Source organism: Haematobia irritans, chromosome 1 (assembly GCF_050003625.1).
Source record: "Haematobia irritans isolate KBUSLIRL chromosome 1, ASM5000362v1, whole genome shotgun sequence".
NCBI classification, from domain to species: Eukaryota; Metazoa; Arthropoda; class Insecta; order Diptera; family Muscidae; genus Haematobia; species Haematobia irritans.
Genome location: NC_134397.1, coordinates 85,001,864 through 85,073,952, shown reverse-complemented (window position 1 = coordinate 85,073,952; position 72,089 = coordinate 85,001,864). Strand labels below are relative to the sequence as shown.

General features: G+C 32.5%; 2 protein-coding genes across 2 annotated transcripts; both read left to right on the top strand.

The window, feature by feature from the left end:
- The first annotated feature begins 3,169 nt into the window (after positions 1-3,169).
- On the top strand, positions 3,170-4,108 carry LOC142227112 (uncharacterized). The gene has a single exon (XM_075297461.1). It carries the CDS (start codon positions 3,170-3,172, stop codon positions 4,106-4,108), a length of 939 nt encoding a protein of 312 aa, XP_075153576.1.
- A 23,404-nt stretch (positions 4,109-27,512) lies between these two features.
- On the top strand, positions 27,513-71,407 carry LOC142221331 (cytochrome P450 307a1-like). The gene is made up of 2 exons (XM_075291036.1): positions 27,513-28,073; positions 69,937-71,407. Exons 1-2 carry the CDS (start codon positions 27,668-27,670, stop codon positions 71,247-71,249), a joined length of 1,719 nt encoding a protein of 572 aa, XP_075147151.1. The 5' UTR covers positions 27,513-27,667; the 3' UTR covers positions 71,250-71,407.
- Positions 71,408-72,089: the final 682 nt, after the last annotated feature.

Sequence of the window (72,089 nt, the reverse complement as noted above, 5' to 3'; positions counted from 1 at the left end):
GTCCATATCAGTCTATAATCATATATAGCCCCCATATAAACCGATCCCGAGATTTGGCCTCTTGGTACGTTTAGAAGAAGTTTCTACGCAATCCATGGTGGAGGGTACATAAGCTTCGGCCTGGCCGAACTTACGGCCGTATATACTTGTTAAATAATAATGCGATCCACGTTTGTATTGTTACGTTTTTATATTTAGGCGCTTTTAATTACCCGTCAATTAAAATACTGTTTGTTTCAATAACGTTAATCTACAATCTATTTACTATGACTTTACACTAATTCACTTTACAATTCACTGATGTTATTCGTGTGACGCTTTAAATAAGACTGACTCGTTAGCAGCATGCGAGCGCTTTTATATATGACGGTCTGGCAATGCGAGAATATTCTGGCAGCACTACAATATTCTGGCAACGCCAGAACATTCTTTGACAAGGCTAGAAGAATCTACGACCATTAAGTTATTCATCTGGTGGCTGCCAAACACATATACACTCACATAGATATATGCTCGCATTACTATTGTTGTGGACAATAGACAATGAGATGCAAAATAATAAAGCAAAGGGGTTGTTATACTATGAGAGAGTAAGAACTAACATTTCGATATGAAAATAAGCAAACAAAAGAACATAAAAGAAATTTAGGAAAGTACCAAAAATGAAATGATTATTCCAACAAGTGGTAACGAAATTTTATCGTTACAATTTGAAATTTTAAATTAACGGAAACTAATTTAAATAAACTTAAATCTATAATTTCAAATTCGTAACAGTATTATAAATTCACACAAATCAGTTTAATAAATAAATAATTTCTTAATTCACATTGCAAATGGCGCCATGTTATGAAAATACCAACTACGCGATAAACGTCAGTTTTTCAACTCGAAAAAAAAACAAAGAACCACAAATGAAAAAAATTTCTCTAGTTTTTCGCATTTTGTGGTTTTGTATGGGATTTCGCTACGGAAACCGAACATAGTACCAGCCTTTATTTGACACGAATTGCACCTCACATGAACTCATTATTCAAAGACCTTATCGTTTACTTAGACTTTTAATGAAATTGTGCTGTTTAGTTTACCTCATGTATTTTGTATTCGAATGCGTTGACGAATACGATTCTTCAATTGAGTTACATAGCCTGCGTCGGAACACCAATAAATTTGCTGATTACTCGCCTCTGCGCTTTTTATTATGCTTTTATATTCCACACACTTTTAAACATATAGGACTTCATGTTTCCTCAATAATTCCTCGTCCATATTTTAGATTGTTTTTCTTTTGTTGATTTGTTTACATTCGCATTTATTCCGCGCTAAAGGCCGGTACTCTGTTCGGTTTTCGCGTTGAAACCCCATACAAAACCAAAAAATGCGAAAAACTAGCGAAATTTTTTCCATTTGTGATACTTTGTTTTTTTTTCGAGTTTAAAAACTGACGTAAATCGATCAGTCAGTTTTTCATAACATGTCGCCATTTGCAATGTGATTTAAGAAATAATTTATTTTTTAAACTGATTTTTGTGAATTTAGTATTTAAAAATGTAATCTGATAGATTGATAAAACAAAGTATAACATGGAGTTGTATTTCCGTAATAAACTAGCCACCAACATCTAGCCGCTCGCTACTATATTGTAGAACATAAATAATGTATAAAACATGAAATTTAAACACAAATGTTACACCGAAAAAAGTGAACTGTTTTATAGGAAGAATGAACTACCACGCACGAAAATTGAACTAAATTTTACTCCACATTTTGAGATTTCCACAAAGCGTTGTTAAAACCAGGAAATTTTAATGCCCTGTTGTACTTTTTAACTGCAGTTCACGAAATTACATCCTCTCATAGAAGAAACAATTAACTAAAAGTAAAGAAGAAAATCATTGGCGCCAAATCATGACCATTTTAACCATACAGTTGTTCATTATTACTATTTTTGGGAATAGTACGAAAATTCTCATTAGTTCATATTGAACTTATGTGTACGGTCATTGAACTTTATACTCACGTTTAGTTCATAAAAATTTTGAGACATACTTAAAAAAAGTAAGATTTCATTAGCTGTGGAAAATTTCGATGAAAATAATAAAATTTAACCACAAGCAAATATTTTTTTCCAATAAAAATAAGTTAAATTTAGCGTTAGTTTAACTACGGAAATTTTTTTCTGTGTAGCCATATAAAAGCTTTATTTGGTGAATTATATTTTACAATCGTTTCATTCGTACTGGGCATCGGGATAATAAACGCAAAACAAAATGTTAACAAAAGGAGCACAGCAATTGATGTTGCAAAACAAGCATTAGCACTTCAACTAACATGTATAGTACCGGGGTAGCAATGAATGGAACCTAGGGATGCCAGATTTGGAAGAGGCAAAAAGAGTACATTCAGCTTATAAAAAGAGCACATATGAAAAAACTAGAGCACACTTTTTCAAATAAAAGAAAAACATTGAATTCCAATATATTGAAATATAATTCATTTAAACATAACATAACATATCATAAATATAAAATTGTTGTCAACATTGTTACATTGTTGGACGTGTTTTCAAGTTGCTCCAATTAAAATTAAAATTTCATTGTGAATATCTCGCTTAACTTGTGCTAAAACCGGTGCTTAACGTGATCTAAAGCTTTTGCATTCTGTTCGACATATTTCGTTTGAGCTGTTTTGTGTTGAAAGCTGTATTTTTATAAAGTTTTATAAAACTGCAAACCATCGAAAGCAATACAAATATTTCAGTTTTTGTTGTTGTTTCGAGGTTTCTGTAAACAAAGAGAAAAGGCGCTTTGACCTGTGAGTACACAAATTAGAAACGTCAGCTTACTCCTCACTCAATAGTGTTGGCCAGCGAAACGTCATTCCACTGTTCTCCTTCTGTTTTGATTGATAAAAGCTCACTTCAAAAGTTTTTCTGTGGTTGTTGATCAGGCTAAGTACTAATCACTGGTTGTTGAAATAGCTAAGTACTGAATTTGCTAACCTAAACTAAACTCTGATTTTGTATATGCCTAGAAGTATACTTTGGATTTTACGTCTTAAATTTCACATTTGATTTCAAGTCTGAATCATATATTTATTCATTGCGAAATTGTTGGAAATATATTTGCATCCACATTCTTGTCTTTGACATATTAAGAAAAATTGAAAAATGGCTTGCCCTATACCATCGTGTCGTATCACTAAATTGGATGAACAAATGATTTCGTGCTGGATTTGTTCAACAAGTTATCATTCAAAATGTGCGCAATTAGCAGCACGCACAATTGACAACTTACGTGAAGATAAGGGTCTGCGGTGGTGCTGTGAAAAGTGCAAACATATTGATGGCGAGTTTTTTACCTTTTTTAAAAACTGTAGAGCCAGACTCGATGATATTTCGAGGGATTTTGATTTGATCTCAGATCGCTTTAAAAAATATAAGAATATTCTTGATAATTCTTCAAACTTGGACATAGTGTTACAATCACCAACTGAAAACTCCAGAAAAAGGAAGAAATCTAAATCTAACAAGAATTCATCTAACAATGAGATTGAAACAATTTCTCCGACACTAGTTAACACCAATAATAATATTCACGATTCAGAGACTGTTGTCATTCCTACTAACAACGCTGAAACTACACCTTTACCTATTCCACCTATTATTATTACCCCGTCGCATTCGAATTCACTGAACACTGGAACAGTAGTGGCACCAGCTACTGTGTTAACTGATACTAATTCATTCTTTTCTCCTTTTAATACACCTACAAATCAATCGCCTGCTGGTTCAGCTCCAAAACCTTTAAGGGTCTTACCCCCAATGAAAACCATTTTTGCTGCCCGTTTTGCTCCAGAAACAACTGAGGATGATATTCATTTCTACATAAAATCAAAACTGAATGCAAATGTAGACATTAAGGTATCTAAACTGCAATTTGTAGAGAGGAGGAACAAGTCGTCATTCAAAATTTTCGTACCTGAGGACATTTTTGACACAGTGGTCAATCCGGAATTGTGGCCTTACAGAGCTGTGGTGCATGAATTTGTTTTTAGAGATAGAGTTGCCCGTTTACCTGCACGTCCCGTTGAGCAATCAAAAAACTGAATAAAATCCTGTCTGATACGAATTTTACTTTAGTTTATCAGAATGTTAGGGGACTTAACACAAAATTATGCAACCTATATACGGATAGCTTTGGCTTTGATTATGATTTGATTATATTTACTGAAACCTGGCTTCAAAGTAATATCTTAAATACTGAAATCTTATGCGACAAGTACCAAATTTATAGATGTGACCGCACAACTGGTTTGAAGAAATCTGGTGGCGGCGTCCTAATTGCTGTTTCTTCGAAATTTGCTTCATCAAAAATTGATATTCCAAATGAACTTCAAATTGAATATATAGGAGTGAAAATAAGGTGCGGCCATAATTCATTGTTTGTGACTTGCTCCTATATTCCTCCTGGTTCTTGTAACGATGTTTATAATGCTCATTTGACTGCTATCCAATCGGTCCTATCTACTGCGAGACCCTCTGATTTGATTGTTTTGTCTGGTGATTTTAACATTCCATCTATTACATGGAAATATTGTGAGGAAATGAATTACTCCGTACCAATGCTAAGAAATGGATATCAATCTGAATTTGTTGAAAATTTGTTAAAAGATGGTCTTTTTCAAATTAGCAACATACAAAATTCGAATAATAAATTACTTGATTTATTTTTTACAAATGAACTAAAAGATGTGTTTTTATCACGCGTCAATGCCGTTGTAAATCCTGAAGATGTTCATCATCCCACTGTCTGTATGGATATAAATATGTCTTTTTCGAGATCTATGCGAAATAAACTCGTATTGAAAACTGATAAAATATTCTCTTTTAATAGAACTGATTATGAAAAACTGAACTCATTACTATTAAATGTGGATTGGAATAAAATTTTACCAGCGAGAAATCTTGATGAATCAATAAATACATTTTATGAAACTTTGAATTCATTCATAGCCCAATCTGTTCCATTAATTCGAATAACTTCTCACACTGGTCCACCTTGGAATGACAGTAAATTACGTAACTTGAAGAATAGAAAGAATAAACTTTATAAAAAGTATAAAAAATCTGGATCTGTGACTGACTATGCAAACTACTCAATTGCTCGTTCAGAATACAACCTGTGGAATAAACAATCCTATAACAATTATTTATCGAAAATTAAAAATGAACTGAAGCTTAATCCAAAGTCATTTTACAGATTTGTTAATTCTAGACGTCAATCAAATGTGTATCCAAGAACCCTTCACTATGGTGCTGTTGAAGGGGATGATAATGAATCTATATGTAATTTGTTTTCAAAGTTCTTTGCAACAACTTACTGCCATAAGGATTTCAAGCAATCTGATGCGTACCCATATAAGATACAGGAATACTCGACATTCACTACTCCATTTATTTCTCCTGATATTGTGATGAGTTATATGGAAAAGATAAAATGTTCATATCGCCCGGGCCCTGATGGGATTCCCAGTAACATCCTCAAATATTGTGCTCATTCTCTTTCGACTGCTCTGTGATTTCTGTTTAATGAATCTTTGCGCACAGGTCACTTTCCTACGTTGTGGAAGAATTCATTTATCATTCCGCTATTTAAAAATGGAAGCAAGTCAGATATTACGAATTATAGAGGCATTGCTAAATTAAGTGCTATTCCAAAACTGTTGGAGAAAATTATTTCTGATAGTTTGAATAATCAAGTCTCCTCTCTTCTATCGCCTAAACAACACGGCTTCCGTAAATCTTGTTCGACCATAACAAATATCTTGGAATTGACTACAATGGTTAATGAAGGCTTTAGAGATCGTTTACAGACTGATGTCATTTATACTGATTTTAGTAAGGCGTTTGACAAAGTAAACCATTCACTTTTACTGTACAAACTGCATCGCATGGGTTTCAGTGAATTAATGGTATCCTGGTTTGAAAGTTATCTAAAGAATCGTACACAATTTGTAGTATTTGATAACATTATTTCAAAATCAATACATGTGCCTTCTGGTGTTCCACAAGGCAGTCATCTTGGCCCTCTATTGTTCTGCCTATTTATAAATGACCTTCCATCAGCCATTAAATATGGTTACACTCTCATGTATGCTGACGATGTTAAAATTATAAAGGTTATTCGGAATAGTGATGACCAATCCTTACTCCAATCTGATCTGAATAGCATGTACAGATGGTGCTCATCAAATATGATGGAACTGAACATAAGGAAATGCAAGCATATCTCTTTTTATAGATTAAATTATATCGACACGAATTATAACTTGAATGGCACAACGCTTGAAACTGTTGAATCCTTTAAAGATCTTGGAATACTTTTGGATCGCATGCTAAATTTTAGATCTCACATTTCTATGACTGTAAATAAGGCCTATGGATCATTTGGATTTGTCAAGCGCTGGAGTAAGGAATTTTCTGACCCATTTGTTACAAGAAACTTATATACTTCACTTGTGCGTCCTATCCTGGAATATGGATCTGTAATTTGGGACCCACAGTACCAAATTCATTGCAATCGTATTGAATCTGTTCAGAAACATTTTTTACTGTTTTGTTTACGTCGGAATAACTGGACACCTCAAACCTTGCCGTCTTACAAAGAAAGACTATCGCTCATCAAATTACCTACACTGAAAAGTAGACGTACCATGCTGAATATCTGTTTTATGGTTGATTTAATTAACGGAAGATTTAAATCTGACTTCCTTATTAACAGCATATCATTCAATGTACCCTTTAGACCTACCCGCAACTTTGAACTGCTCCACATTGAATACTTTCGAACGAACTTTGAAAACAACGATCCACTTCGCCGTCTTTGTAAAGAATTCAATAAATTTTATTATTATCTTGATTTGTCAGAAGAGAAATACAATGTAAAGAAAAAGATAACATTATTATTAAATACTTGATATATTAACAAACAATATGTATATAATGTAATATATTACTGTTAGTCTGTAAGGGTTTAATCCATAGATGAAAATAAAAAAAAAAAAAAAAAAAAAAAAATAAAATAACCTACATAAACTAATTTTCTCACGATACTTTGTAAGTAATTTTTTTTGGTGTTTTGTGAAAAACGTTATTGAAGAAGTTTGTTTACATTTAGAACAGAGTACAAAGTGAAGAAGCAACATCGGCGTGCTCTTCTACGACCCTGAAATATAAAGTAAAACACTATTTAATTAGAAAATAACGGCTAGGAAAATCTCTTTGTGCGACATTTACGTATTTTCAGTTTACTTTTACCATTTATTGAATCGCGGTGGATTAATATTTGCTGTGATGAATAAAACGCGCACTTAACTAAAAATAGAGCACTTTTGCTTGCTCTTTTGGCCTGTCTTGTTTTAAGAGCATATGTATAAAAGAGCACGTCTGGCATCCCTAATGGAATCACAAGAATTAATTGCTATGTCCCAAAAAATAAAATGCAGCATTGTAAAATTAGATTTTTTAAATCCAAAGTTATTTGTAAAATTTAATTATTATGTATGTGTGTGTGTAAATTGAGCCACTAGTTGTCTATGTATATGTAATCATTTCGTGACATTTTGCGATGTTGTCAATACATTTCGATGAAAGAAACGCGGAAATGTTCCAAAATGGCTGTTTTTTTTCCTTCAAAATATATTGTCAACACTATCATTTTTCAACGCGAAACAAACAGAGTACCGGCCTTAACGTTTTTTATATGGGGTATAACAGTTTTTGGTGCGAAAACGTTATCTTAGTACTAGGCTTAACTCAATCAATAGTAGTTCCCACATTTTAACTTTTTGACAATAGCATATAACGTACGCACGCATGACCGCATGGTATGTAATTCCACCCTAATAAATGTTTATTAACTCAATTTGTCGGGTATGAAATCTAAGGGCCGTTTACACTGAATGAAGAAGAATGCAAATGAAATCGGAGAAGGCTAGATTTTGCTATATATTTTGTAAACTGACGTCACTTTCTCTGCAAATTCCAAGGAAATCTGTAAACTTTAATTTAAGTTTCATAGCGTGAGCCAAAGGGAAGGTTCCCGTCTAAAGCCTAGTACTAAGATCACGTTTTCGCACGAAAAACTGTTATACTTCATATAAAAAACGTTAGCGGGGAATAAATGCGAAATCTTTGTTTTGAGTATTTCTGACACATATTTATACAACCCTGGATTTTTCGCACGAAAAAATGGGCAGGCATAATATTTCGCATAAACAAGTTAACATCCCTGGATTTGAGACCCTATTTACAGAGATAGATGACGATATTCGTTTTTCGCAGAAATGAACTTAGTACTAAGCATTATGCTTTTATTTCTCGCTAACGTTTTTTATATGGAGTATAACAGTTTTTCGTGAGGAAACGTGATCTTAGTACTAGGCTTAAATACCCAAAAATCAATTACACCATATTGATTTCATAACCTTCCCCTACTGCCTTTGTAAATTTCAAGTAACTTGAGAATTCTAGTCTTTTTCAGTTTTTGAGGAGGTCCCCCCTACCCGTAGCCCAATTTTTAAACCGCAGGGAATATCACAAAATCAGATATCCATTATAATAATATAACCTACCCCACATCCTCTATAAATTTCAAATAATTGGAAAAGTTTGTTTCACGGTATGTACTTGAGGAGAAATGAGGTCTCCCTGTGCCCTTTTATTTTGCCCCAAATATTAAAAAGTCATATACCCCATATAAATTTCATAATCTCCCTTAAGTTTTCAGTAAAATTTCAGTAAGTCGACAAATTTTAGTTTTTTTACTTTAAAAAAAAGTCGGACAAATGGGAGGCCCCATTCTCGACCAAATATCGAAAAATAAAGTATATGTTCTTTGCCTAGATGCCCCCTTCAACCTTCCCTGAAAATTTCACCCAAATCGGAGAACTTTGGTCCGATTTTGAATGTCGGCCAAGGGGGCTCCCTCCCTCACCAGATAAAAAAAAATGAGGTACCCCTGTGAAAAAATTAAATTATTTTATAACAAAAGCAACTGCGATGAATTCAAGAAGATTTTCCCGCTTTTCCGTTGAAACTTTTATTGAATTTTCTTTGCTATAAACCTCACAGAACCCGAAACCTTTCCAACGAATACAAAACCGTGGAAATCAGTTCGTGCGTTATTGCGTCAGGAAGTAAAACCCGACTTCTTTTTGTAAGTAGACTAGCGTAACCCGGCCCGCTTCGCTGTGCCTTCCGAAGCATATTTTCGTTAACTTAGTCAACCATATCCATCGACCTGAAAAAAAAATTCGAACTCTTTTATAGAGTTGGTTCAGGGGAAGTATGGCACAAAAACTGAAGTACTGATTAATCACTCCATCGTTTCCACACGCGTGTCCCTCACATTTCAAAAAAAAAAAAAATCGGACTACTTGCTTTTCGTTTATATACAGAAATAGGGCGGTTATGCAGATGTAAAACGTACCGGCTAAACAAACGTCAGGTAGGGGGTGTTCCCTTTCAACCAATTTTTTAATTGTTCCGTATTCAAATAGTTGAACAATCTTCTACATTTCCTGTGAATTTCAAGCGTGGTTTGTCAAGGTAAGGTATACTTCTCCTCAACATACCGTCCAATAAATCGGAAAAGGTAAAAGTACTTAAAAATTGGCCATATTAACATTTGTTAAAGTGTTGGACACGGAGAACATGCCATTCCCAAACATATACCGGAAAATTAAGCACCCTCTACGTTGCCTGTCAACTTCATGTAAATGTAAGTTTTTTTCTTAAAAAAGTCTGGCCTGTGGAAAAATCATAAAATTATGTACCGAGTTCCCTTTTATCGACAATCCTCCACTTTCTATTTTCAAAAACTCCTTCGCTCTTCCGCGACCAGATATCGTAAATTCACGTACCCTATATTCATTTCACAAACTACCCAACTTCACTATTCCCCTTCCCCAACTAGACATCGAAATTGAAATTTCAAGCAAATCGGATAATTTTGTTCCAATTTTCAAAAAGTCGGGCAAGGGGGAGGTCCCCCTTCCCGTCCAAATATTAAAAAATCTGGTACCCCATAATAAATTCATAACCTCACAGCGTGTTCTCTGTAAATCTCAAGCAAATCAGAGAATTTTTGTTTTTTTCTACACGCAAAAAAATAATTCTTTCCTCCCAAACGAAATTTTAGACAAACAAAGTTCGTTTCTCATTTGCTTTTCGCTGTAAGGAAGTGTATTTGGAAGAAAAGTATATACTTTTTGTGATAAACGTTTATTCTTTTCCAGGATGTAAAAACAATTTCATAAAGACTAGCTCAAAAAAAACATTATTTTCTTGCTAATTGCATTGTCCCTCACATCTTTCTCACATCCACGAGGATTTTTAGTTCTTAACACCTTTTCCTGTAATACCAACAATGTAGAAGAAATTATACGATTTTATAAATTTTTAAAATTTTTTTTACCTTTCGCCTGGACGGAGAATCGAACCGCGGACCATGCACATTGTAAGCCAACACACTAACCACTGAGCTATGTACCTGTTATGGTCATCAATAGATAAATATCCATATAAGTTATATTTATATAGCATAGCTTGCGGCGCCCACGAACCGAATAAACAAAGTTTATTTAACAGAAACAAACATTTAGTTTGGCACCGTGGAGCAGTGGTAGCTACGTCCGACTCTCATGCCAAGGGTCGTGGGTTCGATCCCTGCTTCGGCCAAAGTTTTTTTTTTTGCTTTTGTTTTTTTTTTACATATATTCCAGATATATTCGGAAGATTCCGAAAAAATGTTCAACATTATATTGTACTATATTAAATTTTGAACTGTAAAATGTGTCTTATTAAAGACCTAAAGTCAGAGAAGAACAGTGTTTGATATAAACGAAATGGACTGTGTTGTTATTTCAAAAATAACTTTTTTTATTGAAAAAATAAAAATTTTGTAACAAACGAATTTTTTTGGTGATAAAAGTTTAAAATTTTCGAAGCAATTCAAAAAACTCTAACAAAAGAAAAACGTTTTCGGTACACGTTTTCCAAACGTTTTTTTTCTTTGCGTGTATACTTTAAACAAAAATCGTATAAAGGGGTGGTCCACCGCGACCAAATATCGAAGAATAAAGTAGCGAGTCTTTGTCTAGACATCACCCCTGACCTTCCTTGGAAATTTCACCCAAATCGGAGAACTTTGGCCTAATTTTGAAAAAGTCGGACATGTGGGCGATGTCCCCCTCCCCCACAAGATATCAAAAACTGTGGTACCCTATTTTCACCACATGGTTACCCTCATGTGAAAAAATACAATTATTTTGTAACAAAAGCAACTGCGATGAATTCAAATTATAAATTTTTGTAATTTGCGCTGTATGTACAAAAATATTTTTCCAGATTTCCGTTGAAACTTTTCTTGAATTTTCTGTTGTATAAACCTCACAGAGACCGAGACGTTTCCAACGAATGCAAAACCGTGGAAATCAGTTCGTGCGCTCTGGAGTTGCATCAGAGATGGCGCTGTATATAAAAAAGATTTTCTCGCTTTTCCGTTGAAACTTTTCTTTGCTATAAACCTTACGAGACCTCTCCAACGAATGCAAAACCGTGGAAATCGGTTCGTGTGTTCTAGAGTTAAAGCTTCAGGAAGGAAAACCCGACTTATTTTTATATTAGATTACACACGTATTAATAATATAATATTTCAATGCCAGTAGTGCTGGCATGATTCTCAATAAATACAACTAATATATTGTTACTTTTTTATATTGAGGCGTGTTCAATAACCCGATAATAAAAACACAGTTCTTTTCAAATAACGACGATCTACAATTTATTTGCTTAACTGGTAGGTTTCACTTATCTGCTCTACGATGTGAATTTTAGCTTACCACTGACTTCACAGCAGTGTTGTCAGGTGATTTTGGAATCTTCCCCCCAAATCTTAAGTAAAAAACCCCCAAAATTGTACCAAAAATTTTTTAGTAATGCAAATAGGTAAAAATGGGCTTCCCAAATTTGTAAAAATTAATACTATAGTAATGGACATCAAAAATTCAATTTTACAAAAACAAAAAAAAAAATATCTAAAAATATAATATGTATATCAATTAAAAAAGCAGATAGGAGAAAATAATTCAATGAATAAATGTTTCAATTCACACCCAGCAAACAAATTTGGATGTTCTTCTAAAGGCGTAAATTTAAAAGCACTTCCAAAAATGTCCTCCCAAAGATGTTCTTTGTTTTAATTACACAGGAAGTTCTTCTCATTAAATTTTTATAACTCGCTTTTTTCATATTTTTAATGGGTAATTTTAACTTGTTTTGTTTCAAATAGATTAAAAACAGGGTAAAAATTAATAAAATGGAACAAATTATTCAAATTTTGTCGGTAAAAATGCTGAATCCAAACGTTTCAGACAATCTTTAGAATGTATTAAAAATCATAAAAGATTATAAATATTATTTATTTGGCAAAATACCGTAAATTTTTTTAATTCACATCCAATACACTGAATTCAGATCACACCCTAAAAAATGATTCAAATTCAGTGCAATGGCTGTTGAAATGGTGGGCATCTGTCCTATGACAGGCCCATGTTAAATGCATCGCTTCTGCGCCAATTTTGCTCCACTTCCGGAACCAAAAAGAACATTTTCACTACTTTTTTGCCGACGCTTTTTTTTTGCTGGGACATTAATTCAAAATCAAATCAACAAAAGTTAAATTCAGTATATGCATTCAAAATATTTAAATGTTCTCCCTTTGCATTGTATGATTTGTTGGAAATAAATAATTTAATCGTTGCACTTGTAAGTGTAAGGAATTTAAGGAATAATGTAAGGAATATAATGCTATAATGTAAGGAATAATGCTTTCAGTTGTTAAGTTAAGAATTTTAGAAATGTCGCTACCCTAATGCATACTTGCTTATATCGAGGGATTCGTACTGATCTCCCTCGTATGTTTTCCGAATTTGGGTGAGAATTGTTTCACTTTATTGGATGTTAAATATTTTTTGCCCCTAAAAAAAAAAACCCAAAGAAAAGTTACCCCTAAAAATCCCCCACACCACCCCCCCCCCCACCTCCCAAAGGTTAAAAACCCCCTAAATTTGGGAGAAAAACCCCAACCTGGCAACACTACTTCACAGCTCCTCTGTCAGCTCTTTTTTAATACTGTATAACGATATCGAAAATTCTCGGTAGTTTGGCCTACAACATTCTAGACTATTCTACTACTATCAGGTAGATGTCGCACATATTTATCGGCTTATGCTCATTGTCTTGGCTACAATCATCTAGAACATTTTACTATCTGGCAGATGTCGCACAGGCATAAATGATTATCATCATATTACTACAACTATAACAATAAGCAATGAGGATAACAAAACAAAAGGGGTTACTTTACAATGAACGATGGGGAAACTAAGAACACAAAAGATGTTTAGAAAAGTACTAGAAAATAAAGAAATGATTTTGACAAGTGATGACGTAATTTGACCGTTACAATTGAAAATTTTAAATTAACGGAAACTAATTTGAATAAACTTAAATCTAGAAATATCAAATCCGTAACAATATTAATAAAAATGAAAAATTAAGTAAGCAGTTCTAATTTTTATGTAAAACGTTTAACACAAATGTGTAAGATTTGTCCATGTATCAATGCTGGGCCCCACAAGGTTCGGTACTTGGTCCTTTATTGTATATACTATTCACCGCAGATCACCCTGTTGGCCAACAGTCTTTAATAGAATACTTTGCGGACGATACAGCGGTCCTAGCAGTTAATAAAAATACGAAAGCCGCTAGCGCCATTTTGCAGACATCTAAATAAACTCTCCACTTGGTTGAAAGTGGAGAACCAAACTCGCATACCACAGCATGATGATTTAAGTACCTAGGAATCTATCTAGAAATCTATCGTCGTTAGAAGCGTTCCACATTGCAGTGAAATCACTTAGAGAAGCTTTGAAACCCTCAGAAATGTCGCCAGTATTACTGAGGTGGGATAATCCATCTCTGAAAATCTTTTTGGTGTTCGGTTTGGTTGTATATAAATGTAGGCAATTTTAATTAAAATATAGTTGCATTATTCCTAATTTTTAACAATTAGTTGTGACTTACGCAGTTCAATTTTTGACAGAATTAGTTTATTTTAACTTAAAGAAAGATTGAAATTAATTCAAAATATTTTACTTGGAATAGCCCTACTTCACGAAAAATAGCATTCATAGACGATTAACCCTTCTGTATGTGATAAGGTCCAGGTGGACTTTTTTGATTTTTATTCATACATAATTTATCTTTTACATAATTTATAGGGTGATGGCTTATGACTTTCTATAATAGAGTGTTTTAAGTGGGGAATTTTTATGTGATTGGATCATTAAATCGGTTTACTACGTTTCTGTGTGGCAATGTCCAACTAATCACATTAGCAAACTTAGCATAGTTTCAAAAACAACCTAAAGGAATTTCGATTTTTGTTTCGGTGTCATTCCTCGCGCTTGAACAACCACGTAAACATTTTTCCATATTAGTCCATAATTATATATAAAGCCCCCATATAAACCGATCACCAAATTTGATTTCCGGAGGAGCAAGTTTATTCCATCCGGTTGAAATTCGGTACGTGAATATAGAATATCCCCTCTAACATCCATTAAAAAATTGGTTCATATCTGTCCATAGTTATATATAAACCCCATATTACCAGATCCTCGGTTTTGACTTTAGTAGGATCTTTAAGGAGCGTAATGTCCGTATATTCATATCTGTTCATAATTATACAGCCCGCATACACGAACAGAAAAAACATATTTGGACATGGTTGCCGCATCCATTTAATGCTTATCTAGAGCATGTAATTGTTGCGAAAACCATGTATTTTGTCATTGTAAAAATAATTTTCGAGCAGAGAAAAATATATGCTGGCAATAAGCATTCTCAAATGCCGCAAACATGTTTTATTATTTAAATGATAGAAATTGAGACCATTAAATGGTCGGGGAAATCATGTACCTGACCATTCAATTTTTTGACTTTTTGCAGGGAAAAAAGTATTTTTATAGGTTACTTATAGACATGTCTAGAACCATTACATGGCTATAAAGACTATGTACATTTTTTCGTGACTATTTAATTTTTAAAATTTTTTTCAGCGAAAGAGTTTTATAAAAACATTAAGCAGGTACACACGATTTTCATTTTGCGCTTCAGAATACGTAATTACTGTGTTTTGTGTTAATTTATTTATTCAGACGTGGCACGAGGTTTTATGTGAACATAACAAAAGGGAAGTGTAATTGAAAATTTATACCCTCCACCATAGGGGAATATTGACTTTGTCATTCCGTTTGTAACACATTGAAATATTGCTCTAATACCCCATAAAGTATATATATTCTGGGTCGTGGTGAAATTCTGAGTCGATCTGAATATGTCCGTCCGTCTGTTGAAATCACGCTAACTTCTGAACGAAACAAGCTATCGACTGGAAACTTGACACAAGTAGTTGTTATTGATGTAGGTCGGATGGTATTGCAAATGGGCCATATCGGTCCACTTTTACGTATAGCCCCCATATAAATCGACGCTCAGATATGGCTTACGGAGCCTCTTGGAGGAGAAAAATTCATCCAATCCGATTGAAATTTGGTACATGGTGTTAGTATATGGTCTCTAACAACCATGCAAAAATTGGTCCACATCGGTCCATAACTACATACCGATCCCCAGATTTGGCTTGCGGAGCCTCTAAGAGAAGCAAATTTCATCCGATCCGGCTGAAATTTGGTACATGGTGTTAGTATATGGTCTCTAACAACCATGCAGGAATTGGCCCATATCGGTCCATAATTATATGTAGCCCCCATATAAACCGATCCCCAGATTTGACCTCCGGAGCTCTTGGAGGAGCAAAATTCATCCGATCCGGTTGATTGGGCTAGTATATGGCTGTTAACAACCATGCCAACATTTGTCCATATCGGTCTATAGTTATATATAGCCGATCCCCAAAAATATTCTACCAAAATTTTATTGCTATAGAAAATTTTGTCAAAATTTTATTTCTATAGAAATCTTTGTCAAGATTTTATTTCTATAAAAAATTTTGTTAATATTTTATTTCTATAGAAAATTTTTTCAAAATTTTATTACTATAGAAAATTTTGTCAAAAATTTATTTCTATAGAAAATTTTGTAAAAATGTTATTTCTATAGAAAATTTTGTCAAACTGAATTATATACCTATTTAATCGGCCTTTTTTGTTTAATATATACCCCGTGTGGACTAACTTATAATTGAGAAGGCGGTGTTAAGAAGTTTTAAGATACCTTGCCATCGGCTAGTGTTACCACAACACAAGTAATTCGATTGTGGATGACAGTCTTTAGTACAAGTTTCTACACGCAAAGAAAAAAACGTTTGGAAAACGTGTACCGAAAACGTTTTTCTTTTGTTAAAGTTTTTTGGATTGCTTCGAAAATTATACAATTTTATCACCAAAAAAATTCGTTTGTTACAAAATTTTTATTTTTTCAATAAAAAACGTTATTTTTGAATCAACAACAGAGTCCATGTCGTTTATATCAAACACTGTTCTTTTCTGACTTTAGGTCTGTAATAAGATACATTTTACAGTTCATAGTAAAAATTTAATATAGTAGAATGTAATGTTGAACATTTTTTTGGAATCTTCCGACCATATCTGGAATATATGTAAAAAAAAAACTTTGGTCGGCGGCGCACGTGGGCGCCGCAAGCTATGCTATATAAATATAACTTATATGGGTAATTGTCTATTGATGACAATAACGGCTACATAGCTCAGTGGATACTGTGTTGGCTTATAAATTGCATGGTCCGGGGTTCGATTCTCCGTCCAGGTGAAAGGTAAAAAAAAAAAAATTAATTTATAAAATCGTATAATTTCTTCTACATTGTTTGTATTACAGAAAAAGGTGCTAAGAACTAAAAAACTTCGTGGAAGTGAGAAAGATGTGAGGGAAAATTCAATTAGCCAGAAAAAATTTTTTTAGTTAGTCTTTATGAAATTGTTTTAACATACTGGAAGAGCATAAACGTTTATCACAAAAAGTATATACTTTTCTTCCAAACTTTGTCTAAAATTTCGTTTGGGAGGAAAGAATTATTTTTTTGCGTGTATGCAATCCATGGTGGAGGGTACATAAGATTCGGCCTGGCCGAATTTACGGCCGTATATATCGTACTTGTTTGTTCTGCATTTTGCTATATTGAACCGAAATAGAATGTGTAAGAATATGTTCACTGAGTCAACATGGTTGCTGTTGAAAATGTTACATGGTCGCCGCAAATATAGCTCCTATCATATTATTTTGCTCTTCGAATATGATCGTGACAATCATGTTTCTTCTCTGCGTGCATAAACCGACTCTCCAGCTTCTTGTAGGAATAAATTCCATCCGATCCGTTTGAAATTTAATCCTTTACTTACGATGTCGGTCCATAATTATTTATAGACCCAAAAGGGCTTACCATATATATACAGTGCCGTTCAAAACATTTGCAACTAGTCGTACCATTAACTTAATCTAAGCAAATCTCCGATAATAGGAATTTTATATTTTACATCCCACTTAAAAAATAGTCTTTATGGAGTGATATTCCCAAATTCTCATTGGGTAAATGAATGGGCTGTTATAAAATATTGATATTTCCCGAAAGCTAATGGCATTCTTTTTGAATTTTTTACCTTAAATAGTTAAAGGGACATAAAAGATGATAGATTAAATGCACAACAAGGGCCATTGTAGGAATATCGTTTAGTTCATTCCCTAATTTTGTCATAGGACTTTCTGCTCTATTTTTGGAATAATTCGATAAAATGACCGAAAATAAGTATAACAAACATATTGAAAAGCAATATATTGATGATTTTTAAGTTGAGGTATCACAAACATTAATTTCGGAAGAGTACAATGTCCACAAATCAACCGCGTCTCGAGTTATATTCAGTGGATGCACCAAAACTGTACACTGAGGTAGAGGTGTGCACGTGACACAAAATTGTCGTGACTCACGAAAATTTTCGTGACTCACGCGTGAGTCGTGATTCACGCTAACGAATTTCGGAAAAACACACTCACGAGAATAATTCCGCGTACGAACATAAAATGCTTACGAGTTGAATTCATTTATAATTTTAGTGACACTCTAGGTGTAAAGAGTTTTATAACGCTCTCGATTTTACACATACTCATGTTTTCAATCAGGTTGTATAGGTAAATTACTCATTAAATTATTCGTGAGTCACGAGGTTTTTCGTGAGTCAAGACATTTTTCGTGAGTCACGATATTTTTCGTGAATCACGACATTTAAAAGGTTTTCGTGCGTGAGTACAAATTTTCTTTTCGTGAGCGTGCGTAAGTCTTACCAACAAATATGCGTGTGTGTGTGTGTGTGTGAATAAGATTTCTCCGTCGTGAGTGTGCGTGAGCGTGAGCAAAATATTACTCACGTGCAAGGAAGATTATATAAACAAAATGAATATGCAACAATTAAATTTCAATTCTCTTTATTCATAATCGATAAGCCAACATTGGCCAACATGATTACACAGTAAAATACTTCATGACACTACCAAATATTGAATACAAATAACTTATTCTATAACAACCTACATCTCATAAACTACATAACTAAACTGACTATAACAATCGCACTGCATCCAACTCACTTTAACAATCAAACTGTACCTCACAGGAAAAGGATTTCTATATATGCTAAAAGATTATAATAATAATTATACATGAGCAAGCAATAATGATTTAAACTCGCTTGGAGCATAGGTAAATTTTCTTTCATTGTAAGGCACAATAGAATTCCAAAGCCTGCAAACGCGAACTATAAAAGAATGCTGCATTATAAGCGTTGAAAAACGAGGGCATATTAAAGAGTGAGCTCTAAACGATGCTGAAAAAGAAAAATTTGATGTGAGATACGGGGGAACTCCGCTCTTTATAGCCCTATAAAATAACAACAAAATTCGAATATTGACGAAATCGTTGAAAGAACATCCTACAAAATCGATTACATATGAGGAAACATGGGTTGGTCATCATAAACGAACCGAATTCGTTTATTGAAACAATGGTTCAATCTCTGAAAATGGGTACCAGTAGTCCTAGAAAAAAGTTTAATACCGTAAATTATTAGTGGCATAATCAGAGAGTGAGCAATTTGTTTGCGGTTATTTAAGGGGGAACCTGCATCCTGTGCCATAAATACTCTTTAAGACAAAAGAAACATGAGATATAACAAAGTTTATGTGATTCTGAAAGTTTAACTTGCTATCAATATAAAAACCAAGGTTTTTAATGTACGATGTTAAAGGTTTCCCCAAAACTACTAAAATCAAACTTTTTTGTCCACATCCATCAAAAACATAATTTTCGACTTCGAGGTATTCAGAACAAGATAGATCATCACACCAAGCCTGTACTCTATCTAAATTATTCCCCGAAATATGCATCATATTGTTACCATCCGAATAAACTACTAGCTGTAAATCGTCCGCGTAGAGGTATCCACTAGCATTATAAATAACTTCAAAGATGTCGTTTATATACATGATAAACATTAGGACCGCTTATGTTTATCATGTATATAAACGACATCTTTGAAGTTTTTTATGGATCCCTGTGGCACTCCTCTATAAATGCTCCTTCTACTTGACGAATTATTACACAAAAAAAATCATTTCAATCACGAAAATCGCGGATTCAATCAATTTTTAATTGAAATGTCTTCAATCACGAAAATGATAGTATCAATCACCCATTTTGATTGAAAACCAACACGATTTTCAATTAAAAATTTAATTGACTATTGTCACGGAATCAATTAATTGTGTAATTGAATCAATTAAAAAAATGATTGGTTTTTTTACATAAAATTCAATCAATGTTTTAATTGAATCAATTAAAATTTTAATTAATTTCGCGACAAAAATCAATCAACTATTTGATTGATTCAATTAAATAATTAATTGATATTGGCAATAAATTTCAATCAAAAATTAATATATTGCGCACCCAAAATCTTATTTAATGGTGCTTGAAATAAAAGAAAATATGTGTTTCTTACAAAAAATTTTCAATATTTTATTTTTGTGAATTATGCTGTAAAGTGGGTACTAGTTCGAGTTTAGCCGCTAAAATAAAAAAAAAATCAGAATTATAGTAGCAAATCGTCTGTTAAAATTTGAACCAATCAGGGAAAACAATAATGGCAAAGTAATGAAATATTTGGTATTATATTGATGATACTTTGCAAATTCTGAAAAATAAAAAAATTTAAATAGAAAACACATATTTTTATTATACACATTTATTGCGATTTTAGGATATTTTCATATTTTGAAATCCAAACTAAAGAAATGTTTACCAATACATAGAGATTGTAATACAGCTCATTAGGTTATTTGTCAGATAGGCTTTGCTTGGGTTCAAACTGAAAAAGACAGGTAAAAGAAAAATGACAACGCTACTTCGCAACTTGAAGTGCAATCTACCAACGAACCCATACCGCTCTTGATTTTAGGAAAACTACCATCCTTTTGATTTAAAAAATATTTTTGATTAAAATAATGGAATTGATTGCGTGCTGTCATAAATGTTTTCAGAACTTTACCGCATTTGTTGTTGAACACTTTATTTTTTTCAATCCTTTTGTATGATTTGTTGTTGTGTTCAAAATATTTATGCATACATTTCGAATGCAGCAGCCAGAATGTCGCCCATCATGTTTTTAAATTTACGCGAAAAACAAAAACCCAACCGTTCATTACGTGTAACTTCCACAGACTGATCTCTCCATCATACGTTGTTGAATAAATACACATTTTCTTGTTCTCTTTTCACTATTTCTCTTCATCGCTCAAAATTATTCAATTTCAATCACAAAGGTGATTGAATCAATCACATGTTTAATTGGGAACGGAAAAATTTTCAATCGCGTAGGTAATTGAAAATTATTTCCGAATCAATTAACAAATTAATTAAATCAATTAATATTTTAATATTTATAATATTTATTTATTTTAATTTATTTTTATTTAATATTTATTTTAATTGGTTTTTATACGGATTTGATTAAATAATTAATTTAATCAATTAACAAGTTAATTAAATCAGTTTCCAAATTCAATTGAAAAAATGTCGGTGATAATTTTTTTTTGGGTTTCTTTCGATTTCTTTTCCAAAATCAATAGGGTTCTATTCTGACACATACTTGTGACCAATTTGAAGTCGATTGCACTAAAATTGCGACCTAGACTTTGTTCACAAAAATGTGTTCACAGACAGACGAACGGACAGACGGACATGACTAGATAGGCTCAGGGGCCGGTCCTGAGCAATATTGCCAAATACACCATCTACTTCTACTTCTGGGTGTTGCAGACATATGCACTAACTTGTAATACCCTGTTCCAGTGTGGCCCAGGGTATAATAATATGGGAAATATGTAAATCTGAAACAATTTTTAGGCAACTTGGCAAAAGTGCATTTATCGGTCAATAGATATGTATTAGAAGTATAGAAAACTTTAAGTCATTTTTACAAGTTTTTGACGATTTTACTAGGAAAATGTGGCTAGGAAAATGTGGAAAATGTGTAATTTTTGCCCAAATCGGAAAACCATATATATGGGAGCTATATCTAAATCTGAACTGATTCAACCAAATTTGGCACGCACAGTTAGAATGTTAATTATACTCCATGTTAAAAGTTTCAAGTAAATCGGAATGAAATTTTGGGGCCACATATGTGCATATCGTCATGTATAGTGAGAATGTTAATTCTACTCACTGTGCAAAATTTCAAGTAAATCGGAGTAAAATTTTGGCCAAAATTTAAATCAAATCAGTGTAAAACTCTGACTTTTGGGGCCATATAAGTGCATATCGGGCGAAAGATATATATGGGAGCTATATCTAAAACTATTTCAACCAAATTTGGCATGCCTAACAATAATGTTAATTCTTCTCACTTTGCGAAGTTTATCGTAAATTGGAGTAAGGCTTTGGCATGCCTAACAATAATGTTAATTCTTCTCACTTTGCGAAGTTTATCGTAAATTGGAATAAGGCTTTGCCTTCTGTAATCACATGAGTGTAAATCGGGCGAAAGATACACGCACAGAAAAAACATGTTTGGACATGGTTGCCGCATCCATTTAATGCTTATTTAGAGTATGTAATTGTCGCGAAAACCATGTATTTTGTCTTTGTAAAAATAATTTTCGAGCGGAGAAAAATATATGTTGACAATAAGCATTTAAATGGTTCTCAAATGCCGCAAACATGTTCTATTATTTAAATGATAGAATTTGAGACCATTATATGGTCAGGAAAATCATGTATCTGACCATTCAATTTTTTTACTTTTTTGCAGAAAAAAAAATATTTTTATAGTTTACGTATAGACATGTCTACAACCATTACATGGTCATAAAGACCATGTACATTGTTTTCGTGACCATTTAATTTTTTAATTTTTTGCAGCGACAAGAATTTTATAAAAACATTGAGCAGGTAGACACGATTTTCATTTTGCGCGTCAGTCGTGTGTTGATTGTTTCTTGGAATGGACGGAGAATACGGAATTATTGTGTTTTGTGTTAATTTATTTATTCAGAAATGGCACGTGGTTTTATGTGAATACCAAAAAGGAAAGTGTAATTGAAAAAAATATACCTGGTTTTTGTTCTGCATTTTGATATATGGTATAATTTATTTTTATTTGCAGTTACATGATGTCTGCGTTTGTACATTTGATGGGCACGAAGTAAATATGGAATGATTACTTATTGTTGAAATTGAACCAAACTAGAGTGTGTAAAAATATGTGAAGTTTGCTTGCACGACATTATAAATACAAATAAACAATGAATTAGTTTATAAATAAATAAAAACAAATAAATAAAGTTGATTTTGTGTTTTCTTTTCTCAAGTGGCGTCCTTTTTTCGACGACGAAAAAAGTTTTTTCATAAAAATCAAAACATTTTGGGTTGTGACCATGTTCTTTTAACTAGAAGAAAAACATTTTTGACGAATAACATAACATTTTAGATCGTGACCATTGTCTTTTAATGGAAACAAAATTCTTTTTATCAATATAATAACATTTTAGATGAGGACAATTGTATTTTTCTTAGAATCATGTTCACTGAGCCAACATGGTTGCAGGTTAAAATGTTACATGGTCGCCGCAAAAATAGCTGCTATCATATTATTTTGCTCTTCGAATATGATTGTGGCAATCATGTTTCTTCTCTGCGTGTATATATGATAGCTATATCTAAATATGAACCGATTTCTTCCAAAATAGGGTTCTATTCTGACCGAAAACACATATATGTGCCAAATTTGAAGACGGTTGGACTAAAACTGCGACCTTGGCCTTAACAACTTTTTTGTTTGGTATGGGAGGGTCAGTGTCCACTTCTCGGTTGTGCCCATATCTTCATATAAGACGCCCACAGATGTATTCTGTCATGAGACATGTTTCCACGTCGTATCTTCCATACAACTCCTGTTATCTGACTTCACAACAGGTCAAATAAAATACGTTTACAAAGTTTTATCAAAACCCATGAAGCCATTGGCTGTTTTAGCCATATTTCATTTCATAAGCTATTGAGCCATACAAGGCCGTATTCAGGGGGGGGGGGGATGAGGGGGATCAAACCCCCCCGAAATGAATGAATATTTTTATATAAATAAATATATATTTTTAGCTGCATAGAAAAATTTTATCGAAGATGTTGAAGAAAAGCTGGAGGTTTTATTTTGAAAAATGCTTTCCTATAAAACTTGTATAAATCATAGAATACTAGTTGAAAAGCCCGTCAAACGACGGGCACCACACCACAAATTTCATTTTTGGAAAATGTATTTCTGCTTTTTATGTGTGTTTGTTGTTCTTTTTGTGAACATGACTCGCTTTGTTTGGCCATTGCAACAACAACGAAACAGCCAAACACACATGTGTAAATGAAATGGCGCAAAACCTGCGAAAAGAACCTGCATAATTCAGCGATGGAAGCAATAAAGAGATATTTCCAAACGTGCATATTCTTTTAAAAATTTTGGTCACTTTGCCAGTTACTCAGGGATGGAAAATATAATTTTTAAGAAAGTACAAAAAAGGTATTTTTTGAGCGGAAAGGTACTTTTTACTAAATTTCAACAAAAATTTCACTGGTAGATTATTGTCAAGAGACTGAAATTTAAAGAAAATAAAATTTTGACAAAATTGTCTATATAAATAAAATTTTGCAAACATTTTCTATAGAAATAAAATTTTGCAAAAAAAATTCTATAGAAAAAAAATTTTCCTGTAGAAATAAAATTTTTACAAAATTTTCAATTGAAATAAAATTTTGTCAAAATTTTCTATAAAAATAAAATTTTGCAAAAATTCTATATAGAAATAAAATTTTGACAACATTTTCTACCGAAATAAAAAATCGATAATATAGAATCGCATTCTTTTTTCGACTAAAACATTCTTCAAGTTCAATAAAATCCTGTGTTTGACTATGTCTTTTACAAAATCGAGATTTTCTTCCCACATGAACATGTCTGTTTTGCCATATTTGTAAAAGACTATTAGCAAATAAGGTTGATAAAGACTTTCTCAAAATATTAAAATATTTTGTCAAAGCTATTGTACCATAAATCTGATATCGACTCAAAAATGTCTACACAAAAGGTACTAAATCATTCGCGGGGGTACTACGGTACTGACCGGGGTGAAAAAGTTTTGAAAAAGTTTTGCTCATCCGAACGCTCATTTTCAACAATGAAGAGATTAAAGACGTATCTTAGAAATTCGACTAGCGAGAGTAGACTCAAAGGATTGACATTAATGTCGGTTTATCGCCGAATAAATGTGCCGACATAAGAAGTCATTGATTTATTTGCTGCCCAAAAAGCCCGTCGGCTCAATTTAATATTATAACAAGTAAGGAAAGTCTAAAGTCGGGCGGGGCCGACTATATTATACCCTGCACCACTTTGTAGATCTAAATTTTCGATACCATATCACATCCGTCAAATGTGTTGGGTGCTATATATAAAAGTTTGTCCCAAATACATACATTTAAATATCACTCGATTTGGACAGAATTTAATGGACTTTTACAAAATCTATAGACTCAAAATTTAAGTTGGCTAATGCACTGCTCCACAGTGTGGAGCAGGGTATAAATATGGGAAACATTTAAATCTGAAGCAATTTTAAGGAAACTTCGAAAAGTTTATTTATGATTTATCACTCGATATATATGTATTAGACAACTTTTCGACTAAGCAGTGGCGATTTTACAAGAAAATATTGGTATTTTGACCATTTTTGTCGAAATCAGAAAAACATATATATGGGCGCTATATCTAAATCTGAACCGATTTCAACTAAATTTGGCACGCATAGCAACAATGCTAATTCTACTTCCTGTGCAAAATTTCAACCAAATCGGAGTTAAAAATTGGCCTCTGTGGTTATATGAGTGTAAATCGGGCGAAAGCTATATATGGGAGATATATCTAAATCTGAACCGATTTCAACCAAATTTGGCACGCATAGCAACAATGCTAATTCTACTCCCTGTGTAAAATTTCAACCAAATTGGGGTAAAACTCTGGCTTCTGGGACCGTATTAGTCCATATCGGGCGAAAGATATATATGGGAGCTATATCTAAATCTGAACCGATTTCTTCCAAAATCAATAGGGATCTATTCTGAGCCAAAACACATACTTGTGCCAAATTTGATTGGACTAAAACTGCGACCTAGACTTTGATTACAAAAATGTGTTCACGGACAGACGGACATGGCTATATCGACTCAGGAGCCCACCCTGAGTATTTTTGCCAAAGACACCATGTGTCTATCTCGTCTCCTTCTGGGTGTTGCAAACATATGCACTAACTTATAATACCCTGTTCCACAGTGTGGAGCAGGGTATAAAAATATTGTATACATACCTATGCATAAATAAAATTTTCTACACATGAGATTATACACGCAAAAAAATAATTCTTTCCTCCCAAACGAAATTTTAGACAAACAAAGTTCGTTTCTCATTTGCTTTTCGTTGTAAGGAAGTGTATTTGGAAGAAAAGTAAATACTTTTTGTGATAAACGTTTATTCTTTTCCAGGAGGTAAAAACAATTTCATAAAGACTAACTCAAAAAAAAAACATTGTTTTCTTGCTAATTGCATTGTCCCTCACATCTTTCTCACATCCACGAGGATTTTTAGTTATTAACACCTTTTCCTGTAATACCAACAATGTAGAAGAAATTATACGATTTTTCCTGGACGGAGAATCGAACCGCGGACCATGAACTTTGTAAGCCAACACGCTAACCACTGAGCTATGTACCTGTTATGATCATCAATAGATAAATATCCATATAAGTTATATTTATATAGCATAGCTTGCGGCGCCCACGAACCGAATAAACAAAGTTTATTTAACAGAAACAAACATTTAGTTTGGCACCGTGGAGCAGTGGTTGCTACGTCCGACTTGCATGCCAAGGGTTGTGGGTTCGATCCCTGCTTCGACCAAAGTTTTTTTTTTTACATATATTCCAGATATGTTCGGAAGATTCCGAAAAAATGTTCAACATTGCATTGTACTATATTAAATTTGGAATTGTAAAATGTGTCTCATTAAAGACCTAAAGTCAGAAAAGTGTTTGATATAAACGAAATGGACTGTGTTGTTATTTCAAAAATAACTTTTTTTATTGAAAAAATAAAAATTTTGTAACATACGAATTTTTTTGGTGATAAAAGTTTAAAATTGTCGAAGCAATTCAAAAAACTCAAACAAAAGAAAAACGTTTTCGGTACACGTTTTCCAAACGTTTTTCTTCTTTGCGTGTATGAATATTTTTTTTTTAAGTTGAACCCCCCCCCCCCCCCCCGAATTAAAATCCTGGCTACGGCCTTGGAGCCATAGCCTTTTGAAGATACATAGGTCCATTCCTCTTGCGATCCGAACTAATCAATCTGTATTTTGCAAACTCTGCAAAACAAACTATAAACTATTTTTTCGGGTGTATTTAAATTTGTATTCAGAGCTTTCTCATAATATCTGGAATGGAAATCACAATTAACATACCCTGACCACAGTGTGTAGTGAATAAAAAGTAAAGTTGACTGATGCTTACTTGTTTTCTATTTCAACCTAAAATTTATATGCGGCGATTGCTGCGGTAGTTATTCAAATGTGCGTTTGTAAGGAGTGATTGTTACTGCGATACAATTCAAAAAAAAAAAACTTATTTTAATTTCTAATTTACGATGGAATATTGGATGAAGCAGTATAGATATGTACATATTTTAGGTCCAATTCAAATGTTTTCCAATATCCCTGGACGACTTTATCACTATGATTTTTCTTTGGCAATCAGCAACGAAACAATACAGATATAGTCGACTGAGAAGGCGAAGCGAAAAATGTTCTGATAGACCGGAAGTTGTTAACAAAATATTTCACTCTTATTGTTAATAGTTCTGCAAATTGCAAAACAAATCTCAAATATTGAAAGTGTGATTATTATTAGCCACAGCAATGATTACGGGATTTTTTGCATTGTTAAATACTTTAATTTTCCTTACTGTGGGAATATATATAAACTCACTGTATAATAGCAGACGGAAAGTGTACATAAATGCTGGAAGTGACAAAGAAAAGAAATTCAACTTGAAACCATATAAGCAAGCTCCAGGTCCAATACCGTTGCCCCTTGTGGGGAATCTGGTATTGATGAGCAAGTATAAGGTTCCGTTTCAAGGACTAACCCATTTATCGGAAGAGTTGGGAGATATTTATTCGCTAACTCTGGGATCTAGACGATGTCTGGTTGTCAGTAGTTTAGATCTTATACGTGAAGTGCTTAATCAAAAGGGGAAATTTTTTGGAGGTCGTCCGAACTTTCTACGTTACCATAAACTATTTGGAGGTGATAGAAATAATTGTAAGTATTGCACAAATCTCAAATATTATTGTTCGCGTTCTATAAAATCGTAATCGTGTACGTACAAAGCTTGTAACACCATTTAAAATCGAATATGCGGTTCAAAAACTTAAATTAATCCTATTGGACTTTATCTCTTGATTTTTTTACAAAAACTACACTAAAATACACGTGAACCCTATATTTCACTAAAGCCGTTTTAATACAATTTTAGTACATGGAATTATTACGTCTTAAGAAAGTTTCCATGACTTTAATAATTTTTTACGTACGTTAGTTAATTAACTACAACAGAGGAAATAATTATACACAAATGAAGCATAAAGATTAACTAAATTCGTGTCTCCCACAAAATAATTAAGAATTTCTTAAAATTTTTATATTTACAAATAATGCGCCCATCTTGAACTTCGTGTGGCACTAAGGACATTTTTCCAATTTTGAACTTCCTTCATACTACGAAATTTTCTATAATAAGTGAAAAATAATAATTTTGTTTAATAAAATTTTTTGAATTTGTTTAAAATTATTTACTTATTTTTGTGAAATCGGCGTGACACCTGCGCTTCTACTCCAGTTTACTTAAAATTTTCTAAAGTTAATCAATTTTTTTTTTTACTAAATAAAATTTTCTTTCCTGGTGGGTTCTCCAGTTCAGTATAGCAGATACGGTGTACATCGCCACACTATTCTTCCAAGTTTTTTTTTTCGAAAAAAAAAATTTGAATATAAGATTTAGGCACATGAATAGAAAATTGTATCCCCAAAACAACATTAGAATTACACTACAAACAAATTCATATGCGCTCAATTAAAAATTAGTATATCCTCTCAACCAATCAATAATTCATTACATTTTAGCGAGGTTGGCTTTTTATGACTTTTATCTGCTAAAACGCGGTATATAGCATTTTTACTTCAAATGAAACCTTTTTCATTTCAAATGAAACTTTTTTCAAATCAAATCAATTTTTTGTATTCTTTATTTATTTTTGAACCACTGTTTTATTCGAATTCATACTTTAAGACTGATTTAGCACACCCAGAAAAAAGTGACCCTTCTTTAAGTTAAAATGAACTCATTGTGATGAAAGTTGAACTTCGTGTAGCGCCAAAGATATTTTGATTTGTTTGAACGATGTGATTTTTGTAGAAATCAGGTAGAATGCATTCCATATATTAGTTAACATTTTCCTATATTTATGTACCACTATATTACAGAATGAAAAAATTAACTGAATTGAATTCATATATGGAATGACTTTATAGAACTTTTTTCATTCATTTGGACAAATCTTACATATTTGTGGTAAACCTTTTACTTCAAAATTAGAACTGGTTAACTTCGTTTTTTAACACAATTTTATTTATTTATATAGGCATTTTTTCTTCAATAAAATACATATTTTATTAATATATCAACTATATTTATTTAGAATCAACAGCATCGACTGGCCTTGAAATATTAAAACACATTTTTATTCTTCTTCTAGTACCTTTCACTTTGAATGAGTTGCTGCCTAGCAATTTTGTCCACCTTTTACAATTTCAATACCTACAAATATAAACAAAAAAATCCTAAACCAATTTTTTCACAAAAGGTTAGCGTCACTGAATATTACCTGTTAATTGAAGATTCCAAAATGAAGTCGAATGAAAGGGTTGTTATTCTGCTGGTGTTTTCTTTTTTTATAAACCAATTTTCAGAAAAACGAACATTTGTCTCACTAATTTTAAATAACAAATATTTTATATATTTTATTTGTTTTTTATTATATTAGTTTACTATTTTTTTAACAATCTCTCCGTATACCATAACAACGCGATTCCAACTAAAAAACAACCCACGCGCAAACACATCGATGACAGATATCGATTACAGGTAGATAAAAGAATTGTAGGAAATTTTCCTATATTCTAATAAGTGTGTTTCTTTAAGTTTTGAAAGGATTGAATACTTCTTAGTACGAATGGACTAAAATATTTTTCTATGCCAAGTGTTATTCGTATGTATGATAAGCTTTCTATAATAAAGAAAGACAGAATTATCATTTTATAAGAAATCTTACTAAATTTGAGGAAACTTGGTTTTAGTTCGGTTTTTGTTTATTTTTACGAATGCTTTGTTATCAGTGAATAAAATTTTATTTTTCAGTAGCAAATTCTTATACCCAGCGAAGAAAACAGTATTAGTAAAATGCCATGCCTTATTCTAGTTAATGAACTATTCCTAACTGCTTTCAGTTTAGGATTTTTTTACTGAAACAAGTAAATTTTATTATTTCACACAAACATTTAACTGAATGGAAATAAAATGGCTAAACTAAATTGATGAACATTTTTTCCTTTAGTTTCGAAGACACTTTTTTCTGGGTGTACATTTAATTGATCCAAAAGGTTGCAATAGTACTCTGAATTTATTGTTTTACCCTTTTGCAGATAGTCAATCAATAAAATACCTTTGAAGTCCCAAAAATCCGTTGCCATAACTTTACCAGCCGATTGAATTGTTTTTGCCTTCTTTTGGACACTTCCTCCAGCTTCAGTCCATTGTTTGGATTGTTCTTTTGTCTCTGGAGTATAGTGGTGGATCCATGTCTCATCAACAGTTATGAAAATCCATTTTATTCCAATTCAAGATTGAGAAATGTTCATTCTTATGGGTTTTTTGACGACTGTTAACAAATGCGGCTCCCATCTTGCAGAAAGCTTTTTCATCTGTAGTTCTTCATGCAAAATTAAATGGACTCGATCATTTGAGATGCCCATGATATTAGCAATTTCACTTTCACTTTTATTCGTCGTTCATTTAATACCATATCATGCACTTTGGCTACAATTTCTGTTGTTGTTACTGTTTTTGGACGTCCAGTACGTGGTTCATCTTCAATGCTTGTACGACCACGTTTAAATTCAGCAACCCAATTTTTTACTGTTGCATATGAAGCAGCACTTTCACCTAACACATTGACCATATCATTATGAATTTCTTGTCCCGATACATCTTTTTTATTTAAATATTTAATGACAGCACACATTTCTAATTTTTCCATTGTGAAAAAATTGCGGATTCATCTTTTTTGAACACCTGTTTCTATATGAAGGAGTTGCTAGATCGAAACAAAATTTAATATGTGTTCATAACAGAGATGGAAGTTTCCAAAACACTTAACTTTTTTCTGTTTATACCGCACTTTTTGTGCTAGGCTAAGAAGTTTCCGAACTGCCCTCGTAGTATTTATAAAACACAAAATTTTAAACCAATAATTTGGGATTAAGACGTTTATTAAGTAAAATCCTGTTATAGGTGTTTTATAAAAATTTAGCCGATATCAACAATAAACCAATAAATTTTATTTGGTAGTCCCAAAATAAACCTACGATCCAAATTTTAGTCAAATCGAGTGAATATGGGGGCTTCTATGAGCTCATGAATCGATTTAACTATGTAAGGCTATATCAAAATCTGGAAACACAGGAGTCTTTTGTGGATATTCCCTTAGAAAATCGCATGGAAATCTGTACTGTACAATTCCGAGATCAGTAACTACAATGGACTGTAGATATCATTTAATGCTCCCGGAAAAGTAAAGAAAGAAAAAAAAGGCAGTATTTCAGTATTCAGTTGACAATAGACAGTTTATTGGCAGATGGCTGCACCTTACCCTTTTGGTTGTTGATGCACAAGTGAAGTTATAAGACAAAGCATCAGTCAGACATTTCTATTTAGTATATACAACAAATATTTTAATTCAAAGTGAAAGGGACAAATATTAATAAATTATTGAGTGAAAATGATCAGAGTTGCCGCTTAATGAGAATTGATTTCAAATATTAAGTTAAGCGTTATATTGACAATTCATGCTAATTCAGTGAAATTTAATTCAATTCAGAACAGATTGAGTAAATTCTTAATTCTAATTAAAAATCAAGTAAAATGTAGAAAAAGCAAATGTTGTTGAACAGAGTTCAACACCATCCTAACCTCTTTTCTTCTTCTTTTAATTTAAGTAATGTGGGTCCTATGTTTAATAAATTAAATTATGATATACATAAATACCCATCACAATATGAGCAAATACCAATAGTCTTCAGTATATGTATTCATAAACAAGTAAACATAGTTAAAAATCGGACGGGACACTTTGTATTATGCCCTTCAACACGCTGTGGACCAAATTTATGATACTGTTACGAATTTGATAATTATAGATTTAAGTTTATTTAATTTAGTTTCCGTTAATTTAAAATTTGAAATTGTAACGATAAAACTTCGTTATCACTTGTTGGAATCATCTATTAATTTTCTGGTACTTTCCTAAATTTCTTTTGTTTGCTTATTCATATCGAAATGTTAGTTCTTACTCTTTCATAGTATAACCATAGACAATAGATGTTATATAGATAGGCCATGTGTTAAAAAAGTGTCAGTTCCAAAAATTAATTTTCTGACATTTCGTTTTGATTTTTTCGTAAAGAGTCAGTCCCAAATATTAATTTTCGTGCATTTGCTTTTGTGTTGTTCGTAAAGAGCAATGCTGCTCAAAATTAAATTTCGTATTTTCGCGGTTTTGGTCACAATTATTTGTTCAAATATGAACTTTTAATATATTAATTTATTTATAAATCCTCTGGTGCATTATAAACGTTCTAATTTTGTGTAAAATTGGCAAACTACAAAAAGGAAAACGAAAGAGATTGTAAGCGTGCTCTTATTTTTCTCGTTTATTCTTAATCTTCGGAACTGTCAAACATAGTTTGACACCCATGGCCCATCTATGTATTATAAGGTCTATGAGTATAACAACCCCTTTGCTTTGTTACTTTGCATTCTCATTTCATTTCATCTCATTGTCTATTGTTGTTGTAGTAATGCGAGCATATATCTATGTGAGTGTATATGTGTTTGGCAGCCACCAGATGAATAACTTAATGGTCGTAGATTCTTCTAGCGTTGTCAAAGAATGTTCTGGCGTTGCCAGAATATTGTAGTGCTGCCAGAATATTCTCGCATTGCCAGACCGTCATATATAAAAGCGCTCGCATGCTGCTAACGAGTCAGTCGTAAGCTAAAGTTTATACAGTACACATCGTAGAGCAAATAAGTGAAACCAATCAATTAAACAAATAAATTGTAGATGGTCGTTATTTGAGAAGAACTGTGTTTTAATTATCGGGTAATTCAATACGCCTCAATATAAAAACGTAACAATATCATCTCAAATCAAATTTGTTGCGAGCTATACAAAGGTTTATATTCCCATATGAATGACTTTGAATTTTGATCTACATTAGATCATTAGATCTACATTTCGATACCTTCTCAAATCCTTCAACATTTTGTCAGACTTCTAAAAAATCTCTAGACTTAAAATTTAAATCGGCTAAAGCCTTGGTGGCGCAGGGTATATATATATATATAAGAATTATTTATAATAGGATATATATGGGGGCTTCGTCCAAGTCTGAGCTGATTTTGACCAAATTTGGCACACATTTCTAAAATGTTAATTGTATTCTCTCTGCAAAATGTCAAGTAGGTTAGGTTAGGTGGCAGCCCGATGTATCAGGCTCACTTAGACTATTCAGTACATTGTGATACCACATTGGTGAACTTCTCTCTTATCACTGAGTGCTGCCCGATTCCATGTTAAGCTCAATGATAAGGGACCTCCGAGTCCGAACGGCGTTCCACATTGCAGTGAAACCACTTAGAGAAGCTTTGAAACCCTCAGAAATGTCACCAGCATCACTGAGGTGGGATAATCCACCGCTGAAAAACTTTTTGGTGTTCGGTCGAAGAAGGAATCGAACCCACGACCTTCTGTATGCAAGGCGGGCATGCTAACCATTGCACCACGGTGGCTCCCAAAAAATGTCAAGTAAATCGGAGTGAAATTTTGACCTACGAAAGTCATATGAGTCTAAATCGTGCGAACGATATATATGGGAGCTACGCCCTCAAAAAAAATCGCTTCTCTAACATATGTTCCAAACATATTTTGCACGAAGCACATATATTATTGGATACTGCCGAAACATTAATATGTTTGTTTTATGTGAACATATTATATGTTTGGAAGCGTTTGAACCCAAAAATATTATATGCTTGGAAGAATTTTCCCCAAAGAAGATTGTGCTCATTCCTTCACATAATTTTCACTTCCACGAAATTTTTAGTTCTTGGTACCTTTTTCTGTAATACAAATAATGTTGAAGAAATTATTCAATTTTATAATTTTTTTAAATTTTACCTTTCGCCTGGACGGAGAATCGAACCGAGGGCCATACAGTTTGTAAGCCAACACACTCTCCACTGGGCTACGTAGCAGTTATAGCCACCAGTAGACAATTATCGTTATAAGTTACATTTATGTAGCATAGTTTGCAGCGCCCACGAGTCCATGCAAACATAACATTATTTAAAAGAAACATACATTTGTTGGCCACGTGGAGCTGTGGTTAGCATGTCTGCCTTGCATGCAAAGGGTCGTGGGTTCAATTGCTGCTCCGACCGAACCAATTTTTTTTTGTAATTTAGACATTTATACTATATTAAATTTTTATATGAAACTTCGAAATGTGGGTTATTAAATATTTACAGTCAGAAACAGTGCTTGATATAAACGAAATGGCTTTTGAATAAAATATTATTTTTTTATTGCAAAAATAACAATTTTATAACAAAAAACAGTTTTTGGTATAAAAGTTTGAAATTTTGGAAGAAAATCAAAAACTCTAACAAAAGAAGAGTATAAACATACATAAATAATTTTATAATGTACACATAAAGTTATTTAGGCGTGAACCGTTTTTTTTACTAGAATTTTAGACCATTTTAAATGCTTTTAAAACTTATCGTGTTTTGTACTTAATTTCATTTTTACCTTTAAGGCCGTTAAAAATGTGTGTCCATAATGCCAAAATGATAAACAAATCACTTGTCCACGCATACATAAAATTCTCCTCTCAAGGCGAAAACACATGCTGTTTTTTCAAATCTCTATGCTCTTGATTCCGAATGTCTATTCTCTTTACTCCAAATACTCATTCTAATATTCAAATTAAATAATATTTAGACTTAAGCATATCAAATTTTTGGCCTTATCATAAAGCAGTTTCCCGAATCAAGATACAGCCCTTTCACAGAAATTGTAAACATATATATGTTTACTCGAAATTTGTAAATTTATATATGTTTACATTCACACATATTATTTTTATGAAACATTCATTTCCCAAACATAATATATTTTAACATATTAACATATGTGTCTCAAACATTTAGTGTTAGTTTAGGAACATTACATGTTGGCACTTAAATATATTGTGTTTAAAAATTGTGCCCGAAACACATTTTGTTTATATCGGAACATATGAAAGACATATTTTTCTAACAGTGTATATGTAAATCTAAACCGATTTCAACCAAATACACCCTGTGCAAAATTTCAAGTACATTGGATTAAAACTCTGGCTGGAGCCATATGGTATATGGCTCCAGTGCATATCGGTCGAAAGATATATATGCACCCTCAAAAAAAATCGGTTCTGTAACATAAGCCCCAAACACATTTTGCATTAAGCATATATATTTCAGGATTGTTTGTATTGTTAAAACATATTATGTTTCACCTCAGGCATACACTGGTAGAAAAAAATTTAATGACCTTTTCTTTGTGTATATATATATGTTTATAGGTTATTTCTAAATTAATATATGTTTCCATCGAAGCATATTATATTTAAAAACATTTTATGTCCCAAACATAATATGTTCTAACATATTAACATATATGCCCCAAACATGTTATGCTAGTTTATGAACATTATTTGCTTGCACTTAAAAATATTGTGTTAAAAAATTTGAGTTCCAAACATATAATGTTTACATCCAAACATGTGAAAAACAGTTTTTTTCGTCCGTGTGAGAGCTATATATAAACCTAAAAACAAATTTGCCACACTTGATTGCACTATCAAATCAGTAATAAATAAAATTTTGAGAAAATTGTCTACAGAAATAAAATTTTTAGAAGATTTTCCATAGAAATAACATTTTTACAAAATTTTCTATAGAAAAAAAATTAACAAAACTTTCTATAGAAATAAAAATTTGACAAAATTTTCTGTAGAAATAACATTTTAACAAAATTTGCTATAGAACTAAAATTTTGACAAAATTTTCGCCAATCTTCGACATATGTACATAGCTATATGGTCTTAAAATAAAATTAAGAAAAAAAAAAACAAAATCGTTGGCTCGAAATATTTCAAATAAATTTTTATGGTGGTGGGTTAATGCCGATTCAGCCCATCTGCTAGTCGATCTTAGGAAACATAAAATAATCTCCATAATTGGAAGTTGTGTTTCATTTACAGTCATACCGTACATTGATCGAATGAATAACACAATGGAGTCTAATGTGCGTAAAAACTTATTTAGTTTCAAAAATGTGAAGTGTTTTAAAAAATTTAGTTTAGCCGGAGTACATAAGCCCTAGAAATCTGGAAATCTTGGATTTAAGTATTTTATATGAACATCCCACGAAAGATTGCTTTGCATATGAAGGTCCATATGTACTTCTCGAATGAGCTTTCCATTAATATAAATTTCAAAATTTAGTTTTTTTTTTTCAGGATTTAAAAATCTGCTGAGCATATCGTTATCACAAATGTAATGAGATATCTATTTATGTAATATCTTTTCAAAAAGATTGTTAAAAATTGGTAAAACAGCTACCGGTCGGTACTTATCGACTGTGCATGCATTGTGATCCTTTCGAATGGGAATTACCTTGTGTGTTTTCAATGCATTAGAATATGTGCAGCTAGTGATCATATTATTAAATATATTCACTAAAATAAACAGAAATCAAGTCGCAACATTCAAGTACATTTGATGAAGAAATGCTATCGTAACCTGGACTCTTCGTAATTCACAGATTCACTATAAGTTCCCGAACTTCCTCTTCTGTTGCTAATTGTAACTGTAACATTGATTCTGTTCGAATAAGTGTTCCCAAAGAATTACAATGATCACAGGGGATTTGAAGTATAGATGATTTCAAATCCTTCACTGATTGTAAAAAGTAATTATTAAGTGCTGTCGCTTTATCAACGACCTTAGAACATAGGTTTCCATTAGGGCTGCCCTTCGGGATTGATTGTTATAAATCCCAGGATTCGGGATTTTAAAATATAGAATCCCGGGATCCCGGTATTTTTATACATGTATATTTAATATTTCATATCTAAAATTGAGTATTTAAACTCTATCATATTATTTGAGTAATTTTTACAATTTTGGTACTTAGCATTGGCGATTTTACAAGGATATTGGTTAGATCTTACTACGTTATGGGGAAATCATCACAGAATTTTGTGTAAAATGTGGGTATTTGGCCATATTTGATAAACCGGAGGGACAAATATATGGAGGCTTTATCTAAATCTGAACCAAATTAGATCAAACTTGATACACTTAAATAGAATATTAGATATATTATCTGTGGAAACTATCGAGTCAGTTGGAGGAAAGTCCCATTGAAAATGGGTCTAAACGATGGGTCTCAGACTTTTTCTTCTTGCCGTTACATACACTGAAAAAAAAAACAGGAAGAAAAATTTTGGTTAATTTTAGAAAATTTTGAATATTTTTAGAAAATTTTAACTTAACAGTATAACAAACGCTGGCATCGCGCCGATGTCATAAAAATAAGTAAATATTTTTCGACAAATTCAAGAAAATTTATTAGACATAATTAAGTTTTTTCACTTGTTAAAGAAAATTTTGCAGTTTGAAGGAAAAAATTGGAGTTCAAAATTGCAAGAATGTCTTTAGTGACATACGAAGTTCACGATGGGCACATTTGTAATAAAATGTACAAATTTAAAGAAAAAATGAACTATTTTGTGAGAAGTACGAATTTAGTAAAACTTTTTACTTCATTTGCGTATAATTTTTTCCCGTTTTTAGTTAATTTAACTAACGTTCGAAAAAAATTATTAGAGTAAAGGAAACTTTCTCCATATATAATAATTCCATGAACTAAAATAAAGTTAAATTGGTTTTATTGAAATAGAGAGTTCACTTTTTTTTGAGTGTAGCTACAATGCGAATTCTACTCCTTGTGCAAATTTCAATTAAATCGGAGTAAAAGATTGGCCACTGTGGTCATATGAGTGTAAATCGGGCGAACGATATATATGGGAGCTATATCTAAATCTGAACCGGTTTCAATAAAATTTGGCACACTTGACTACACTACTAATTGTACTCCCAGTGCAAAATGTCAACCAAATTGGGGTAAAACTTTGGCTTCTGGGCCGTATTAGTCCATATCGGGCGAAAGATATATATGGGAGCTATATCTAAATCTGAACCGATTTCAATAAAATTTGGCACACTTGACTATAGTACTAATTGTTCTTCTTGTGCAAAACTTTAAGCAAATTAGGGTAAAACTCTGGCTTCTGGGCCATATAAGTCCATATCGGGCGAAATATATATATGAGAGCTATATCTAAATCTGAACCGATTTCTTCCAAAATCAATTCTGAGCCAAAACACATACTTGTGCCAAATTTGAAGTCGATTGGACTAAAACTGCGACCTAGACTTTGATTACAAAAATGTGTTCACGGACAGACGGACATGGCTATATCGACTCAGGAGCCCACCCTGAGCATTTTTGCCAAAGACACCATGTGTCTATCTCGTCTCCTTCTGGGTGTTACAAACATATGCACTAACTTATAATACCCTGTTCCACAGTGTGGCGCAGGGTATAAAAACACCAACAATTCTTACTTACAGAAATGCAGCTTGGTAAGCGAAGGAGGAAGCATCCGCTTACTGCAGTGCAACTTAGTTGCGCTCATTTCAGCACCTCCATACATTTGTGGACACTCAATCAAAAAACTATTAAGTTCATCGTTCGATATAAACGATGAACATTCTTGACTTACATGTTTAGAAGAAATAGCGCTGAAAATTTTGAGCAGAATAGTAGTGCCTACAGTATGGACACTATAAATCTAGTGCTTCCAATTTTATTATTTTTGTTGGGTCTTTTAGTGTTTGGTTTTCTTTTTGAATTGATTATATTTTCTTTTTGTTTTCTGCTACACCTTTAAGAATTTCATTTTTTATTGTTTTAACATGAAATTCATAGTCTCATGCATTACTGTCTGCTGATCAAGTTTTTTTTTTTTAATTCTCTTTTTATTGAACACAGCTCAGATTCAATGGTACCATTATTCTCAGTGCACAGATGACATGCAAAATATTCACTCTCATTACTCAATTATCCTTCGTATTCTCTTTTTTTTCTAATTTCGAGCGCAAAACATGTAGAACTTTGTTGCACTTGTCGCACTCAATAGATTCTTCCTCTTAATTTATGTTACAGATGTGACCACACGAATGGCTTGAAGAAATCAGGTGGCGATGTCCTAATTGCTGTTCCTACGAAATATGCTTCATCAAAAATTTGATATTCCAAACGAACTTCAAATTGAATATTTAGGAGTGAAAATAAGGTGCTATTCAATGACCGATAACTACTGTAAGATCCTCTGATTTGATCGTTTTGTCTGGTGATTTTAATAATCCATCTATTATATGGAATTATTGTGAGGAAATGAATTATTCTGTACTAACGCTAAGAAATGGATATCATTCTGAATTTGTCGAAAATTGATTAAAAAATGGTCTTATTCCAATCAGCAACATACTAAATTCGAAAAATAAATTACTGGATTTAATTTTTACAAATGAACTAGAAGATGTGAGATCTTATCACGTGTGAATGCTATTGTAAATCCAGAAGACGTTTATCATCCTACTATCTGTATGAATATACATATGTAAATACGGTGCAATCGCGGTAACGTGAACACCGTGGTACAATGGTTAGCATGCCCGCCTTGCATACACAAGGTCGTGGGTTCGGTTCCTGCTTCGACCGAACACCAAAAAGTTTTTCAGCGGTGGATTATCCCACCTCAGTAATTTTAGTGACATTTCTGAGGGTTTCAAAGCTTCTCTAAGTGGTTTCACTGCAATGTGGAACGCCGTTCGGACTCGGCTATAAAAAGGAGGTCCCTTGTCATTGAGCTTAACATGGAATCGGGCTGCACTCAGTGATAAGAGAGAAGTTCACCAATGTGGTATCACAATGGACTGAATAGTCTAAGTGAGCCTGATACATCGGGCTGCCATCTAACCTAAACTAACCTAACGTGAACACCGCCTAACGTGAACATCGCATAAACGTGAACACGCTTTTTCTGACACTAACTACTCCGTAACGCTGAACAACATGAAATTTGACGTTAAAGGAAGATTCACTATGCCAAATACAATTTCAAATACACCTACGGAATTTTTTTAGTGATCTATTATAATTCTATACCCACTGATATTTTTCCGATCTCTTTTTTTAATTTTTTTCATGAAATAAAATTAAGTTTTTAATATTATCAATAACAAAACTAAAAGACTATCACGATAGAATGTGTAAAACTCCCGAATATGGCGATGCTTTTTTTCTGAAATTCGATGAAGTTCGCTTACGTGAACATTTACGCTAACGTAAACTCTCTTGGTTTTAATTAGTTCATGTCTTTTTCAAAATCTATGTGCAAAAAAACTAGTATCGAAAACTGATAAAATATTCTCTTTTAATAGAACTGACTACGAAAAACTGAACTCATTATCATTAAATGTGAATTGGAATGATATTTTACCAGCGAGCAATCTTGACGAATCAATAAATAAATCAATAAATAAATATCAATAAAAAGGACGCAACTTGAGAAAACAAAACGCAAAATTAACTTTATATATTGGTTTTTTTATTTATTTATAAATTAAATCATTGTTTATTTGTATTTAATTGCACGACATTTTAAACATCTCATATTTTGTTTACACACTCTATTTTGGTTCAATTTCAACCATAAGTAATCATTCCATATTTACTTCGTGCCCATCAAATGTACCAACGAAGACATCATGTAACTGCAAATAAATTATACCATATATCAAAATGCAGAACAAAAAACAGGTACATTTTTTCAATTACACTTTCCTTTTTGTTTTTACATAAAACCACGGGCCACTTCTGAATAAATAAATTAACACAAAACACAGTAATTCCGTATTCTCCGTCCATTCCAAGAAACAATCAACACACGACTGACGCGAAAACCGTGTGTACCAGCTCAATGTTTTTATAAAATTAATTTCGCTGCAAAAAATTAAATGGTCACGAAAACAATGTACATGGTCTTTATGGCCATGTAATAGTTCTAGACATGTCTATACGTTACCTATAGAAATACTTTTTTCCCTGCAAAAAAGTCAACAAAATTGAATGGTCAGGTACATGATTTTCCCGACAATGTAATGGTCTTAAATTCTATCATTTAAATAATAGACCATGTTTGCGGCATTTGAGAACAATTTAAATGTTTATAGCCAGCATATATTTTTCTCCGCTCGAAAATTATTTTTTTAAAGACAATATATATATATATATATGCGATTTTTTAGATACACGCACAGAAAACACATGTTTGAACTGGTTGCCGCATCCATTCAATGCTTATATAGAGTATGTAATTGTCGCGAATATATATATATATATATATATATATATATATATATATATATATATATATATATATATATATATATATATATATATATATATATATATATATATATATATATATATATATATATATATATATATATATATATATATATATATATATATATATATATATTCGCGACAATTACATACTCTATATAAGCATTGAATGGATGCGGCAACCAGTTCAAACATGTGTTTTCTGTGCGTGTATCTAAAAAATCGCACTCAATGTGTAGTATTTGATAACATTATTTCGAAATCAATACATGTGCCTTCTGCTGTTCCACAGGGTAGTCATCTTGGCCCTTTATTGTTCTGCGTATTTATAAATGACCTTCCATCAGACATTCAATTCGGTGAAGACCAATCCTTACTCCAATCTGATCTGAATAGCACGTACAAATGGTGCTCTTCAAATATGATGGAACTGAACATAAGGAAATGCAAGTATATTTCTTATTATAGATTAAACTATGTCGACACAAATTACTGCTTGAATGACACAATGCTTGAAACTGTTGAATCCTTTAAAGATCTCGGAATATTTTAGATCGCAGGCTAGATTTTATATCTCACATTTCTATGACTGTGAATAAGACATATGGATCACTTGGATTTGTCAAGCGCTGGAGTAAGGAATTTCTGACCCATTTGTTACAAGGAATTTATATACTTCACTTGTGCGTCCTATCCATGAATATGGATCTGTAATTTGGGACCCACAATACCAAATTCATTGCAATCGTATTGAATCTGTACAGAAGCAATTTCTACTGTTTTGTTTACGTCGGAATAACTGGACACCTCAAACCTTGCCGTTTTACAAAAAAATACCAGCAAATAAATATTAACAACTTTATTTGTATGTAGAATCTGCTTATGCTCAACAAATTTGTCTATTGAACATGAGGCATTTGTTGTTGAAATGTGTTTGTACATGCTTCACAGAGGAAATAATAGAAATATTCTGAATTTTCAACAAATTGCTTTATTGCGAAAATAGTTGACTGCTATCGATATGAAAACAAAAATACAAGACTGGTTACGCGCACATCGCTGAGAATATGTACGAAAGCTAAAAGAAGTATGCGGAGAATACCGTTAGAACAAAACGAGTATGAGCACATGCACGTGTATGCAAGCAAGCAAAGAGCTCACTCATCAGAGAATACAGAAAGACATTTATAAATGTCTGTGAAAACTGTATATTTTTCAATATGGTAGTTTCTTAAATGTGTTTTTGTATGAGATAAATAATAAAACCATATTAATATCGGGATTAGAGTTATTACAATTCTAATTAATTAGAATATATAGCACTGGGCAAAAAGTTGTCAAAATGCTTGCTAGACCCGGGACTACTCAAATTTAAAATTGTCAAACATTTACAAAACTGAGTATAGGATTTTCGACACAAAAATGTTACATGTTCCCCGTCCAAAAATAACATTTTGGTCATATTCCTTCTCTGTGTATACTTAACAAAATATCTCCAAAATTGTTCCGGCAATTTTGCAATTTTGGTGCAATTCATAGCAAAATTCAGCCAATTTTAATTTCAATTTAATTTTTTATCAATACACCAATAAATTTGTTACAGGTCATTGATAGACTCCAACAAATCACAAACAAATTTTTTCGTTCAAATTCAAAAATATTTGTTGAGGATTAAACTTACCGTTCAACAACAAATATTTTGTACTGTTGGATGCTCAACAAATTACTTACAAATTATGTTATTGAGAACACAAATTAGTTGTTGCCTTCTGATGGTAACGATTGCTAACAACTTTGTTGTAATAATGGTTATTAAAAGTACAAATTAGTTTGTTGCAGGAAAATTAACAAATTTTGTTATTGGGTTTCCAACAAAAGTTATTGGTTCTCAAACTTATTTTTATCTGTGTAACGAATTTTGAAAACAACGGTCCGCTTTGCCGACTTTGTAATGAATTCAATAAATTCTATAAATATCTGGATTTGTTACCATATGTATATATTGTAATATATTAGTGTTAGTCTGCAAACACATCCAGGGTTTCCAATCTTTTCCAAAGTCTTAGGTTTTCCTCCACAGTTCATTTTTGGACATTATTAATACTCTGCCAAAATTCATGTTTGCGATATACTTTCATTAAAATCGTCGATAATTTGATTTTTAATGAGCGTATAATACCTCTTCCGGTAATTTGATCGATTTATTCCAAAAATAGGGTATAAACAATTTTGAAGATCAGGTTTTGACAAAATTATGCAACTAACTAAACGATATTCCTGCGATGCTCTTTTTGTACGCTTACTCTATCCTCTTTTAAGTTCAGGTAAACAAAACATACAAAAATTATACACAGAGAAGAAATATGATTACCTGAAACATATTTTAAGAGCAAAATGTTATTTTTGCACGGCCTGATTATACGGCTTGTGTTAATGAGTATCACGCACTTTTTTCAATAACTTAACTGTATCAATTCCCTTAAGATTCTTGTCCAATAAGCTCGAATAAATATTGTAATAATATTTAATATAAATAAAATATAAAATCACTAGGTTAAAAGTAGAAAATATAATAACGGATAATGTTTTGATATAGATCCCCTATATATATATCGCTCGATTTGTACAAATATAGTCCTATAGCATTAGTGTAGCTATACAATTTTCCTAGGGGACTATAGCCCCCCCTAGCTAAAACTTAATAGTTTCAATAAATGTTTTATTTTATAAAAATAGAAAAACCAGACTTCAACATAATTAACTCAAGTTATAATAAAGCTATTAAAAGTAGTTCCACACTCATAAAGAAGTTAATTATTTTATTACACAGGAAGTTTTTAATTCAGTTTTTATAATCCGTTGTTTTTCATATTTATAATGGACAATTTTTTTTTCTATAAATAGGTTAAAAAACAGTAAGAATTAGTAAAATGGTACAAATTGTTTAAATTTTGCCGCAAAAACGCTAAATCAATTCTTGAAAAATTTATATTTTTTTAATATATTCGAGGTCAAACGTTTCAGACAATCGTTTGAACGCATTAAAAATCTTAAAAATTACTTTATTTGGAAAAATATAACAAAATTTTTTAATTCACATTCAAAACTCTGAATAGGCTAAGAAGTTTCCGAACTGCCCTCGTAGTATTTATAAAACACAAAATTTTAAACCAATAATTTGGGATTAAGACGTTTATTAAGTAAAATCCTGTTATAGGTGTTTTATAAAAATTTAGCCGATATCAACAATAAACCAATAAATTTTATTTGGTAGTCCCAAAATAAACCTACGATCCAAATTTTAGTCAAATCGAGTGAATATGGGGGCTTCTATGAGCTCATGAATCGATTTAACTATGTAAGGCTATATCAAAATCTGGAAACACAGGAGTCTTTTGTGGATATTCCCTTAGAAAATCGCATGGAAATCTGTACTGTACAATTCCGAGATCAGTAACTACAATGGACTGTAGATATCATTTAATGCTCCCGGAAAAGTAAAGAAAGAAAAAAAAGGCAGTATTTCAGTATTCAGTTGACAATAGACAGTTTATTGGCAGATGGCTGCACCTTACCCTTTTGGTTGTTGATGCACAAGTGAAGTTATAAGACAAAGCATCAGTCAGACATTTCTATTTAGTATATACAACAAATATTTTAATTCAAAGTGAAAGGGACAAATATTAATAAATTATTGAGTGAAAATGATCAGAGTTGCCGCTTAATGAGAATTGATTTCAAATATTAAGTTAAGCGTTATATTGACAATTCATGCTAATTCAGTGAAATTTAATTCAATTCAGAACAGATTGAGTAAATTCTTAATTCTAATTAAAAATCAAGTAAAATGTAGAAAAAGCAAATGTTGTTGAACAGAGTTCAACACCATCCTAACCTCTTTTCTTCTTCTTTTAATTTAAGTAATGTGGGTCCTATGTTTAATAAATTAAATTATGATATACATAAATACCCATCACAATATGAGCAAATACCAATAGTCTTCAGTATATGTATTCATAAACAAGTAAACATAGTTAAAAATCGGACGGGACACTTTGTATTATGCCCTTCAACACGCTGTGGACCAAATTTATGATACTGTTACGAATTTGATAATTATAGATTTAAGTTTATTTAATTTAGTTTCCGTTAATTTAAAATTTGAAATTGTAACGATAAAACTTCGTTATCACTTGTTGGAATCATCTATTAATTTTCTGGTACTTTCCTAAATTTCTTTTGTTTGCTTATTCATATCGAAATGTTAGTTCTTACTCTTTCATAGTATAACCATAGACAATAGATGTTATATAGATAGGCCATGTGTTAAAAAAGTGTCAGTTCCAAAAATTAATTTTCTGACATTTCGTTTTGATTTTTTCGTAAAGAGTCAGTCCCAAATATTAATTTTCGTGCATTTGCTTTTGTGTTGTTCGTAAAGAGCAATGCTGCTCAAAATTAAATTTCGTATTTTCGCGGTTTTGGTCACAATTATTTGTTCAAATATGAACTTTTAATATATTAATTTATTTATAAATCCTCTGGTGCATTATAAACGTTCTAATTTTGTGTAAAATTGGCAAACTACAAAAAGGAAAACGAAAGAGATTGTAAGCGTGCTCTTATTTTTCTCGTTTATTCTTAATCTTCGGAACTGTCAAACATAGTTTGACACCCATGGCCCATCTATGTATTATAAGGTCTATGAGTATAACAACCCCTTTGCTTTGTTACTTTGCATTCTCATTTCATTTCATCTCATTGTCTATTGTTGTTGTAGTAATGCGAGCATATATCTATGTGAGTGTATATGTGTTTGGCAGCCACCAGATGAATAACTTAATGGTCGTAGATTCTTCTAGCGTTGTCAAAGAATGTTCTGGCGTTGCCAGAATATTGTAGTGCTGCCAGAATATTCTCGCATTGCCAGACCGTCATATATAAAAGCGCTCGCATGCTGCTAACGAGTCAGTCGTAAGCTAAAGTTTATACAGTACACATCGTAGAGCAAATAAGTGAAACCAATCAATTAAACAAATAAATTGTAGATGGTCGTTATTTGAGAAGAACTGTGTTTTAATTATCGGGTAATTCAATACGCCTCAATATAAAAACGTAACAATATCATCTCAAATCAAATTTGTTGCGAGCTATACAAAGGTTTATATTCCCATATGAATGACTTTGAATTTTGATCTACATTAGATCATTAGATCTACATTTCGATACCTTCTCAAATCCTTCAACATTTTGTCAGACTTCTAAAAAATCTCTAGACTTAAAATTTAAATCGGCTAAAGCCTTGGTGGCGCAGGGTATATATATATATATAAGAATTATTTATAATAGGATATATATGGGGGCTTCGTCCAAGTCTGAGCTGATTTTGACCAAATTTGGCACACATTTCTAAAATGTTAATTGTATTCTCTCTGCAAAATGTCAAGTAGGTTAGGTTAGGTGGCAGCCCGATGTATCAGGCTCACTTAGACTATTCAGTACATTGTGATACCACATTGGTGAACTTCTCTCTTATCACTGAGTGCTGCCCGATTCCATGTTAAGCTCAATGATAAGGGACCTCCGAGTCCGAACGGCGTTCCACATTGCAGTGAAACCACTTAGAGAAGCTTTGAAACCCTCAGAAATGTCACCAGCATCACTGAGGTGGGATAATCCACCGCTGAAAAACTTTTTGGTGTTCGGTCGAAGAAGGAATCGAACCCACGACCTTCTGTATGCAAGGCGGGCATGCTAACCATTGCACCACGGTGGCTCCCAAAAAATGTCAAGTAAATCGGAGTGAAATTTTGACCTACGAAAGTCATATGAGTCTAAATCGTGCGAACGATATATATGGGAGCTACGCCCTCAAAAAAAATCGCTTCTCTAACATATGTTCCAAACATATTTTGCACGAAGCACATATATTATTGGATACTGCCGAAACATTAATATGTTTGTTTTATGTGAACATATTATATGTTTGGAAGCGTTTGAACCCAAAAATATTATATGCTTGGAAGAATTTTCCCCAAAGAAGATTGTGCTCATTCCTTCACATAATTTTCACTTCCACGAAATTTTTAGTTCTTGGTACCTTTTTCTGTAATACAAATAATGTTGAAGAAATTATTCAATTTTATAATTTTTTTAAATTTTACCTTTCGCCTGGACGGAGAATCGAACCGAGGGCCATACAGTTTGTAAGCCAACACACTCTCCACTGGGCTACGTAGCAGTTATAGCCACCAGTAGACAATTATCGTTATAAGTTACATTTATGTAGCATAGTTTGCAGCGCCCACGAGTCCATGCAAACATAACATTATTTAAAAGAAACATACATTTGTTGGCCACGTGGAGCTGTGGTTAGCATGTCTGCCTTGCATGCAAAGGGTCGTGGGTTCAATTGCTGCTCCGACCGAACCAATTTTTTTTTGTAATTTAGACATTTATACTATATTAAATTTTTATATGAAACTTCGAAATGTGGGTTATTAAATATTTACAGTCAGAAACAGTGCTTGATATAAACGAAATGGCTTTTGAATAAAATATTATTTTTTTATTGCAAAAATAACAATTTTATAACAAAAAACAGTTTTTGGTATAAAAGTTTGAAATTTTGGAAGAAAATCAAAAACTCTAACAAAAGAAGAGTATAAACATACATAAATAATTTTATAATGTACACATAAAGTTATTTAGGCGTGAACCGTTTTTTTTACTAGAATTTTAGACCATTTTAAATGCTTTTAAAACTTATCGTGTTTTGTACTTAATTTCATTTTTACCTTTAAGGCCGTTAAAAATGTGTGTCCATAATGCCAAAATGATAAACAAATCACTTGTCCACGCATACATAAAATTCTCCTCTCAAGGCGAAAACACATGCTGTTTTTTCAAATCTCTATGCTCTTGATTCCGAATGTCTATTCTCTTTACTCCAAATACTCATTCTAATATTCAAATTAAATAATATTTAGACTTAAGCATATCAAATTTTTGGCCTTATCATAAAGCAGTTTCCCGAATCAAGATACAGCCCTTTCACAGAAATTGTAAACATATATATGTTTACTCGAAATTTGTAAATTTATATATGTTTACATTCACACATATTATTTTTATGAAACATTCATTTCCCAAACATAATATATTTTAACATATTAACATATGTGTCTCAAACATTTAGTGTTAGTTTAGGAACATTACATGTTGGCACTTAAATATATTGTGTTTAAAAATTGTGCCCGAAACACATTTTGTTTATATCGGAACATATGAAAGACATATTTTTCTAACAGTGTATATGTAAATCTAAACCGATTTCAACCAAATACACCCTGTGCAAAATTTCAAGTACATTGGATTAAAACTCTGGCTGGAGCCATATGGTATATGGCTCCAGTGCATATCGGTCGAAAGATATATATGCACCCTCAAAAAAAATCGGTTCTGTAACATAAGCCCCAAACACATTTTGCATTAAGCATATATATTTCAGGATTGTTTGTATTGTTAAAACATATTATGTTTCACCTCAGGCATACACTGGTAGAAAAAAATTTAATGACCTTTTCTTTGTGTATATATATATGTTTATAGGTTATTTCTAAATTAATATATGTTTCCATCGAAGCATATTATATTTAAAAACATTTTATGTCCCAAACATAATATGTTCTAACATATTAACATATATGCCCCAAACATGTTATGCTAGTTTATGAACATTATTTGCTTGCACTTAAAAATATTGTGTTAAAAAATTTGAGTTCCAAACATATAATGTTTACATCCAAACATGTGAAAAACAGTTTTTTTCGTCCGTGTGAGAGCTATATATAAACCTAAAAACAAATTTGCCACACTTGATTGCACTATCAAATCAGTAATAAATAAAATTTTGAGAAAATTGTCTACAGAAATAAAATTTTTAGAAGATTTTCCATAGAAATAACATTTTTACAAAATTTTCTATAGAAAAAAAATTAACAAAACTTTCTATAGAAATAAAAATTTGACAAAATTTTCTGTAGAAATAACATTTTAACAAAATTTGCTATAGAACTAAAATTTTGACAAAATTTTCGCCAATCTTCGACATATGTACATAGCTATATGGTCTTAAAATAAAATTAAGAAAAAAAAAAACAAAATCGTTGGCTCGAAATATTTCAAATAAATTTTTATGGTGGTGGGTTAATGCCGATTCAGCCCATCTGCTAGTCGATCTTAGGAAACATAAAATAATCTCCATAATTGGAAGTTGTGTTTCATTTACAGTCATACCGTACATTGATCGAATGAATAACACAATGGAGTCTAATGTGCGTAAAAACTTATTTAGTTTCAAAAATGTGAAGTGTTTTAAAAAATTTAGTTTAGCCGGAGTACATAAGCCCTAGAAATCTGGAAATCTTGGATTTAAGTATTTTATATGAACATCCCACGAAAGATTGCTTTGCATATGAAGGTCCATATGTACTTCTCGAATGAGCTTTCCATTAATATAAATTTCAAAATTTAGTTTTTTTTTTTCAGGATTTAAAAATCTGCTGAGCATATCGTTATCACAAATGTAATGAGATATCTATTTATGTAATATCTTTTCAAAAAGATTGTTAAAAATTGGTAAAACAGCTACCGGTCGGTACTTATCGACTGTGCATGCATTGTGATCCTTTCGAATGGGAATTACCTTGTGTGTTTTCAATGCATTAGAATATGTGCAGCTAGTGATCATATTATTAAATATATTCACTAAAATAAACAGAAATCAAGTCGCAACATTCAAGTACATTTGATGAAGAAATGCTATCGTAACCTGGACTCTTCGTAATTCACAGATTCACTATAAGTTCCCGAACTTCCTCTTCTGTTGCTAATTGTAACTGTAACATTGATTCTGTTCGAATAAGTGTTCCCAAAGAATTACAATGATCACAGGGGATTTGAAGTATAGATGATTTCAAATCCTTCACTGATTGTAAAAAGTAATTATTAAGTGCTGTCGCTTTATCAACGACCTTAGAACATAGGTTTCCATTAGGGCTGCCCTTCGGGATTGATTGTTATAAATCCCAGGATTCGGGATTTTAAAATATAGAATCCCGGGATCCCGGTATTTTTATACATGTATATTTAATATTTCATATCTAAAATTGAGTATTTAAACTCTATCATATTATTTGAGTAATTTTTACAATTTTGGTACTTAGCATTGGCGATTTTACAAGGATATTGGTTAGATCTTACTACGTTATGGGGAAATCATCACAGAATTTTGTGTAAAATGTGGGTATTTGGCCATATTTGATAAACCGGAGGGACAAATATATGGAGGCTTTATCTAAATCTGAACCAAATTAGATCAAACTTGATACACTTAAATAGAATATTAGATATATTATCTGTGGAAACTATCGAGTCAGTTGGAGGAAAGTCCCATTGAAAATGGGTCTAAACGATGGGTCTCAGACTTTTTCTTCTTGCCGTTACATACACTGAAAAAAAAACAGGAAGAAAAATTTTGGTTAATTTTAGAAAATTTTGAATATTTTTAGAAAATTTTAACTTAACAGTATAACAAACGCTGGCATCGCGCCGATGTCATAAAAATAAGTAAATATTTTTCGACAAATTCAAGAAAATTTATTAGACATAATTAAGTTTTTTCACTTGTTAAAGAAAATTTTGCAGTTTGAAGGAAAAAATTGGAGTTCAAAATTGCAAGAATGTCTTTAGTGACATACGAAGTTCACGATGGGCACATTTGTAATAAAATGTACAAATTTAAAGAAAAAATGAACTATTTTGTGAGAAGTACGAATTTAGTAAAACTTTTTACTTCATTTGCGTATAATTTTTTCCCGTTTTTAGTTAATTTAACTAACGTTCGAAAAAAATTATTAGAGTAAAGGAAACTTTCTCCATATATAATAATTCCATGAACTAAAATAAAGTTAAATTGGTTTTATTGAAATAGAGAGTTCACTTTTTTTTGAGTGTAGCTACAATGCGAATTCTACTCCTTGTGCAAATTTCAATTAAATCGGAGTAAAAGATTGGCCACTGTGGTCATATGAGTGTAAATCGGGCGAACGATATATATGGGAGCTATATCTAAATCTGAACCGGTTTCAATAAAATTTGGCACACTTGACTACACTACTAATTGTACTCCCAGTGCAAAATGTCAACCAAATTGGGGTAAAACTTTGGCTTCTGGGCCGTATTAGTCCATATCGGGCGAAAGATATATATGGGAGCTATATCTAAATCTGAACCGATTTCAATAAAATTTGGCACACTTGACTATAGTACTAATTGTTCTTCTTGTGCAAAACTTTAAGCAAATTAGGGTAAAACTCTGGCTTCTGGGCCATATAAGTCCATATCGGGCGAAATATATATATGAGAGCTATATCTAAATCTGAACCGATTTCTTCCAAAATCAATTCTGAGCCAAAACACATACTTGTGCCAAATTTGAAGTCGATTGGACTAAAACTGCGACCTAGACTTTGATTACAAAAATGTGTTCACGGACAGACGGACATGGCTATATCGACTCAGGAGCCCACCCTGAGCATTTTTGCCAAAGACACCATGTGTCTATCTCGTCTCCTTCTGGGTGTTACAAACATATGCACTAACTTATAATACCCTGTTCCACAGTGTGGCGCAGGGTATAAAAACACCAACAATTCTTACTTACAGAAATGCAGCTTGGTAAGCGAAGGAGGAAGCATCCGCTTACTGCAGTGCAACTTAGTTGCGCTCATTTCAGCACCTCCATACATTTGTGGACACTCAATCAAAAAACTATTAAGTTCATCGTTCGATATAAACGATGAACATTCTTGACTTACATGTTTAGAAGAAATAGCGCTGAAAATTTTGAGCAGAATAGTAGTGCCTACAGTATGGACACTATAAATCTAGTGCTTCCAATTTTATTATTTTTGTTGGGTCTTTTAGTGTTTGGTTTTCTTTTTGAATTGATTATATTTTCTTTTTGTTTTCTGCTACACCTTTAAGAATTTCATTTTTTATTGTTTTAACATGAAATTCATAGTCTCATGCATTACTGTCTGCTGATCAAGTTTTTTTTTTTTAATTCTCTTTTTATTGAACACAGCTCAGATTCAATGGTACCATTATTCTCAGTGCACAGATGACATGCAAAATATTCACTCTCATTACTCAATTATCCTTCGTATTCTCTTTTTTTTCTAATTTCGAGCGCAAAACATGTAGAACTTTGTTGCACTTGTCGCACTCAATAGATTCTTCCTCTTAATTTATGTTACAGATGTGACCACACGAATGGCTTGAAGAAATCAGGTGGCGATGTCCTAATTGCTGTTCCTACGAAATATGCTTCATCAAAAATTTGATATTCCAAACGAACTTCAAATTGAATATTTAGGAGTGAAAATAAGGTGCTATTCAATGACCGATAACTACTGTAAGATCCTCTGATTTGATCGTTTTGTCTGGTGATTTTAATAATCCATCTATTATATGGAATTATTGTGAGGAAATGAATTATTCTGTACTAACGCTAAGAAATGGATATCATTCTGAATTTGTCGAAAATTGATTAAAAAATGGTCTTATTCCAATCAGCAACATACTAAATTCGAAAAATAAATTACTGGATTTAATTTTTACAAATGAACTAGAAGATGTGAGATCTTATCACGTGTGAATGCTATTGTAAATCCAGAAGACGTTTATCATCCTACTATCTGTATGAATATACATATGTAAATACGGTGCAATCGCGGTAACGTGAACACCGTGGTACAATGGTTAGCATGCCCGCCTTGCATACACAAGGTCGTGGGTTCGGTTCCTGCTTCGACCGAACACCAAAAAGTTTTTCAGCGGTGGATTATCCCACCTCAGTAATTTTAGTGACATTTCTGAGGGTTTCAAAGCTTCTCTAAGTGGTTTCACTGCAATGTGGAACGCCGTTCGGACTCGGCTATAAAAAGGAGGTCCCTTGTCATTGAGCTTAACATGGAATCGGGCTGCACTCAGTGATAAGAGAGAAGTTCACCAATGTGGTATCACAATGGACTGAATAGTCTAAGTGAGCCTGATACATCGGGCTGCCATCTAACCTAAACTAACCTAACGTGAACACCGCCTAACGTGAACATCGCATAAACGTGAACACGCTTTTTCTGACACTAACTACTCCGTAACGCTGAACAACATGAAATTTGACGTTAAAGGAAGATTCACTATGCCAAATACAATTTCAAATACACCTACGGAATTTTTTTAGTGATCTATTATAATTCTATACCCACTGATATTTTTCCGATCTCTTTTTTTAATTTTTTTCATGAAATAAAATTAAGTTTTTAATATTATCAATAACAAAACTAAAAGACTATCACGATAGAATGTGTAAAACTCCCGAATATGGCGATGCTTTTTTTCTGAAATTCGATGAAGTTCGCTTACGTGAACATTTACGCTAACGTAAACTCTCTTGGTTTTAATTAGTTCATGTCTTTTTCAAAATCTATGTGCAAAAAAACTAGTATCGAAAACTGATAAAATATTCTCTTTTAATAGAACTGACTACGAAAAACTGAACTCATTATCATTAAATGTGAATTGGAATGATATTTTACCAGCGAGCAATCTTGACGAATCAATAAATAAATCAATAAATAAATATCAATAAAAAGGACGCAACTTGAGAAAACAAAACGCAAAATTAACTTTATATATTGGTTTTTTTATTTATTTATAAATTAAATCATTGTTTATTTGTATTTAATTGCACGACATTTTAAACATCTCATATTTTGTTTACACACTCTATTTTGGTTCAATTTCAACCATAAGTAATCATTCCATATTTACTTCGTGCCCATCAAATGTACCAACGAAGACATCATGTAACTGCAAATAAATTATACCATATATCAAAATGCAGAACAAAAAACAGGTACATTTTTTCAATTACACTTTCCTTTTTGTTTTTACATAAAACCACGGGCCACTTCTGAATAAATAAATTAACACAAAACACAGTAATTCCGTATTCTCCGTCCATTCCAAGAAACAATCAACACACGACTGACGCGAAAACCGTGTGTACCAGCTCAATGTTTTTATAAAATTAATTTCGCTGCAAAAAATTAAATGGTCACGAAAACAATGTACATGGTCTTTATGGCCATGTAATAGTTCTAGACATGTCTATACGTTACCTATAGAAATACTTTTTTCCCTGCAAAAAAGTCAACAAAATTGAATGGTCAGGTACATGATTTTCCCGACAATGTAATGGTCTTAAATTCTATCATTTAAATAATAGACCATGTTTGCGGCATTTGAGAACAATTTAAATGTTTATAGCCAGCATATATTTTTCTCCGCTCGAAAATTATTTTTTTAAAGACAATATATATATATATATATGCGATTTTTTAGATACACGCACAGAAAACACATGTTTGAACTGGTTGCCGCATCCATTCAATGCTTATATAGAGTATGTAATTGTCGCGAATATATATATATATATATATATATATATATATATATATATATATATATATATATATATATATATATATATATATATATATATATATATATATATATATATATATATATATATATATATATATATATATATATATATATATATATATATATATATATATATATATATATATATATATATATATATATATTCGCGACAATTACATACTCTATATAAGCATTGAATGGATGCGGCAACCAGTTCAAACATGTGTTTTCTGTGCGTGTATCTAAAAAATCGCACTCAATGTGTAGTATTTGATAACATTATTTCGAAATCAATACATGTGCCTTCTGCTGTTCCACAGGGTAGTCATCTTGGCCCTTTATTGTTCTGCGTATTTATAAATGACCTTCCATCAGACATTCAATTCGGTGAAGACCAATCCTTACTCCAATCTGATCTGAATAGCACGTACAAATGGTGCTCTTCAAATATGATGGAACTGAACATAAGGAAATGCAAGTATATTTCTTATTATAGATTAAACTATGTCGACACAAATTACTGCTTGAATGACACAATGCTTGAAACTGTTGAATCCTTTAAAGATCTCGGAATATTTTAGATCGCAGGCTAGATTTTATATCTCACATTTCTATGACTGTGAATAAGACATATGGATCACTTGGATTTGTCAAGCGCTGGAGTAAGGAATTTCTGACCCATTTGTTACAAGGAATTTATATACTTCACTTGTGCGTCCTATCCATGAATATGGATCTGTAATTTGGGACCCACAATACCAAATTCATTGCAATCGTATTGAATCTGTACAGAAGCAATTTCTACTGTTTTGTTTACGTCGGAATAACTGGACACCTCAAACCTTGCCGTTTTACAAAAAAATACCAGCAAATAAATATTAACAACTTTATTTGTATGTAGAATCTGCTTATGCTCAACAAATTTGTCTATTGAACATGAGGCATTTGTTGTTGAAATGTGTTTGTACATGCTTCACAGAGGAAATAATAGAAATATTCTGAATTTTCAACAAATTGCTTTATTGCGAAAATAGTTGACTGCTATCGATATGAAAACAAAAATACAAGACTGGTTACGCGCACATCGCTGAGAATATGTACGAAAGCTAAAAGAAGTATGCGGAGAATACCGTTAGAACAAAACGAGTATGAGCACATGCACGTGTATGCAAGCAAGCAAAGAGCTCACTCATCAGAGAATACAGAAAGACATTTATAAATGTCTGTGAAAACTGTATATTTTTCAATATGGTAGTTTCTTAAATGTGTTTTTGTATGAGATAAATAATAAAACCATATTAATATCGGGATTAGAGTTATTACAATTCTAATTAATTAGAATATATAGCACTGGGCAAAAAGTTGTCAAAATGCTTGCTAGACCCGGGACTACTCAAATTTAAAATTGTCAAACATTTACAAAACTGAGTATAGGATTTTCGACACAAAAATGTTACATGTTCCCCGTCCAAAAATAACATTTTGGTCATATTCCTTCTCTGTGTATACTTAACAAAATATCTCCAAAATTGTTCCGGCAATTTTGCAATTTTGGTGCAATTCATAGCAAAATTCAGCCAATTTTAATTTCAATTTAATTTTTTATCAATACACCAATAAATTTGTTACAGGTCATTGATAGACTCCAACAAATCACAAACAAATTTTTTCGTTCAAATTCAAAAATATTTGTTGAGGATTAAACTTACCGTTCAACAACAAATATTTTGTACTGTTGGATGCTCAACAAATTACTTACAAATTATGTTATTGAGAACACAAATTAGTTGTTGCCTTCTGATGGTAACGATTGCTAACAACTTTGTTGTAATAATGGTTATTAAAAGTACAAATTAGTTTGTTGCAGGAAAATTAACAAATTTTGTTATTGGGTTTCCAACAAAAGTTATTGGTTCTCAAACTTATTTTTATCTGTGTAACGAATTTTGAAAACAACGGTCCGCTTTGCCGACTTTGTAATGAATTCAATAAATTCTATAAATATCTGGATTTGTTACCATATGTATATATTGTAATATATTAGTGTTAGTCTGCAAACACATCCAGGGTTTCCAATCTTTTCCAAAGTCTTAGGTTTTCCTCCACAGTTCATTTTTGGACATTATTAATACTCTGCCAAAATTCATGTTTGCGATATACTTTCATTAAAATCGTCGATAATTTGATTTTTAATGAGCGTATAATACCTCTTCCGGTAATTTGATCGATTTATTCCAAAAATAGGGTATAAACAATTTTGAAGATCAGGTTTTGACAAAATTATGCAACTAACTAAACGATATTCCTGCGATGCTCTTTTTGTACGCTTACTCTATCCTCTTTTAAGTTCAGGTAAACAAAACATACAAAAATTATACACAGAGAAGAAATATGATTACCTGAAACATATTTTAAGAGCAAAATGTTATTTTTGCACGGCCTGATTATACGGCTTGTGTTAATGAGTATCACGCACTTTTTTCAATAACTTAACTGTATCAATTCCCTTAAGATTCTTGTCCAATAAGCTCGAATAAATATTGTAATAATATTTAATATAAATAAAATATAAAATCACTAGGTTAAAAGTAGAAAATATAATAACGGATAATGTTTTGATATAGATCCCCTATATATATATCGCTCGATTTGTACAAATATAGTCCTATAGCATTAGTGTAGCTATACAATTTTCCTAGGGGACTATAGCCCCCCCTAGCTAAAACTTAATAGTTTCAATAAATGTTTTATTTTATAAAAATAGAAAAACCAGACTTCAACATAATTAACTCAAGTTATAATAAAGCTATTAAAAGTAGTTCCACACTCATAAAGAAGTTAATTATTTTATTACACAGGAAGTTTTTAATTCAGTTTTTATAATCCGTTGTTTTTCATATTTATAATGGACAATTTTTTTTTCTATAAATAGGTTAAAAAACAGTAAGAATTAGTAAAATGGTACAAATTGTTTAAATTTTGCCGCAAAAACGCTAAATCAATTCTTGAAAAATTTATATTTTTTTAATATATTCGAGGTCAAACGTTTCAGACAATCGTTTGAACGCATTAAAAATCTTAAAAATTACTTTATTTGGAAAAATATAACAAAATTTTTTAATTCACATTCAAAACTCTGAATTCGGATCACACCTTAAGAAGTGATGCAAATTTAGTGCAATGGCTGTTGAAATGGTGGACATCCGTCCTATGACATGCCGATGTTAAATTCGTCGCTTCTGCGCCAATTTTGCACCACTTCCGGACCCAAAAAGAACATTTTCACTCCTTTTTTTGCAGCGTTATGAAGATTATTTATGAAAGAATATTTTTAATACCAATTACTATTTTTATACCCACCACCATAGGATGGGGGGTATATTAACTTTGTCATTCCGTTTGTAACACATCGAAATATTGCTCTAAGACCCCATAAAGTATATATATTCTGGGTCGTGGTGAAATTCTGAGTCGATCTGAGCATGTCCGTCCGTCCGTTCGTCCGTCTGTTGAAATCACGCTAACTTCCGAACGAAACAAGCTATCGACTTGAAACTTGGCACAAGTAGTTATTATTGATGTAGGTCGGATGGTATTGCAAATGGGCCATATCGGTCCACTTTTACGTATAGCCCCCATATAAACGGACCCCAAAATTTGGCTTGCGAGGCCTCTAAGAGAAGCAAATTTCATCCGATCCGGCTGAAATTTGGTACATGGTGTTAGTCTATGGTCTCTAACAACCATGCAAAAATTGGTCCACATCGGTCCATAATTATATATAGCCCCCATATAAACCGATCCCCCGATTTGGCTTGCGAGGCCCCTAAGAGAAGCAAATTTCATCCGATCCGGCTGAAATTTGGTACATGGTGTTAGTATATGGTCTCTAACAACCATGCAAAAATTGGTCCACATCGGTCCATAATTATATATAGCCCCCATATAAACCGATCCCCCGATTTGGCTTGCGAGTCCCCTAAGAGAAGCAAATTTCATCCGATCCGGCTGAAATTTGGTACATGGTGTCAGTATATGGTCTCTAACAACCATGCAAAAATTGGTCCACATCGGTCCATAATTATATATAGCCCCCATATAAACCGATCCCCCGATTTGGCTTGCGAGGCCTCTAAGAGAAGCAAATTTCATCCGATCCGGCTGAAATTTGGTACATGGTGTTAGTATATGGTCTCGAACAACCATGCAAAAAGTGGTCCACATCGGTCCATAATTATATATAGCCCCCATATAAACCGATCCCCCGATTTGGCTTGCGAGGCCTCTAAGTGAAGCAAATTTCATCCGATATGGCTGAAATTTGGTACGTGATGTTAGTATATGGTCTCTAACAACCATGCAAAAATTGGTCCACATCGGCTCATAATTATATATAGCCCCCATATAAACCGATCACCAGATTTGACCTCCGGAACCTCTTGGAAGACCAAAATTCATCTGATTCAGTTGAAATTTGGTACGTGGTGTTAATATATGGCCTCAAACTCCCATGCAAAAATTGGTCGATATCGGTCCATAATTATATATAGGCCCCATATAAACCGATCCCCAGATTTGACCTCCAGAGCCCCTTGGATGAGCAAAATACTTCCCATTCGGTTGAAATTTGGTACGTGATGTTAGTATATGGTATCCAACAACCATACAAGAATAAGAAGTTTTAAGATACCACAACCCAAGTAATTCGATTGTGGATGACAGTCTTTCGTAGAAGTTTCTACGCAATCCATGGTGGTGGGTACATAAGATTCGGCCTGGCCGAACTTGCGGCCGTATATACTTGTTTTAATTAAATCGACTAAAGCTAGGACTAAACAAACTCATAAAGGCGCTTTTGTTATTAAACTAAACATAAATTTAGGAACTTAAAATATAAGTTCAACCACAGTTTTATTTCATAAATATCAGACTTAAAGCATTCACTTATAATCATTAGCGTAGCTAGACAATTTTTCTAGAGAGGGGGCTATAGCCCCCTAGATAAAAATAGAAAAAAATAGACTGAACTTCTTGTAATTCAAAGTCGGTTTTGTATTGAAGAAAATAATTTATTAATGTTTCGTTCTAAGGTTTTTCACAGAATTAAAAATTGTGTATATCAAGAAAAATTAATATACTATATGTATTGAAAATAAAGCCTACTTATATAATTTAAATTAAGAAAGAACACAGTTGTGTATTAACCAGTATTTTCAATACCCCCTCTCAATTGGACAATTTTAATAAATTTCGAATTGTAACAAAGGTATTAACATCCAATGGTTTTGTAAATATGTCAGCAAGTTGTTCTTTGGATGATACAGGCTTTATGTTAAGATTTTTCTTCATTATATGATCCCTTAAAAAATGGTGGCGTATATCAATGTGCTTAGATCTTTTGCATTCTATATTCTTTGCCATTGCAATACACCCAGCGTTGTCCTCAAGTATAGTAATTGGATAATCTTCTCCAACAACCTTTAGATCTTGAAGTATTCCACGAATCCACAATCCTTCAGATGCAGCTTGGCTTAGTGCAACATACTCTGCCTCACTAGATGACAGGGCTACTGTAGCTTGTTTCTTACTTGACCAAGAGACCGGATTTCCAAACACAAAGAAGACAAATCCACTAGTAGATTTTCTGTCCTCTGAATTTGACGCCCAATCAACATCTGCATACCCGATAATGATTTCTTCATTTTTATTATGCTGGTACACTAGAGACATATCTTTCGTAGTTTTTACATATCGAATTATTCTTTTTAAAGTTTTCCAATGTATTTCTCCAGCGTTTTGTTGAAACCGTCCCATATACCCAACAGAGTAGCATAAATCTGGTCGCACACTCAGCATTATATACATGAGAGAGCCTAATAACTCGCGGTAAGGTTTTGAACATATATCATTAACTTGAGATGGCAATTGCAGACCTTTTTCCATAGGCGTTTTTATAGTGGAACACTTTGCCATTCCAAATTTTTCAATAACGCTATTTATAATTGATTCCTGAGACATTTTCAGTTTTCTAGCTTTTTCGTCGTATTCAAATTTTGTACCCAGATAATGATGTAACTTTCCATACTCAGATATTTCAAAGTTTTTGGACAATTTCAATCTGATTTCTTCCATTTCTTTTATACTGCTTCCAATTATTAAAAGATCATCTACATATAATAGAATAAACAATACTGAATTATCTTTGTAACGAGTGTATAGACAGTAATCATGTTGGGAACGGTCAAAACCCAAATCTCTTAGCTTATTATTGACTGTTTCATTCCAACATCTGGGTGCTTGTTTTAACCCATATAGCGCCTTCTGAAGGAATGCGGTTTTAATATCGAGCTGTTGAAAATGTAACCATTTGTGTACGCCCACTGCAAGCACGATTCTGATTGTTGACAATCTAGCTACTGGAGAGTATATTTCTTCATAGTCTTTTCCAAATTTTTGAAGGTACCCCTTTGCAACAATTCGAGCTTTGTAGCGTTTTGGTTTCCCGTTTTCATCTTTCTTTATAGTAAAGACCCATTTACACTCCAATGGTTTAACATCAAGTGGACACTTGACCGGTTTCCAGACATCATTCTTTTTCATAGACTGTAATTCCTCATTTACAGCAGCTAACCATTTTGATTTATCAGAACATTTATCAATATCTGCATATGTTTGTGGTATAAAAGTTTCCGTTGCGACTGCTTCGAAAATATTCTGAAAAATTGGTATTAGGTTTAGGTGTTCTTTGGCTGCGTCTCAGTCCAACTGAGACTTGTTCTTCAATCGGAGACACTTCGGCTATTTCTTGGTTTTCTTCTTCACCTAAATTTTCATTTGTATTGTCTACTTCCAAATGGGGCTCATGAATGACTTGATTCTGAGTATTCATTTTAATAGAAACATCATCACAACCACAAACCTCCCCCTTTTGATCGTTTCTATATACATGAACTCTTCCCTTGTCAATAGGATTCAACTTTTTGAATGGAAAAGAAAATTCATCGAATTTCACATCTCTGGCAAGAACCACACTCCGTTTTTCTACATCCCATAGCCGATAACCGTTGGGACAATAACCAATCATAACGTAAGGTTTACTTTTGTTATCCAACTTCTTACGTTTTTGATCCGGTATCCAAGCATATGTTACGCAACCAAAAATCCGTAATTTCGAGAGATCTGGTTTATGGTTATACCACATTTCGGCTGGAGTTTTCGTATTCATCAATGATCTAGTAGGACTTCGATTTATTAAATACACACTTGTGCACACAGCTTCACACCACAGAAAATTTGGATCTCCACATTCCTGTAACAATGCTCGTACTCGTTCGACGATTGTGCGATTCATTCTTTCGGCCACACCGTTTTGTTGCGGTGTGTATGCTATGGTCGTAGTTATTTGTATCCCTTTGATTTTGCAGAACGATAGCATAGCTTCGGATCTGTATTCGCCTCCTTGGTCTACCGTAAGTTGGCTTATATTTGTCCCAAATTTTGCTGTCACAAGTGCCTCATATTCTTTAAATTTTTCGAATACTTCCGATTTCCTCTTAATTGGGTACACCATTGTAAAATGAGTGTAATCGTCAATGAAAGTAACAAAAAATTTAGAGCCGTCCCATGCAGTTGGCGATATGGGACCACATACATCAGAATGGATGTGCTCTAGAGGTCTTGATGAGATATTCCTAGTCCCATTAAATGGTTCTCTAGTCTGCTTGCTTGATACACAAACATCACAAAATCCATCTTTTAATACCTTTGGCAATCCAGTTACCATATCCTTGGAAAACAACTGGAATTGGCCTTGATAGCTGATATGTCCAAGCCGTTTATGCCATATTGAACTTTCTTCTTCTTTACTCAAACTTGCTGTAGATAGGTACTTACATTTCATCCTAATTTCAAACAAATTGCCACATCTCTTTGCTTTTGAAATAACCTCGCAATTCCGTAGAATCAAAGCATAGTTTCTATGAAACTCTACCTTCAATCCAGATTCTACTATTTTGCTGACAGAAAGCAAATTTTCTCTGAACTCAGGACTATAAAGAACATTTTTCAATTTAATTTGAACACCAGTGTCAGTAGTAAGGTCGATTTCGCCAACCATCGACACACAAACATGTTCCTCATTTTTAGCCACTTTTATATATTTAGGATTTGACAATGTCTTTAGATTTTTAAATACTTCCTTGTTGTTAACAAAGTGATCCGTTGCACCAGAATCCAAAGCAAACACAATTTCATTTTCCTTATTGTATGACAAAGCACTTTTATTTGCATCGGCCATAAAACTTACCATAGTTTCATTCTTTGTAGTGATTTTTGCCTCCTTACTCTTGCAGTCTTTTTTCATGTGACCATATTTACCACACCGGTGACATTTTCCATTAAAACGATGTTTTGTTTTATATTTGAACTGAAATGCTGTTGCCTTCTGCAAATTTTCACTTTCATCGCGGTTCTTTTTCTTCGACTGTTCTGCTAATAGCCGGGGTTTCACAACTTCCAAAGTTAAATCTTCAATATTCAAGTTCTCTAAAGCCGTAACAATGGGGTCAAAGGACTCCGGTAAAGTTAAGAATAGTTGAGAAACAAGATCTGCCTCTTCTGGTTTAGCTCCAGCGCTTTTCAGTTGTCGTACAAGGGAGTCAAATTTAAGGAAATGTTCCTTGAGACACTCACCTTCTCTCAATTTCAAGTTGGCCAACTCTATCCTAATAATCGTTTGATTTTGGCATGACTTAAACGAAAAAGTCTTATTCAAACTATCGCACATTTCCTTTGCCGATGTCTTGTCCCTTATATATTCCAAGTAGTCGTCATGTATTAGGCTGGTTATAATATCCTGGGCTTTTGCATCTAGCTTACGGAATGCATCATTATTGGCTTCTTGAGTTGACGATTTTACAGCTTCGAGACAACCCGATGCATTTAAATGCTTCTCCACCCTAAACTTCCAATTTTCAAAATTTGTTCCAGCAAATTGAACAATACCAGTTTTATCCGTGGGACCCATAACATCTTGTAATTCAAAGTCGGTTTTGTATTGAAGAAAATAATTTATTAATGTTTCGTTCTAAGGTTTTTCACAGAACTAAAAATTGTGTATATCAAGAAAAATTAATATACTATATGTATTGAAAATAAAGCCTATTTATATAATTTAAATTAAGAAAGAACACAGTTGTGTATTAAGCAGTATTTTCAATAGAACTTATAGGTTCACTTAATGTTTTATTTCATAATTAATATGAATAAAAAATATTCATATAATCTCATGTGTAGAAAATTTTATTTATGCATAGGTATGTATACAATATTTATACCCTTCACCACTCATCGTTTAGTATACCGATCGTCAACTTTAAAAAAAAATATTCATATAATCTCATGTGTAGAAAATTTTATTTATGCATAGGTATGTATACAATATTTATACCCTTCACCACTCATCGTTTAGTATACCGATCGTCTTAGAATTAAATTCTGAGTCGATTAGATATAGCTCCCATATATATCTTTCGTCCGATTTGAACTTATATGGTTTCAAAAACCAGAGTTTTGCCGTGATTTGGTTCAAATTTTGCACAAGGAGTACGTTTAACAGTACCGGTAAGTGTGCCAAATTTGGTTGAAATCGGTTCAGATTTAGATATAGCTCCCATATATATCTTTCGCCCGATTTATACTCAAATGACCACGGGGGCCAAAGTTAAACTCCCACTTACGTGAAATTTTGCAGAGATAACAGAATTATTATTCTAATTATGCATGTCAAATTTAGTCGAAATCGGTTCAGATTATATATAGCTCCCGTTATATGTACACCAGAGTTGGGAAAATATGGTACACTATTTCATATTTTAGACCCATTTTCAGTGGGATTTTCCTCCAATTGACTGCATAGTTTCCACGGAGAATATATTTAATACGATATTTAAGTGTTTCAAGTTTGATCTAATTTGGTTCAGAATTAGATAAAGCCTCCATATATTCGTTTTTCCGGTTTATACAAATATGGCCAAAATTCCTACACTTTACACAAAATTCTGTGATAATTTCCCCATATCTTAATCATATCCTACACACTGTAATGCCAGACTTTCCACAGAACGGTTGAGTTTTAAATAAGGCTCCAAGTCGCCCGACGTGACCAAATAATATATCACAACCCACACTAGACCACATATCTTGGCAAGATCTAACCAATATCCTTGTAAAATCATCACTGCTGAATAACAAAAATTGTAAATGTTACTCAAATTGTCCTATATCTCGAATACATAAGTATCGCCTGATAAATCATAAATGCTCTTTGTATAATTACATTAAAATTTCTCTCGCTTCATATTTCCTATATGTGTTTACTAACATTGTGTTTCATTCCAGGGCGTTAGCCGGTTTCAATTTTAATTCTAGATATTTTGTAGAAGTACAAAAAATTGTCTGCATTATAAGTATTTGTATCTGGAAATGCAAACCTTTATATAGCTCCCAGCAAATTTGAAGTAGTTGTAACACAAATGTTGGTCTACATGGTGGTGAAGGGTATAATATAGTCGGCCCCGCCCGACTTTAGACTTTACTTACTTGTTTTATAATATAAAATTGAGCCGACGGGCTTTTTGGGCAGCAAATAAATCAATGACTTCTTCAGTCGGCACATTTATTCGGCGATGAACCGAGATTAATGCCAATCCATTGAGTCTACTCTCGCTAGTCGAATTTCTAAGATACGTCTTTAATCTCTTCATTGTTGAAAATGAACGTTCGGATGAGCACGTAGTAACTGCAGGGATGGAAAATGCAGTACTATAGTACTTTTTTCAATACTTTTTCACCCCGGTCAGTACCGTAGTAACCCCGCGAAGGATTAAGTACCTTTTGTGTAGACATTTTTGAATCGATATGAGATTTATGGTACAATAGCTTTGACAAAATATTTTAATATTTTGAGAAAGTCTTTATCAACCTTATTTGCTAATAGTCTTTTACAAATATGGCAAAACAGACATGTTCATGTGGGAAGAAAATATCGAAGATAAAAGATATAGTCAAAAACAGTATTTTATTGAACTTCAAGAATGTTTTAGTCGAAAAAAAAGAATGCGATTCTATATTATCGATTTTTTATTTCGGTAGAAAATGTAGTCATTTTATTTCTATATAGAATTTTTTCAAAATTTTATTTTTATAGAAAATTTTGTCAACATTTTATTTCAATTGAAATTTTTGTAAAAATTTTATTTCTATGGGAATTTTTTGCAAAATTTTATTTCTATAGAAAAAATTTTGCAAAATTTTTTTTTCTGTAAAATTTTTTGCAAAATTTTATTTCTATAGAAAATTTTTGCAAAATTTTATTTTCTTTAAAAATCTGTCTCTTGACAATAATCTTCCAGTGAAATTTTTGTTGAAATTTAGTAAAAAGTACCTTTCCGCTCAAAAAATACCTTTTTTTACCATTTCATTTACACATGTGTGTTTGGCTGTTTCGTTGTTGTTGCTATGGCCAAACAAAGCGAGTCATGTTCACAAAAAGAACAACAAACACACATAAAAAGCAGAAGGACATTTTCCAAAAATGAAATTTGTGGTGTGAGAACAAAAACAATTTGTTTTTTTTCGACCGTCGTTTGACGGGCTTTTCAACTACTATTCTATGATTTGTGCAAGTTTTATAGGTAAGCGTTTTTCAAAATAAAACCTTCAGCTTTTCTTCAACATCTTCGATAAGATTTTTCTATCAGCTAAAAATATATATTTATTTATATAAAAACATTCATTCATTTCGGGGGGGGGGTTTGATCCCCCTCATCCCCCCCCCCCCCTGAATACGGCCTTGACCTAGATATTTCAAGTTCATCAGTTTTCTATGATTATTTAAAGTAATATTTTTTAAGTGCCTCTGTAGTTAAATTTTGCCAAATGCTTATGAATTTTTACTCTTCTGGTAAAAAAGACACTACGATTTTCAATAAAAGTTAACATATAATATTCCCGTTCGATTTAACGCATTTTTCTAAATAACGAAAGGACCTGACAATATATCGTTCGTTAAACCGAGCTTCGACTGTATATATATATATATATATATATATATATATATATATATATATATATATATATATATATATATATATATATATATATATATATATATATATATATATATATATATATATATATATTATACAATGTTAGAAAAATAGGTTTTTCATATTTTCCGATATAAGCAAAATGTGTTTCGGGCACAATTTTAAAACACAATTTATTTAAGTGCAAACATGTAATGTTCCTAAACTAACTGTTTGCGACACCTATGTTAATATGTTAGAATTTATTATGTTTGCGTCATGAATGTTTCATAAAAATCATATGTGTAAATGCAAACATATGTACATTTACAAATTTCGACTAACCATACATATGTTGTGATATTTTATTCAAAGCGACAGAGAGAGAGTATAGAGAAATAAAAAGAGATGGAAACCGGGAGAGTTGACGAATGATATCAACTTAACACAGCGAAAGAAATAAAAAGAGAGCAATTTCTGTGAAACCGCTTGTATGTTGTTTCGGAAAACTGTTTTATGATAAGGCCAAACATTTGATATGCTTAAGTTTAAATATTATTTAATTTGAATAAAGAGAATAGACATTCGGAACCAAGAGAATAGACAAACAGCATATGTTTTCGCCTTGAGAGCAGCATTTTATGTATGTGTGGACATGTGTTTTGTTTATCATTTTGGCATTAAATATAACTATAGACCGATATGGACATAGTTAGGCAAGTTTGTTAACGGCCATATACTAGCACAATGTACCAAATTTCAAGTGGCTCGGATGAAATTTGCTCCTCCAAGAGGCTCCAAAACCAAATCTCAGAATCGGTTGATATGGGGGCTATATATAATTATGGACTAATATGGACCAATACCTGCATGGTTATTAGAGACCATATACGAACACCACGTACTAAATTTCAATCAGATCGGATGAATTTTGCTTATCCACCGGAGGTCAAATCTGGGGATGGGGGCTATATATAATTATGGACCGATTTAGACCAATTTTTGCATGGGTGTTTGAGGCCATATATTAATACCACGTACCAAATTTCAACTGAATCAGATGAATTTTGGTCTTCCAAGAGACTCCGGAGGTCAAATCTGGGGATCGGTTTATATGGGGGCTATATATAATTATGGACCAATGTGGACCAATTTTTGCATAGTTATTAGAGACCATATACTAACACCATGTACCAAATTTCAGGCTGATCGGATGACATTTGCTTCTCTTAAAGGCTCCGCAAGCCAAATCGGGGGATCGGTTTATATGGGAGCTATATAATTATTGACCGATGTGAACCAATTTTTGCATAGATGTTAGAGACCGTATACTAACACCATGTACCAAATTTCAGCCGGATCGGATGAAATTTGCTTCTCTTAGAGGCTCAGAAAGCTAAATCGGGGGATCGGTTTATATGGGTGCTATATATAATTGTGGACCGATGTGGACCAATTTTTGCATGGTTTTTAGATACCATATACAAACACCATGTACCAAATTTCAGCCGGATCGGATGAAATTTGCTTCTCTTAGAGGGTCTGCAATCCAAATTTGGGTGTCCGTTTATATGGGGGCTATACGTAAAAGTGGACCGATACGGCCCATTTGCAATACCATCCGACCGACATCAATAACAACTACTTGTGCCAAGTTTCAAGTCGATAGCTTGTTTCGTTCGGAGGTTAGCGTGATTTCAACAGACGGACGGACGGACATGCTCAGATCGACTCAGAATTTCACCACGACATAGAATATATATACTTTATGGGGTCTTAGAGCAAAATATCGATGTGTTACAAACGGAATGACAAAGTTAATATACCCCCATCCTATGGTGGAGGGAATAAAAATATTAGATAAAATATAAAAAAATATTAATTATATATATGAAAATATGGTGGAAAATGGTTAATGAATTAAAAAATATAAATATAAAAAAAAAATTAAAAAAAATTAATTAGTTATTAACTAATTAAATATTAAAAATTAAATAAAAAATATTTCTTTTTTAAATTCCCTGCTTTGTTTTTTATGAATGAATATGAATTTTGTAAGTTATTAATAAAATGCCGCTAGAGAACCCAAATTGGCCACTGTGTATCGCCTTGGTTATTAAACAGGATAAACTTTTTGGATCGGAAAAAGCGGCCGCTTCGGATGTTTGGTTAATACAGATCTTTGCGATAACAACAATTCATAATTGACTTGGCGTCATACCTGACAGTATACCAAGAAAAGAAAACTTGTTGAATTTATACTTTGGGGCATTCCATCCAACTTACCAAGAAAATGTGTATTTTTATTCTTCGTTGCATATTTATTCTCTAATAGCATTTTTGATCTCTGTCAGTGAAAGTAGTTTTCACGTTATTAACTGATTCATATTGAAGCGTAGAGAGTAAATAAAGTAAAGTCGATAACTTTAGCTGCTAGTGCTTAACTTAATTTATTGTCATTTTAATTATAATAAATCTGTAAATAAAATAAAATAGATAAAAGAATAAAGCTATTACCAATTTATTTTTGTTTTTTGTTTACAGCTTTGGCTTTGTGCGATTGGTCCGGTCTACAACAAAAACGGCGTAACCTTGCTCGTCGACATTGCTCGCCAAGAAATTCATCTTTGCTATTTACAAAGATGTCGAATGTAGCATGCTATGAAGTTTGTGAGCTGATAAATACACTTAACGACAAGCTCATTCCCGATGAGGAGTACGATGTGAAAACACTTATACAGCAAACCAGCGCCAACATGTTCCTTCAGTATATGTGTTCAACTCGATTCGATTATGAGGACAATGATTTCAAGAAGGTAGTAGGATGCTTCGATGAAATTTTCTGGGAGATCAATCAAGGTTATGCGCTGGACTTTTTGCCGTGGCTAGCTCCATTTTATAGGAGGCATATCAATAACATAGTAGCGTGGTCCACAACAATACGCAAATTTATTCTTGAACGTATTATCAATCAAAGAGAGCTCATCTTAAATATAAACGAACCCGAGGTAGACTTTACGGATGCCCTATTAAAAAATCTGTTCGAAGATACAAATGTTTCCCGAGACACAATAATTTTTATGTTGGAAGATTTCATTGGTGGCCATTCAGCTATCGGTAACTTGGTAATGATAGCATTGGGTCATATTGCCCACAACAATGATATCGGAGTAAAAATTCAGAGGGAAGCAGATGCGGTATCTGGGAATGGAAGTAGAACGATAAATCTCTATGATATGGAACGGATGCCGTATACCATGGCAACTATTTCTGAGGTGTTAAGATTTTCCTCGTCACCCATTGTTCCTCATGTGGCTACTGAAGATACCGTCGTTGCTGGTTATGGTGTTACAAAAGACACAATTGTCTTCATTAATAACTACAAGTTGAATCGATCATCAAAATATTGGAAAAATCCAGAGTTCTTCCAACCAGAGAGGTTTTTAGACAATACAAGTAATGACTTACAATACATTGAGAATGTAAATGTGATAACCAAAAGACGAAATTCCGAAGGCTCAGATTCTGGTGTTGAATTCGATAAAGAGGACTTAGTATCATTGCAGAAGAATTCAATAAAAAATCGTTCGTCTGGTCAACTAAACAATACGAGTACAAGCGACCATACTGTGCATTTAAAGAAAAATGTGCCACATTTTCTACCATTCAGCATTGGCAAACGTACGTGCATTGGCCAAAGCTTGGTGCGTGGATTTGGCTTTGTTTTACTTGCAAACATCTTGCAACACTACGACATACGATCGAAAAATTTGTCCAATGTGAAAACTGTACCCGCTTGCGTGGCATTGCCACCTAAAACTTATTCGTTGCAGTTTAAGCCTCGTAACTCACATTAAAGAAAATCTACATCTTTTGATTTTATACCATCAAAATTCTTGATTTACATAAATAAATTTTAATATCTGGTTTAAAGGTTTACTATATGTGTATGTATGTATTTCTTTAGGACCGGGGAAAGAGGCCATTATTTTCAACGTCCAATGCTAAAGAAAAAATTCTTACCCCCATTTTCATGAAGCTTGTTAGTGCTACGTTAGGTAATGAACTTTTAAACCGTACTATGGACACATCTGCCATCTTGCCTATATTTTCCATATGCAAGGTAGGAACTTAACTGCTGAGGAATTCTCAGCAGTTCAATCGTCGAACCGTACACATATACATATATGTGTATTTCTTTTTTAAGTTGACATACAAATTAAATAAATGGAGAAGGGCAAACACGCTGTGAGTTCTGATTTAATTTTTTAATTGTGTTTGTATACAATTTGTATGTAACCCTCTAAATATTAAACCACGATAGTAAGCCAGTATGTATGTTTTTAATTCATTTGTTTTTATTGTAAAAACATAAATATAACAACAAAACAAACCGAATTATTTTTCATATTTGGAGCGTTTAGAGTTATTCCATCTTCTGTGACCAATCCAATGAAAGCTCTTAGCAATTTTTCTTTATTTATTTGCTTTGTCTTTTCTCCCTTCTCATCGTATTTTATTTGATGAATTTGTAACTTTTGCACATACTTTTATAATTTCATATTACAATTGAGACAAATAATATATAGAGTTAACACCTTCATTGCACACATTTGGTGTTATGCTTTAAAGTTAAAAAACAAAAAATGGCATATATTATGAAAAAGCGATTTTAATAATTAAAGGAAGCAGATCCT

Coding starts and splice junctions, on each gene's coding strand:
- LOC142221331 (XM_075291036.1), top strand. CDS start 27,668: ATGATTACGGGATTTTTTGCATTGTTAAATACTTTAATTTTCCTTACT. Junction 28,074..69,936: donor TGGAGGTGATAGAAATAATT/GTAAGTATTGCA, acceptor TTTTGTTTACAG/CTTTGGCTTTGTGCGATTGG.
- LOC142227112 (XM_075297461.1), top strand. CDS start 3,170: ATGGCTTGCCCTATACCATCGTGTCGTATCACTAAATTGGATGAACAA.